This window comes from Mercenaria mercenaria, chromosome 2, assembly GCF_021730395.1.
Source record: "Mercenaria mercenaria strain notata chromosome 2, MADL_Memer_1, whole genome shotgun sequence".
NCBI classification, from domain to species: Eukaryota; Metazoa; Mollusca; class Bivalvia; order Venerida; family Veneridae; genus Mercenaria; species Mercenaria mercenaria.
Genome location: NC_069362.1, coordinates 85,747,988 through 85,813,290, shown reverse-complemented (window position 1 = coordinate 85,813,290; position 65,303 = coordinate 85,747,988). Strand labels below are relative to the sequence as shown.

The 65,303-nt window shown below is 35.6% G+C and overlaps 5 protein-coding genes across 5 annotated transcripts; 2 read left to right on the top strand and 3 right to left on the bottom strand.

Moving 5' to 3' along the window:
- Positions 1-9,017: 9,017 nt before the first annotated feature.
- LOC123562876 (mitotic spindle assembly checkpoint protein MAD2A-like) lies at positions 9,018-24,277 on the top strand. Its single transcript, XM_045355468.2, has 5 exons — positions 9,018-9,186; positions 13,362-13,508; positions 14,851-14,971; positions 17,244-17,347; positions 20,730-24,277. Exons 1-5 carry the CDS (start codon positions 9,117-9,119, stop codon positions 20,894-20,896), a joined length of 609 nt encoding a protein of 202 aa, XP_045211403.1. The 5' UTR covers positions 9,018-9,116; the 3' UTR covers positions 20,897-24,277.
- A 2,505-nt stretch (positions 24,278-26,782) lies between these two features.
- On the bottom strand, positions 26,783-28,311 carry LOC123562333 (uncharacterized). The gene is made up of 2 exons (XM_045354974.2): positions 27,776-28,311; positions 26,783-27,444 (listed from the first exon to the last, which is right to left on the bottom strand). Exons 1-2 carry the CDS (start codon positions 28,309-28,311, stop codon positions 26,982-26,984), a joined length of 999 nt encoding a protein of 332 aa, XP_045210909.2. The 3' UTR covers positions 26,783-26,981.
- A 10,535-nt stretch (positions 28,312-38,846) lies between these two features.
- Positions 38,847-47,206, top strand: LOC128549707 (uncharacterized). The gene is made up of 3 exons (XM_053527070.1): positions 38,847-39,558; positions 45,744-45,801; positions 46,963-47,206. The coding sequence occupies exons 1-3, from the start codon at positions 38,847-38,849 to the stop codon at positions 47,204-47,206; spliced, it is 1,014 nt and encodes a 337-aa protein (XP_053383045.1).
- A 6,432-nt stretch (positions 47,207-53,638) lies between these two features.
- On the bottom strand, positions 53,639-56,343 carry LOC123562332 (uncharacterized). The gene is made up of 2 exons (XM_045354972.2): positions 55,808-56,343; positions 53,639-55,407 (listed from the first exon to the last, which is right to left on the bottom strand). Exons 1-2 carry the CDS (start codon positions 56,341-56,343, stop codon positions 54,936-54,938), a joined length of 1,008 nt encoding a protein of 335 aa, XP_045210907.2. The 3' UTR covers positions 53,639-54,935.
- A 3,964-nt stretch (positions 56,344-60,307) lies between these two features.
- Positions 60,308-63,082, bottom strand: LOC123562331 (uncharacterized). Its single transcript, XM_045354971.2, has 2 exons — positions 62,547-63,082; positions 60,308-62,046 (listed from the first exon to the last, which is right to left on the bottom strand). Exons 1-2 carry the CDS (start codon positions 63,080-63,082, stop codon positions 61,575-61,577), a joined length of 1,008 nt encoding a protein of 335 aa, XP_045210906.2. The 3' UTR covers positions 60,308-61,574.
- Between the last annotated feature and the right edge of the window lie 2,221 nt (positions 63,083-65,303).

The following is a 65,303-nucleotide window of genomic DNA, read 5'->3' as shown; positions in this document are numbered from 1 at the left end:
AGTCGTACATTAATATGTCCACTTTATGTTGTGGACGTTAACCAGGTCTCATTTAAATTGAATGGAAACTGTAGGAGAAGTTGAGTTTACACGAAAATGTGACGGGCGGACATACAAAATTACAGACGGATGGACGGTTTACACGCTATTTGCCCACCTGGTCTTCAATACCGGGGCCATAAAAAACTTCAGGTTACATCTTCTCAAGAACCACTTGATGTATCTTCATCAGACCTGGCTTTGTAGCATCATTGTACAGACTTCTTTCAAGTATGTTTTTAAGAAGTTCTGCTTAAATCTGTTTTAGGTTACAAAAATGTCTTGAAAAGTCTTCTGATGACTTCTTCCAATGAACCATTTAATTAATTATTAATAATTAACCACTTTAAATTGGTGTGTATGTAGCATCTACTCAATGATGAATTCATTACAAAGCAAAGATAAACAACTATTTAATATTACCAGACTTTTCAGAAGAAATGGACTGGTGCTTCGGCAAACATAGAGTGAATGCTTTGATGTATATGTAATGCGTATTTAAAGTGCAGTGATTTTTCTAATAACTTCATTAATTTTTTTTAAAGAACATCCTACTATATATCGAGGGCTTAGAGCGAAACTGGTCTATCTGCTTCTATTTCTATATACAGATAGACCAGTTTCGCTCTAAGCCCTCGATATATATAAATCGTTCCGAAATCAAAAACAGTTTAACTTACAAAATTAAATGCAAACCAATAGATCACCAATTAATGCTACCTTACTTGCCTAATTCACTATGTTCCTTTTCCCGCTTAAATGCTTCAAGAACGACATAGCTGGCCTTCTATTTTACATTAACAAACTTTAAAGGACTGTGCAGCAAACAGTAGCACATTTGAACTGTTTGTAACTTATATTTTTGTTGATGATAAGAAATGTATAAAGTTATGTTTTATGTCAGACACTTTTTTTTCAAAATACGCAAAATTAGCTAAAAAATAAGAACAACAGTTGTAGTGATGGTTAGATGATGCAATTTTTACAGTGTAATTTGAATCTTTTATTTCTAAATTTCCCATTTCTGAATTAATTTTGTTTAGTCTGTACAATAACTTCGTAACTTCGTAACTACTGAAGGGAATTGAAACAAACTTGTCACAATGATAGGTGACAATGGGAGGAATAACAGAGAACAAGAACAAAAACTATCATGAATAGTTATGCTAGGTACATTAGATCCAAATTTCAAATTTAAAGACATGAACAGTTACTTCATACAGTTTATGTAAACATAATATTAACAAGTTTATGTGTATTAACAATATTATGCATTACGTTTAAAATAGTATACGCTGTACAAACGTATAGACAAACACAGTATACTTCTAGTAAATGTGTACTACCACTAAAAACCTTGCCTTTTGTGCCCCCCACCCCCCATGAGTGTGGGGGCATATAGATTTGGTGTTGTCCGTGCGTCCGTGTGTGCGTGCGTCCGAAGTTCGTGACGCACCTAGCTCAAAAAGAAGTTGATATAAATTGATGAAACCTTGTATGAGTCTTTATCATGATATGAACTTGCGCATCTCCTATTTTTCGTCTGGCTCCGCCCCCTATTTCCAGAGTTATGGCCCCTGAAATAGTCAAAAATGTACAGTTTCACCTTCTGATGCGCCTAACTCAAAAAGTATTATATATATAGAGGATATTTGTTTGTTTTGAGTGAATATGAAATATATCTCACTGAGAAGTGAGAAAATTTCAAATATTTTCTCGGGCGCGTAGCGCGAGTGAAAATGTGAACATTTTCTCACTTCGAGGTGAGATATATTCTATATTCACGAAAAAACAAACAAATTTTCTTTTTATTTTATGCTCAATTACGTTGAGATGTGCATTTTGCAACAATTTTAATCTCAGCGCGGGAAACAGACGCGCGTAAACAGACATGACGTCAGACGTGTTGTGACGTTAGAAAGATGCACACAACATAAAGTTCCATTTTATTTTATTTTTTTGTTGCATAACGTTGTGAAATTCTCATTAAGTAAAATAATTTGAATCGAGAAATATACTATAAAGAACAAAGTGCGACTACAATTTTCATCCTGTTTTAAGCAAATAATTTAAAATTCATACACAATGTATGAGGGGGCGGAGTTATATCTCTCACAGTGTGAAAATATAAATTGTGTGAGTGATGAGATATTAAAATACTTAACTGATGGAATACAGTATTTCATTTGTTAGCATAAAATAAAAATTGATAAAACCTTGCATGAGTCTTAATCAGGATATGAACTTGCGCACCTCTATTTTTTTATCTGGGTCAGCCCCCTATATCCAGAGTTATAGCCCCTGAAATAGTCAAAAATGCACATTTTCACCTTGTGACACGCCTAGCTCAAAAAGTATTTGATGTAGATTCATGACACCTTGCATGAGTCTTAATCATGATATGAACTTGCGCACCTCCTATTTATCCAGAGTTATGGCCCCTGAAATAGTCAAAAATGCACATTTTCACCTTGTGACGCGCCTAACTAAAAATATTACATATAAATTGGTTCAACCTTGCATGAGTCTTAATCATGATATGAACTTGCGCACCTCTTATTTTTTGTCTGCCTCCGCCCCTATTTCCAGGGCTATGGCCCCTGAAAAGGTAAATATATTTGATGTGGATTATATATATTTTAAGTAAATATCTAAAGATAAAATATTTTAGTGAAAGATGACCATTGGATACCTTTAAGTTGCGATATATGCATTGCGAGAATGAAGAACCTTAAACATAATTTCAAATACTTATTCAAATTATGTCCGTTTTCTTGCTTTTACCTGTATGCAGAAATTCAGATATTTGATTAAGTTATACATACAAATTGGTTAAACCTGAAATACATCTGTTAATCTTGGCTAGGCCTTAAATCTAGTGAAAAGCAAACGGTTAAAACACTGACTTGAAAAGGAAACACTAATGCGTTATTAGAAAATGATTTAAGACATCTACCACATCAAATCAGATTTGCTATGGACTGATTAACAGCTGCATTTCAGTAGCCCATATAAACAAAAAGAGCAACTTAAGAAAAGGCAAAACAATAATAAAATGTACTTGTTACAAACTAAAAATAAAGCAAATCAATGAGCAACTAAAACATGCATAATACAAGCAACCAGCACATGCATAATAATAAGCACACTGAAAAATACAAAGGTTGGTAGAGGGTGGAAAAAAGCAGAAGCTAAACATAGCAAAGATAAATTAATTGAAGAAACAAGAACATCTACATTTCTGCCCGTCCCACGAGCTAATTAGACTCCTGAACTGATTCAGCCCCGTAACATCTCTGAAATGCTGGGGTAATGAGTTCCAGATCTGGGAGCCGCGGAACGGAAAGATTTGAGTCCGTATCTTGTGCTTCTTACCTGTGGGATTTCAGCCACGTTGGTGTATCTAAAAGAATAAGAATGATTTTTTTTTAATTTTAACTAAATCGTGGAGATAAGATGGTGACTGCTTATTAATTATATTAAAAGTTTCTACGGAATTATATATCTTAACCTTCTAATTTTTAAAGTTGGAAGTTGAGATTTAATTAACAGCTCTTCGTAATCTGACTGGTAATCATTGTAAATAAATCTTAAAGCTCTTTTCTGTATGTTTTCAATATTTTTTTGTATTTACTTCCCCACAGAAGTGCCATGTTAACGGACAGAAGTTGAAGTTTGATAGAATGAAAGAATAATATATATTTAGTTTTCCTAGTTTACATAGATGCATACCAATACGTTTTAAAACATTTAGTTTTCTGGAGGCTTTCTTACAAATATTTGAAATATGAGTCTCAAAGTTTAACCTAAAATCAATAGTGACATCTAACAGATTCACTTCGTCATCACAGTTTATTTTATTACCAGACAAATCAAAAGTAATATTACATTTTTTAAGTTTTAGGTCCTATAGCTACTGCCTGAAATTTGTCTGGATTGGCTTGCATCTTATTATCTGAGAACCATTTAATCAAAGACAGGCTGTCATGTTCTAAGGTAGATTTAACTGTGTTTGTGTCTAGATCATGATTTGCAAAGGACAAGGTATTATCATCAGCATAGTTGTATATCTGACTGTCTTGAAAAAAAATGAAATATGTCATTAAGGAATTTGTTAAAAAGCACAGGACCTAATATTGAGCCTTGAGGAACCCCTTTATATATTTGACCTAATTTAATACACTGCTTTCTTTCACATAATTAACTGACAATCAACTTCAGAGAATTTTCGGATACACCATAACTTTTTAATTTGAGGGTGAGTAAGTCGTGTGGCAAACAGTCGAATGCTTTAGAAAGGTCAATTAACACTGATGCTATATATTTATTTGCATCTAATGCCCGTTTCCAATCCTCAGTAAGTCGAAGTAGTGTTGTCTGACAGCCATAATCTGATCTAAATGCTGACAGATATGTGTTAAAATGTTGGTAAAAAAACTGGGTTAATTGTGTATTTATTGCTCTTTCAAATATTTTAGAGACAGCAGGTAATATACTAACAGGACGGTAATTTCCCTTCTCTAATGTACTCTTTTTCTTATGTAAAGGTGTTACACCAGTAGTGTTTCCAAAATGTTAAACGAACTAAACGGGCAAACCCTAGAACAACGCCGTAAGATCAGTGCAGTTACTATGTTGTATAAGATCCAACGACACCTTGTTTTTGTTGACCACAGTCACCTTAGAAGAACTAGAAACCTGGACAATTTGATACCGTATTCAAAGACACACTATCATGCAAACTCCTTTTTTCCCAGAAGTATACTATCACGCAAACTCCTTTTCCCCCAGAAGTATAAGTCTGTGGAACAGACTCCCTGTGTCTTTGCAAGCTAGTCCCAGCTTAGAAATATTTGCTGGGCAGCTACCACCCTTTTATCAGTTCTAATTCAACTTCCTGCTTTTACTTTTAATCTGGACTATAAAATAGTTATTTTACTTTATCTTTGTGTTTTTACTATTTTAACAGCTATCCCTGACAACGCGCCTGCTAGTCATAATCGTTAACGATTGCTAAACAGTAAAACATAGACATCAACCCTGATTTATATGTTCTGCCTACTGGCCAGTCAAATCTCAGACATCGAACCAAATCCAGGTCCTTGCAGTGGCACCCAGTATCCTTGTGGTAAGTGCTCAGAAAATGTCTCATGGTCCCAGAAAGGTATATTGTGTGATGACTGTGAAACATGGTATCATGCAGACTGAAGGTGTAAGTAATTCCACTTACAACAGGTAACCAGACTCAAAGTTTAGTTGGTATTGTTGTCAATGCGGCTCTCCCAATTATTCAGTTTCATTGACTGATTCCCTTAATAGTCTTAGTGATACTTATAGTTTATTAGATTTATATCGAGAAATGTGCATGAGTTCTACAGCTGAAATACTGCGCGACTTTAGGAGCGCAATATTTTTCCGCTGTAGAACTCATGCAATTGCATATTTCTCGATGCAAATCTAATAATATTTTATTACATACACATCGACATTTAAAATTATTATATAAATGATTCAAATTTGTTATTAAGCCAGAGTGAAATTGAAAATATCGTCGTTAAAGAACTTTTAAACGCGACGGCATACATGAAACTGACGTCACAAATGACGTCACGCACCCGATATGAAATTTGAACGTCAAAATGGAAAACTATTGACGTTTCAGGTTCCATTGAAACTAAACGGAGTTTTTAAATGAGTATGTAATAATTCATATTATGCACCCCTCACTAATGATCATCATAATATCAGTACAAATGTAGACCACTCCTCTTTTCTTCAAGACGCTTCTCCAACCCCAAAAGCAACATCCACCCGCAACCCCAAAATTAAGTCAAGGTCCCCTAAGGTTAAACTCAATAATTCAGAGCGTCTCACTATTCTCAACATCAATTGTAGGTCTGTAGAGAATGAAATACCTGACTTGCACCTAATGGTTGACCAAGTCAAACCTGATATTATCTGTCTCACTGAAACCTGGTTAAAACCAGACGTCAGTTCTTCTGAAATTTTTCCAGATACCTTGAACTATAGTGTCTGTAGGGACGATAGGTGTGGGGTGTAATGATTGCCATCTCCAAGTCATTACTCAGCCAAGAACAACATGATCTTAAAACTAACTTAACATAACCTGGTCAAAAATAACTCTAGCTGGTATAAGAAACATTTTTGTTGGAGCATACAATAAACCACATGAACTTGATGATTTATCATTGTCCGAACTATGGACATCCTTGAGTAAAATCCCGAAGGATAGCATAATATGGCTCCTCGGAGACTTCAACATGCCTGATATCCACTGGGTCAACGAAACACTAAAACCAAATTGTAAAAACTGAAGTCTCTATGAAGATTTTATGGAAAGACTATCCCACCTTAATTTGGAACAGATGGTAAAAGTTCCAATCAGGTTGTCCAATACCCTTGACCTCTTCCTTACCACCCACCCATCCCATGTCCACCTCGTCAAGACACTTCCCGGCCTAGCAACCTCTGACCATAACATAGTATTTCATGAGGTTAAAATAAACAGAGGGCGACCCATCCAGCCAAAGCGACTAATAAAACATTATCGGAAAACTAACTGGGATAGGATCAGATCAGACATGCGATCGTTTAGCAGTAGTTATCTTAGTAAGGCCCACACAAACCCTGAAGAGGCTGGGAACTCATTTAAGGACAGCTTAAATGAGTCTTAGCAAATCCCCAAAGCAAGCACAGCACCAGAAACTCAAGTCCCTAAAATCCTATATACAAAGGCAAATAAGATCCTCATATTGGTCATACATGGAAAATGTCATCTTTAGCCATGATTCCCAATCCGATAGTAATAAGACATTTTTATAGCTACATTAAACACAACAAAAAAGAAAATGTCGACATAGCCCCTCTCAAATCAGATGGCATCACCCACACTGATCCAGTCGCCACAGCAAATATCCTTAATAAACAAGTTGAATCAGTCTTCTCCCCACCTAAGCCCCTAAGCCTTAAACATCTATGCTCCAAACTGTTAACATCCCCTTCTTCCCTAATGGATCAAATAAATGTAACTCCAGAAGGTGCTGACAAACTTATTCTTGGTCTATCTCCACATCAAGCGTCGGGGCCGGATGAAATATCCCCCCGTGTTCTTTAGGAACTTCACCAGGAAATCGCTCCCGTCCTTTGTCACATCTTCAATTTATCCCTAAATACAGGCATTGTCCCTAAAGACTGGAAAAAAGGCAACAGTTGCACCAGCTTTTTAAAAAAGGTCTCAAATCAAAACCCAGCAACTATCGACCAATTTCTCTGACCTGTATTGCGTCCAAACTCCTTGAGCACATCGTGGTCTCAAATCTTATGTCCTTCTTTGATAAACACAACATTGTCAGCCAACATGGTTTTAGGTCGGGTCATAGTTGCGTAACTCAACTTATTAATTTCGTCCAGGAACTTTATAACAACTTAGAACAAGGCCAACAAACTGACGCCATCGTAATGGATTTTTCTAAGGCATTTGACAAAGTCGACCATCTGAGGTTAACCTACAAGTTACTTGTAATCTCTAGGTGTTAGTTCCCAAATAACTAACAGGGACAAATCCTTCCACTCCAATCGTACTCAGAAGGTCGCAGTTGAAGGTCACTTGTCCAGTGAACTTCCAGTCCTGTCTGGAGTTCCACAGGGGTCTGTCCTTGGGCCCTGCCTTTTCTTAGTATATATTAACGACTTGCCAGACTCAGTCAAATGTAAATCCCGAATGTTTGTGGATGACACCATAGTTTACCTTACAGTCAAACAAATAGTGATAGCATATCCCTTCAAGAAGATCTCCATTAGTTAGAAAGGTTGGAAAGAGTCTGGCAAATGGAATTTAACCCTGGCAAATGGAATTTAACCCTGACAAATGTGAAGTCCTCTAAGTAGGAAGAGTAGTCCCACATAACACAGAGTTAAAGTCCACCTCATCAGCTAAGTATCTAGGAATAACTATCACCAATGATTTGAACTGTTCACAACAAATAGAGAACATAACCTCTAAGGCAACCTCTTCCCTTCGATTTATTCAGAGAAATGTCAAGACAGACAACATAAAGGTTTAACAAGCCGCATACACCACTTACGTCCGCCCCCAGTTGGAATACTGTTCAAGTGTGTGGCATCCCTGGCAGAAATCTTTCACCCATAAATCTGAACGGGTCCAAAGGTCAGCAGCTAGGTACGTAATGAATGATTACAACTACACAAGCAGTGTTACTGAAATGTTGAAATCCCTATAATGGAAAACTCTCCAGTTTCGCAGGTTAAACTGTTCACTACTTTTATTCTACAAAATAAGGACCCAGACTGTCGCAATTGACCAAGGTTACCTGACCTCCATTAGAAATCTTAACTACTTAATCCCTCATTCCAGCACTCAATACCTTGCTAACTCTTATTTCCCTAGAACCATCCGTCTCTGGAACTCCCTCCTCACGTCAGTCAAAGCTAGCCCCCCCCCCCCACCCAGCCGCAGTATCTTTACACAGAGGCTGGCGTTGGTCACTATGTAATTCTTCCATTCTGTCCTATTTCAGCTGTAACATACTGTCCTTTTATCTTTTACTTTTAATACTGTAATATACTAAATTTCTCTAACAACTGTTTCTCTGACAGCGCCGACCAGTCATAATCGGAAAACGATTGTTGGTTGTACAGATGTAGATGTAGATAGACATAAGTAGAAGCGACAAGGAGTATAAATTCAGCAGGCTGTATTTAACGAACTGTAGTTTTCTAATATAAAAGTTAACACCCATTTCCCTTTTTGTTTTTGTATAGTAGCGATATAGTTCTTTACGTGAATACTGTATAAGTCTCTGAAAATCATATATGCTAGAAAATGTCGAAAAAACGTTATAAAAAGTAAGTGGATTTTATATGAAATAAAGAACAACCAGATTTAGTGGTGTTTAGCCTTTAGAAGTTCACTACCTACAAAATGTTGTGGATAATATGACAGTGTTTTTTAACACCGCACCGGCCGGCTTGATTTCTGCGGGAAATTGGAACGAAAAAATAAACATTTTTAGGGTATTTCGGCATAAAAAGTTGTGATGGCAGCTACAGCAACAAAGAATGCAATCACTCTGAAGGGCTCGACTGAAACAGTTGCAGAATTTTTTGGTGATTTTCGTTATTTGTTTATTCGTTGAGAAATTATATTCCGCAAAATGAGGTTAGATATTGCAAATTATTTGGAAGGCCACAGGCACAAGTTACGTATACTAAAGTAAACCCTGGGAGAGAAAATACCACTGTCTTTTCTGAGGCTCGAACCCTGGACCCCGTGATCTGTAGGCAGACACTAAAGGGTTAACCCAACACAAGTCTGTTAGTGGTCTTTAGTGCCTCCTTAGTGGTGTTCTCGACATACATGTGTTCTCGAGCTATTATGGAAATAGCTTGTATATTTTTGCATGCAACATAATCCTCAGAGGTTAATACACACAAATGTAAACATTGTGTCTGCTGTTTTAAAAATGAAAAAAATAATTAAGCAGGCTTCTCGGAAACGGCGAAATTGGCGTCCCTGTAAGCATAATTGGTCCCGGTATATGCGTGTTTATTGCAGCTTGGGAGTCCCTGGACGCATGTTTCTGCAGTGAGACCCAATGAAAATTGATTACGTTAACCTGTGAATACACAAGATTTAACTCGAGAGCAAAACATGTGGGCGGAGTTACTCGCTTGTCACCGATAGCGGCGTATAGCCAATCAGCGTTGCCCGTTTCCACTACATCGCGAGACAGGCGGCATATGTATGACAGAGCTCCAGATAAGCTTTTGATGCAATTGGGTATTTACCCATCACTTTTTATCTGAATTGGGTATTGGAAATCTGAATTGGGTAAAGGCTTTTCAGAAGTAATTGGGTATTTGCTAAAATCAGTTGGCTATTTCACCAATCTGGCACAAATAATTGAGTATCCAGCATGCCCATTCACGCACTGCGGTACATGAATCACGCACAAAATATCAAATGCACGCAGAAAAATCACTTGTTGGGGGTACATGCACGCAGAGATTCGGAACTCCAGTTCAGCTGCCATATCGCTGTTTATTTCATCGAGCACTTGACAGTTGCTTGTATGGTCTAAAACGCAGATCCGGTCCACGAACATTATAATTTCGTTTCCATCACTGAATTCTCGGCGTAATTGTCAGCTGCATAGAGGGGTTTGGTAAATGTTTTAGTCGGACGTCACACGGGTCGTGTGCAAAAATTTGAAAAAAGAATGGATACGAAACGCAAAACGGTTTTTCAGTTTTAATAAACTCAGCAAAAGGTTAACAGTATTTTATTTTTCGATATTTAACTGCAATTTTGATACACATTGCATATCTGTAATAGTTTGGGAATTTATTATTTATCAACAATTTTTACCAGTCTTCAGTTGACTGTATGTTATTTCGGACGAATCATGTTCCGTTCACGAAATTGGGAATACATGAACCTTGCTGAAAACATATTTATATTTAGTATAATACAGAGCTCCAGATAAGCTGCGTATTTGCGTATTTACGCAATTAAAATTGCAGAAAACCCAATTGAATTCATACAGTGTGCGTACTGAAACGCAGTTAAAATTCCTAATACCCAATTCGTAAAAAATAGCTTGCGTATCGCATTTTCATTATAACTAGAACGGGTACGAGACTTTAACGCTAGATTTGACTGACTGGTTATACGTAACTGCAGAACAGGTTGCAATTTATCGGAAAAATAACAGGACCACTCAGTCGGCTGATCGGTGTTATTTGGACGCTTTGTAAACAATTTTACGCCGATAAAATGTAAAGAGGTTGCAGGAAAAAACATTGTTGCAGCACAAACAAACAAATTAGTGGGATATTTTGCTGTTCAACAATGACAGTTCTGTTTGTGACGATGTAGTGTCACCAATACTGGATGACATCTTTTGGGAGAATGCATATTGCGGTGACCACATCGTTCGGGATATTGTGGATGAACTGATCTCAGACTGCATTAAAAGTGAAAAAGAAAACAACAGTATGAAACATTCATTACAATTTTAAATACATTTTTGTATTAAACATTGAAGGGCGCCATTAAAATACTTAGTCAGTCCTGTTTAATGATATATACCATGTATACTATATGCAAAAAAATACTCAATTGTTAGTGCGAGATTGGTAAAATATCCAATTGGTTTTAGCAAATACCCAGTTACTTCTGAAAAGGCTGGGTAATGATATTATTTTTACCCAATTCAAATTTCCAATACCCAATTCAGACAAAAAGTGATGGGTAAATACCCAATTGCACCAAAAGCTTATCTGGAGCTCTGATAATATAGGGAGGGGTCTTTTGATTCAGAATTCCGTATCTTAACTTTGGAAAAACATTTTACATTTGAATTTTTCCTAAAATTATCTCATCTGTTATACCCCATCCACGAGAGTTCTGCATGAAAAAAGCAAACAAAAAAAAAAACATGTAATATACAAATTTCAGTAGTTAATTTAAATAGAAAATTTTCAGATCTGCCATGTAGTGTACCCCCAAATTTTGAAGTGTACCCCTATTTTGCAAAAGCAGGGGGTACATGTACCCTCAACTTTGAAAATGAGTGGGCATGCTGTATCATATAGCTATTACTTAAAGGCATATAGCTCTGTAAATCATTTTTTCTCTTCTAGGTCAATTACCAACCTCACTGGGTCAAGTCCCATAACTGACATGTATTTTGGGCAAATTATGCATCCTTTTGGACTAAGAAAATCCTGGTTCAAGTTTTGCATGCAAGTTACTATCTCCAAATCAAATGCAGATATTGAATTGAAATTTAACTTAAAAACTGTATCTTCAGGGTTATAAAACTAGGTTATAGCATCAAGTTCCATAACTCATACATGCATTTTGGCCAAATTATGTCCCATGTGAACATAAAACTTCTGGTTAAAGTTTTGCAAGCAAGTTACTAGTCTAAATAATGAGACCTTGGGCAGACTGATTTTACATTTTGATATTTTACGTTGTCTACCTAGAGGTCTCAACCAGAAACAATCAAAACTGTGGTGGAAACTGTGGTCAACTGAAATTACGGTTTATCAGTAGTCATGATTTTTCTTTAGCCCTAACTGCTTACTTGTTGTTTTAAATCATAAATAGTAAATAAAAAACATAAGAACAGGACATATTTATCAAGAATTTCTGTTGTAAAAAATTTAAACCTTAACGTTTCAGTCGTCTTCATGTAATGGCGGTCGGAGGTGTGACCAATGAAAAGGCTTTGTGTAGTAATGTGTTTACCGGTGATAGGCCATTTTCCAATATGTAGTACACTCGTGTTAAACCTTGGCATTTTTTTAACTGCCATAGTTTGAATTTTTCTCAAGAAATCTCGGTAATATATACATCATTGAAAAGGAAAAATTACAGGCTTTCTGTGTATGTATTTGTTTTTTTTATCCGTTGCATTATTATAACATAATTCCCGCCCAACGGATTCCATTGGGTGTTACTTACGCAAAGAAGAGGACAGTGCTACCACATTCTTTACCTTTTCTGGTTTGTACTCGGAGGCGGATATCGACAAGTCAAAATAATATAACGATATTCAACTCCAAAGTACAATTATTTGGACTAGCAAGTTATTATCTCCAAAACTAATGCAGATACTGGATTGAAACTCTATAGATATTCTAACATTAAGGGTAATATTCCTGCTTCTGGGACAATAATTCGAATAGTCGAGCATTTGCTGTCTTACAGACAGCTCTTGTTTGACATAGAAATTGGTTAAGTTTCGCATACAGTTCCATATTTTGTCTAAACTGTTTGATATATGGCTTTGAAACTTTGAACACTTGCTTGCCATCATGGTCACACATTGCCATATAGTGCAAGACTTATTGAAAGCCACAAATACAGGTACATTGTTTGTCTTATCTATTTTTCTTCTTTTGTCTGAAAATCTTTGGTAATATTTTGACCCAATACTTCCATCAATACTTAGAACAGTTGAGTGCGCTGTCAACGGATAGCTCTTGTTTAACAGAACCTGTTGTTGTGATGCAAAGTTTGAAAACCTGCTGGTTTTTGTGGAATTTTCATATTTCTTGTTTTCAAACTTGTATATTTTTTTCTGTATCTTTTCTTTTTAATGTCTTAAATTTCTTAATTGCCATAATCTGTGTCCATCAAACATCCTTGTAGGGCAGTCTATAGGCCACTTACACTTAGAAAATTGCTCTCAGATCATTAGGATTTTTATACTGCATTATAATATATACATTCTTCATAAAAAAATAATCCCCTATTTCATGTATTTCAGACTATGGTATAAACAGTATCCTGTATCAGCGAGGTATTTATCCACCAGAAACCTTCACCAGGGTACAGAAATATGGGCTTACCCTTCTAATCAGCACAGATGAGGCCATCAAAAAATACTTATCACAAGTTATCTCACAAATTAAAGGTACCATGTGAAGAAAGTATAAGGTTTTTATGCCAGTAAAGAGTGGCATACAATAGTAATCACACTGTTTCTTAGTCTGTCCAAAATACTTAGTGTCTCGTCTTTAACATTTAAGCAAACTGTGTACATTTTCTTTTGTGTGATGTATGGCAGTTTAGTTGATGCAACACCTAATTTTTGAAAGAGGGTCATGACCACTTTGTATTTGGCCTTTGGACTTATTTTCTGTTCAAGGGGGTCATTTTAAGCTTGACTCTTTTTCTCTTTGAGTGGGGCAGACATCTATTAGTTTAGTGTTGGGTATCTTTAAGATTAAGGTACTAGTAACTGGGGTCACATTTTGTAATCGTGCTGGTTAAAGTTTTTATGACAAGCTTCTCAGTTTCATACTACCTTCACTACTGCCCCAATAATCATCAAACATCACAGTAGGATTAATCTTAGTAAGGGGCAGAAACTTTTTGGTTTAGGGTCAGGTACCTAAAAGGTTAAGGTCACTGGGGTCAGATATTTTGTAAGAGTGTTGGTTAGATTTATTGCACTTATCCCTGTTTGAGATATAAGGTTTCTTAGTCCTGGTATCCATCACTTTCAGTTCTAACCATTGCCTCTACTTTCGGCTTCCCCCACCCTGTCAACAAGGAAAAAAGAAGTTTCCATAAATCACAACTTATATCTCATATTGTTTCTTAGATTCCATCATACACACCCACATGTTTTAGTTTTTAGCTTGATTATCATCATTTCTAATTTGTAATGATGCACGAACCAGTGCTTACTTACGGTTACTAGACTGGGAATGAAAATTTGCATGCCATCAGAATCATTAAGGGGGGCATTTGGAAATAGTGTGCTAAAATGCATAAAATGTGCATACAGAAAACCCATTGGGCAGAAAATTTCACTACAAGTGTGGCAGATTCCTCTGAACTGGGCTGGAAGCCACTGATAGCTGAAAAATGGGGTGTTGTCACCTGTCATTATTGTAAACTTTTAAACATGAATGCTGTAAGGATTAATGAAAAACATTTTTGAATGCATCTTCAGCTGTAAGAACAGTGTTATTTGTATAGCTTCAACATTAGTAGATATAGATTCTAATGTAACAGCATATGTATATGTTAAACAGAGAGTGTTTTTTTTGCTCTGTCTAGATTGTAACAGAAGCATGAAGTTTTCATAGTCATACTAGGCACAAGTTTTGTAAGATGCAATCAGATTTGATAGATACTAATTACAGATCATGTTAAAATGTACTTTGCTAACTTTGTACAAAGTATCATCTCTGAATTTGATCTTTTGTCAGCTAAGTTTAATATTTGCTTTATGTCATCTATTTTAGAATGGCTTCTCAATATGACTGTAAACAAGCTAGTGGTTGTTATAAAAAGTCTAAACACGAATGAAGTGTTGGAACGATGGCAGTTTGATGTGGAGTGTGATAAAACAGCCTTAACTGATAGGTCAGTCAAGATTTTAAAAAATCTTATATACAGCCAGAAAACATAATTATGGATTTTTTTCTGAATCAGATCCATGCATCATTGAATTAAGTTATGGTATTGTGAAATAGGCATAAAATTTCATGGTTTTGACAAAAATGATATTTTATTTGGAACATAAAATGGTTAATTTCAAATATAATTTGAATGGATATTTTACTTTTTCACAGGGATTTGTCCTTATGAAATGAATTCCATGAAAATAAGCTCCCTTGAATATAATGTTTGCAATAAAGGACTTAATCCTTCACTTCAGCACCAAATTTTCATAAATGTAACACATGTTGATTTTTTGGCATATATTTGTTGACTTGTCAGAAAGTCTCCTAACTGGGAACACAAATTCATTTTCTTAGCTTGGCTATTCATAGAAAAGACAGCTTTTGCACTCACTCATTTGATGGTGACAGAATCCCAGTTTGGTTAAGCCTTTTAGCTGGACTATTCAAAGAATAGGTAGAGCTATTGGACTCTCTCGTGCGTCAGCGTCCCAATCTGGTTAAGTTTTTGTATATAAGCTGGTATCTCAGTAACCACTTGTGGGAATGGATTGAAACTTTACACTCTTATTCACTATGAGTATGATAAACTGACTTACATGGCGCAGGTTCCATAACTCTAGTTTGCTTTTTTTTATGCCCCTTTTTTGACTTAGAAATTTTTGGTATCTCAGTACCCACTAATGGGAAAGGATTGAAACTTCACACACTTGTTCACTGTCATGATATGACATGAAGTACAGAGGTTCAATAACTCTACTTTGCAGTTTTACAAAATTATGCTCCTTTTTTCGACTTTAATATTCATTCAATTGACAAGGCTGTTGAATAGTCTAGTGTTGCTGTCCTCTGACAGCTCTTGTTATGTTTATGTCTGTTTCATTGTTTTAATTTAAATGACAGCCGAGTATTGCTGTCCTCAGACAGCTCTTGTTATGTTTATGTCTGTTTCATTGTTTTAATTTAAATGACAGCCGAGTATTGCTGTCCTCAGACAGCTCTTGTTATGTTTATGTCTGTTTCATTGTTTTAATTTAAATGACAGCCGAGTATTGCTGTCATCAGACAGCTCTTGTTATGTTTATGTCTGTTTCATTGTTTTAATTTAAATGACAGCCGAGTATTGCTGTCATCAGACAGCTCTTGTTATGTTTATGTCTGTTTCATTGTTTTAATTTAAATGACAGCCGAGTATTGCTGTCATCAGACAGCTCTTGTTATGTTTATGTCTGTTTCATTGTTTTAATTTAAATGACAGCCGAGTATTGCTGTCCTCTGACAGCTCTTGTTATGTTTATGTCTGTTTCATTGTTTTAATTTAAATGACAGCCGAGTATTGCTGTCCTCTGACAGCTCTTGTTATGTTTATGTCTGTTTCATTGTTTTAATTTAAATGACAGCCGAGTATTGCTGTCCTCTGACAGCTCTTGTTATGTTTATGTCTGTTTCATTGTTTTAATTTAAATGACAGCCGAGTATTGCTGTCCTCTGACAGCTCTTGTTCATCTTCGAATCACTTTCCCCTCACTGATATGGATTCAGAACCTTGCTTTGGGTGTAGAACTCTACATGTGAGGAAGCCATCCAGGTGGCTTATGGAATTCCATTGTTTTGACTTGCACCTGAAAGAATGCCTAAAGAGGCTCCTAGGGACTACCTCCGCTATCAAAATCTGGAAAAATTAGCTGTGTCAGTGTGTGTCTAACCCCAGTTAAAAAAAAGAAATAAAGCAAATGATTATACTGGGACATTTTATAATTATGCTTAAGACATTGGGATTTCATTTCAGTAAAGTTCTGTATGCATGGCACAAAAAGTCAGTTTATGTTCCATCACAGTGAAATGCAGTGATTTCTTACTCAAGTCTGTCTCACCTAATTTTTAACCTCTGATGATTTACTTACATGATCTGTAAAATTTTCAAAAATGGCATCATTAATGCCAGAATGTTAATTTCTCTAGGCATTTTTAAATCTCTGTGTATTAAAACTTTCTCTGAGAGATGTATTAGAAATTTCAAATTTAGTTACATGCCCATGTAGTTCCCCTGATGTACCGGTAGGTGATTTCCATAAATTTATCATTTGACTGTAGTTTGTTGAGGCCATGTGAATGTTAATACCACAGTGCTATTTCAACTAAATATGCATGGAATTAATTTAAAATCTCCCTGTTACACTTCATTAGTTTAACCTAATGCTTAAGCACTCGTGTTTAAATTCTTTTGATTTCAGCAAACCTCGTGAGAAGTCAGAGAAGGAAGTGAATGGAGAAATACGAGCTGTTATACGACAGATCACTGCTTCTGTAACATTCCTGCCACTTATAGAGGAACCTTGTATGTCTTTACCGCTTTTAAGTTTTCAATAATTTGTATCAATTTTTGATCCCCATCCAAAGGCAGAGGGAATATGGTTTTGTCAGTCCATCCATTTTTCCGTCTAACTTTCCATCTGTACGCCCAGAATCATGTCAGACAATAGTTATATATCACATATATAGTGTTTTTATTCCATTTTCTGGGGCCTCCGTGGCCGAGTGGTTAGAGTCGTTGACTTCAAACCATTTGCCCCTCATCGATGTGGGTTCGAAACCTCATTTGGGGCGTAGAATTCTTCACGTGAGGAAGCCACCCAGCTGGCTTACGGAATGTTGGTGGTTCTACCCAGGTGCCCGCTCGTGATGAAATTATGCACGGAGGGGCACCTGGGGTCTTCCTCCACCATTAAAAAGCTGGAAAGTCGCCATATGACCTAAAATTGTGTCGGTGCGACGTTAAACCCAACAAAATAAATAAATAAATATTCCATTTTCTACTTGTCTGGAGTCATATCTCAGAGTTGGTTTGCAGGATCTCAATAAAACGTGGTAGGAATATTAACTGCTAATAGGAAAATGTGGCCTTGCAAGTTTCAGTCAGATATATATCACATAAATAGTGTTTTATTTTATTTTCTGTCTGTCCGGACTCATATTTTAGACATGTTTTGAAGAATATCAATAAAGCATGATAGAGGTCAACTGCTATATGGAAATTTGACCCTGCATGTTTAAGTCAGATTGCTTGTAGAAGACAAGATTTATGGCCCTTTGTACTTATTAACATATTACATAAATAGTTATTAGCTCGAATATGGAGAACTATCCTACTTGACCTGGTGTAGGCGTCCTTCCACATCCACACCTTGTTTACAGTTTTGATGCAATTTATCTTTATCTCTGTAATAAATGATGGATTTGCTTCAAACTTACAATAGTTATTTGTCATCATCACCCACATCATATTGCATAAGGTTCATAACTCTTGTACCAGTATTTTATGAAATATCCCCCCTTTTTACTTAGAATTTCAGGTTAAAATTTTGGTGCACTTTCGCTCTATCTCAGTTATTACTGTATGGATTTGTTTCAAACTGAAAATAGTTGTCCCACATCATCACCCACATGATATGACACAAGGGCTATAACTCCTGTACCCACTGTTTTGAGAGTTGTGCCCCTTTTTACATTGAATTTCTGGTTAATTTTGATACACTTGCCCTACAGCTTTATTTTTTAATGGATTTGATTCAAACTTAATTTCATCGTGTACTTTTATCAAAAGTATGTAACCTATTTCAGTATTTGAGTAAGGAGTGAGGTATTTGGACCAAACTGACATCCATTTTGAAAATACTAGTCCTTTTTTGCAGACAGGGAATGCTTTTTCCTCAATCTTTATCCCATTCAAAAAGGGGATACCAGTTCACTGAATTTGCTTGCAATAAGCTATTTTGCTATATGTGATTGAATATATCTGCTGCATGAAACATCAGATTCTTCTCATTTTTAGCTCACCTGTCACAAAGTGACAAGGTGAGCTTTTGTGATCGCGCAGCGTCCGTCGTCCGTCCGTCCGTGCGTGCGTCCGTGCGTAAACTTTTGCTTGTGACCACTCTAGAGGTCACATTTTTCATGGGGTCTTTATGAAAATTGGTCAGAATGCTTATCTTGATGATATCTAGGTCAAGTTCGAAACTGGGTCACATGCGGTCCAAAACTAGGTCAGTATTTCTAAAAATAGAAAAACCTTGTGACCTCTCTAGAGGCCATATTTTTCACAAGATCTTCATGAAAATTGGTCAGAATGTTCACCTTGATGATATCTAGGTCAAGTTTGAAACTGGGTCACGTGGGTTCAAAAACTAGGTCAGTAGGTCTAAAAATAGAAAAACCTTGTGACCTCTCTAGAGGCCATATTTTTCATGAGATCTTCATGAATATTGGTCAGAATGTTCACCTTGATGATATCTAGGTCAGATTCGAAACTGGGTCACATGGGGTCAAAAACTAGGTCAGTAGGTCTAAAAATAGAAAAACCTTGTGACATCTCTAGAGGTCATATTTCTCAATGGATCTTCATGAAAGTTGGTCAGAATGTTCACCTTGATGATATCTAGGTCAAGTTCGAAACTGGGTCACGTGGGGTTAAAAACTAGGTCAGTAGTTCTAAAAATAGAAAAACCTTGTGACCTCTCTAGAGGCCATATTTTTCATGAGATCTTCATGAATATTGGTCAGAATGTTCACCTTGACGATATCTAGGTCAAGTTCGAAACTGGGTCACGTGGGGTCAAAAACTAGGTCAGTAGGTCTAAAAATAGAAAAACCTTGTGACCGCTCTAGAGGCCATATTTCTCAATGGATCTTCATGAAAATTGGTCAGAATGTTTACCTTGATGATATCTAGGTCAAGTTCGAAACTGGGTCACGTGCGGTCAAAAACTAGGTCAGTAGGTCTAAAAATAGAAAAACCTTGTGACCTCTCTAGAGGCCATATTTCTCAATGGAACTTCATGAAAATTGGTCAGAATGTTTACCTTGATGATATCTAGGTCAGATTCGAAACTGGGTCAAGTGCGGTCAAAAACTAGGTCAGTAGGTCTAAAAATAGAAAAACCTTGTGACCTCTCTAGAGGCCATATTTTTCATGAGATCTTCATGAATATTGGTCAGAATGTTCGCCTTGATGATATCTAGGTCAAGTTCGAAACTGGGTCACGTGGGATCAAAAACTAGGTCAGTAGGTCGAAAAATAGAAAAACCTTGTGACCTCTCTAGAGGCCATATTTTTCATGAGATCTTCATGACAATTGGTGAGAATGTTCACCTTGATGATATCTAGGTCATGTTTAAAAGTGGGTCACGTGCCTTCAAAAACTAGGTCATTAGGTCAAATAATAGAAAAACCTTGTGACCTCTCTAGAGGCCATATTTTTCAATGGATCTTCATGAAAATTGGTCAGAATTTTTTATCTTGATGATATCTAGGTCACATGTGCTCAAAAACTAGGTCACTGTGTCAAATAATAGAAATAACGACGTCATACTCAGTTCAACACTGGGTCATGTGGGGATAGGTGAGCGATTCAGGACCATCATGGTCCTCTTGTTAATAAATGGAAGACTTCCTCATACTTTGACTAATATTAAATTTATATGGCTTTTAAATTGGGTCTTAAAAATCCTCTGTGTTTCAGGCGTTTTTTTCTTCTTTTTAAAAAGCTGAATGTCCCCTTGAACCAGCGTTAATATGTAGTTAGATAGTAGTTTAAGCATCTTCAGTATGCACATGTAGTAATTCTGGTTTGAAGATTTATGAAACCATTGAAATAAATGATTATAAGGCGTAAATATTTACTGAAAAATGGTCAGTTACAAACATTTCATGTGTATTGCAGGTAGTTTTGACCTACTTGTGTATACAGACAAGGATCTGGAAGTTCCCGATTCCTGGGGCGAGTCTGGACCACAGTTTGTTACTGATTCTGAAGAAGTACGCTTACGCTCATTCACAACAACAATACACAAAGTAGATACAATGGTAGCTTACAAGAAAACTCAATGATTGTGTATGGCTGTGAAATATGTGTATATTGTGCAATTTCCTGTAAATGAGACAGAAAATCTACTGGAAATCATTGATTGATCAAGCATTAAGTATTTTGGAAAATGCAGAAGATACGCTCAACCTGAATAATGCTGAGCATAGACGAAGCAAGGGATGGAACATATTTTGATAAAGAATTATGTTGCATGGAGTTTGTTTGCATTAATTACAAAGATTAACAAAGAAATAATTTGGAAGATGTCAAATCAGCACTCCTTTGGTGCTGTCAGTAGCGGCCAGTTTAGCTCTTAAATAGAAAAAGGGAGTAGAAGGGCATTAAGTGTGCATCATGATAAATGATGAAAGTGACTTGCAGTTTTGACGTTATAGTTTCTTCTAGTAATAATGAAGGAAACATGTATCTCAGTACTATTTTCTGTAGTCTTGAATTTAAGCTTGTATCACAGCATTATGAATGTAAATATGCTAGCTTCCTTGTATCTTGTTTATGATGCAATGTCAGATGTCCTCAGTTTTCGAAGGTTTTTTTTTCACAGGCTTGTTAAGTTGGGGAAAATAATAGCTTGGTATTTGTGAAATGGGGTAACATTAACACTGATGGAAAGTCGGGTTTAGGGGAAAACAGGAACTTTTTGTGCTAAGATGGACATTCAGATAATATGGTGCAATCATTCACCATACAAGACAAAAATGTCAAGCCCCCTGTTATAAACCCTACCAAAAAGTCCAAGGAAAATACTATTCTTAGATCAATTATCTTTTTCTGTATTAAAAATTGATATGAAATGAAATTATAATTGATGACTTTCGATAGACATCACTTTGATTTTTTTTCAACTAAGTTGTGTTTAAGAGTGACTTAATCTGTTAGTGACCTTCATCTTGTCAGAAGGAGTAATGGTACTTGGATTAGTCATCATAATCCTCTTATTTTCTCATATTTATCTCTTTGAAAAACAAATACTGTTCTCAGTATGAAGAATAATATATTGTAAGGCTCAATGTAGTTAGCTGATTTTTTGGTTGGTACAAATGTTTCTAGGAAAAAATATTTCAATTTATGTCATGGCATAATGATGGTTTTATTTTCAACAGCCAGAATATAGATGTTTAACTAACTGTAAACTCTGGAGAGCTACTACTCTATTACTGTTATTGTTCTGTACCATCTACATACAGTTTGCTTTGATAGGAAAATGCTGTACATTGCTTGTCTGTTGGACATTAACATGTATATTTCAGTTGAATGGTGATGTGCTATTTGGCTATTTATGTGAGTTTTAGCTTGACTATACGGAGATATATTTGGAGAGTTATCCTACTTACCTGCATCGGCGTCAACACCTTGGTTACAGGGCTTTTCATTGGGCAATTGGGAAGAGACCTTGGCCTTTCAAATTTGGAAATTCATGGGCGATGACTGCCTTCTTTGAGAAAAACTCATTTTATTGAAGAAATGGGTTGTGTATTAATTGTTAAAAGTATTTTCAACTAAGTAATTAGTACATTATTTTTGAGACATTTACAACTGCATTTGAGCCATGCCATGAGAAAACCAACATAGTGGGTTTGCGAACAGCATGGATCCAGACCAGCCTGCGCATCCGCGCAGTCTGGTCAGGATCCATGCTGTTAGCTAACAGTTTCTCCAATTCCAATAGGCTTTGAAAGCGAACAGCATGGATCCTGACCAGACTGCGTGGATGCGCAGGCTGGTCTGGATCCATGCTGGTCGCAAACCCACTATGTTGGTTTTCTCATGGCACGGCTCATTTACATTTTCATGCCACAGTTATTTTGTTCATCTTTGAACTTGTCAACAAACAATTTTCAGCCACGAGCATATTAAGTTTCTTTTCACTGCATTAAAACAATGGTTTCTTTGTATTTTCTTTTAATAGAGGCAAACATTTAAAATTTAGTGACATTTTAAAGTAAATTCATCCAAGAAAATTTAAGTAACTTCTTAATATCTAAATAAAAATTGTGAAAACAAAATTAAAGTGATCCCCCATAAAAGCTAGACTAAAAAGAGACTAAAACCTAGACCAGACAACATAGTGGATTAGACTGGTATACATAACTCATGCTACATTGCACTGTTATGCTACTGATGTCAAGGAAAAGTGATACCAGACGATTTTTTTCCACCAGAAAAGTTAAAATGTAAACAAAACTTAATGTTTTGGGAAATACTACCTAGCTGTTTTGGAAGTTCCTCTTCCACAATTTGCATACTATTCAAAACCCTAATTTTTGCATATTTAGTACTTTATAATTGAAGTGTAAAGTAGTTGCATCTATGAATATTTTATTTTGAACAACGTCTCGGATCTGATGTAAAAGAAATCAGAAGTAAATACTGTACTTAAAGTTTATGAAATTTAAATAGTTCACATGACTTAAAATGACACTTGAATACACAAATAGTAAAATACACACCAGGGCATTTCAGCATATGAGCCGTGCCATGGGAAAACCAACATAGTGGGTGTGTGACCAGCATGGATCCAGACCAGCCTGCCCATCCGCGCAGTCTGGTCAGGCTCCATGCTGTTCGCTTTTAAAGCCTATTGGAATTGGAGAAACTGTTAGCGAACAGCATGGATCCTGACCAGACTGCGCAGATGCGCAGGCTGGTCTGGATCCATGCTGGTCGCAAAGCCACTATGTTGGTTTTCTCATGCCGCGGCTCAGTTATGTATATGCTACGTAAACACTGGAGTCTAGGTGATTGGAACTTGGATTATAACTTATTTACGGTACTCTTATAGTGGTTGACATTTATGGTGCATACATTAACTGCCCCGGGGAAACGACCAGACAGATGGCACTGATGTTGAACAGGCAAGTTATCAGAATGGTAGACATGCAAACATTTTCTCATGGGTGAATATTTCTTCTAAATAAATAAACTTTAGTCTCAGAAAATTTGATGTATTTTGTATTGCTAACATTCAGCCCTGTAAAAAATGAGTATATAAAATGCATATAATGAAAGCAGAGTAGAATATTGTATGTTACAATTATTGGGTGAAATAGAACATCTATACTTTATCTACGATTCATGTATAGGCTGTTAAATTGCTGGGGATTGTGTTAGAATCTGGCATAAATTACTTCCAACATCATCATCCACATTGATATGCTATCCAGTGAAAGTACTCTCTTTCTCAGATATGCTCTATTTCACTATCCAGCACGGAAATAGCTGAGTGCACTGTCTTCTGTGACAGCTCTTGTTGATGGCCCAAACACATACTTTAATCATCAGAAATTGGAGGGGTTTTTGAAAAGTGTGTTTGAATTGTTTAATATTTGTATTTTTGTCTTGCTTGTGATAAAGCTATCATTTATATTGAATAAATTCATATTTATCAGAAACTGTTCCATTTTTATTCTATTTTTGATATCTTTGTAAGTCTTTTCCTATATTTTATACCTCCTTACAGGGCTCTCGCTAGTTGGCGACTTGGGCAAAATCATCGTTTTCGAACTTAAAACTTCACTCAAATCTAACCGCGAAGCGAAATTCAGGTCACCTGATTTTTTTTATCCACACGTGCTATTTAAGACTAATCAGACTGTTGGTAATTTGTGTTACAGAAAAATGTTATGTAATGCATCCATCTGTTAACATTTTTGTTTCCTGACTCACAAGTCAGAAATTATTTTACATGCGGCTTTCGACTTTACATATTAATGTTTTAAGAGTCAGTGGCCTGAAGGTCCAGGTCATTGAAGCCTGGCTTTACTTTCATTATTTTCTGGCCAAAATTTAGGGAGGAGAAATAGTCTGTATGTCATAAATCTTGCCCACACAAATATTTTAGGGGAGACATACGAGGTCCACTTGTCTGTCCACCACAAATCATGTCCGCTGTATCTTTTTGACCACTAAATAACTTTCCACAATTTGTTAGTGACAATTTGCAGAACACAGTTTTCAGTAATGTTGATGGAAGGTTGATGTCACATCAGATAAAAAAACAAGTAGGGATAATTTTGCTCCCCTTTGTACCTCTTTCACCCAAAGGATATTCAAATTACTTAACATAAATGTTAACCATTATGAGATGACATTCACCACCACACTTTCAGTCATCAGTTCAAGGTCAAGGTTGGATGGCGAGATAAAAAGTCAAATGAAAAATAAAAAGTCAGACATTTTATTCTGGTCTGTATTATCTCTCCAATCCCCTGGAAAAATTATTTTCAAACAGCTTTCCACAAATGTTAACAATAATGAACAACTAATGAACATGCAATATTAAACATTTGTCATGTTTTGATTAAAAGTCGTAGTTCTATGTGAGATCAAAGGTTAGATAGGCTTATTTTGTATTAATTTTGTATTTATAATCTGACTTGTCTGTTTTCCAACACAAGATAATGTATTTATGCACATTTCTATTTAATGAACTCTTGTGGTAAGACTTGAACTGCTATTTCATATCCTGTCCATAACAGTCATTCAAGGGATTTTAATATTACTTGGCACAAATGTTTCCCATGATGAGACTTTGTCATGCGCAAAACGCAGACCCCTAGCTCCAAGGTCACAGTCTGAGGTCAAAGGTCATCATGGCTTTTTCCCTGTCTGGTCTGTATCTCAATAGTACATGAAGGGATTTTGATATAACTTGCCATAATAAGGTGATATGTCATGCTCGACTATCAGACCCCTAGCTTAAAGGTCAAGATCACACTTGGCCGTCAAATGTTATCATGGCATGAGCAGGGTCTGGTTCAGAACTCTCTCATCCATCAAGGGACTACAATATTACCTCGCATAAATGTTCCCCATAATCAGACAACGTGGCATGCACAACACCCAGAACCCTAGCCCAAAGGTCAAGGTCACACTTGGAGTTTAAAGGTCAGTAGGTTTTTTTTCCTGTCTGGTCCATAACTCTGTCATACAAAACAGGTTTTAAATATTACCTGCACACACCCCCTGCATGAGATGACATGCTATGCACAAAACCCAGACCCCTTACTCAAAGGTCACGGTCACACTTGGAGGTCAAAGGAGTTTTTTTCTGTCTGGTTCACAACTCTGCCATCCACGAAGGGATTTCAGTGTTACTTGTGTTTACCATTAGGAGGCAACATGTCTTGCAAAACACCCATATCCCTAAATTAAAGGTCAAGTTCACAGTCGGAGATCGAAGGTCATTAGGGTTTTCCCTGTCTGGTCCATAACTCGAGGGATTTTAATATTATTTGACACAAATGTGCCCAATAATACTTATTTACAAAGATAAAAAAATGTTGCATTGGCCTGATTAACTTACAATAATTTTCTGTACAAAATTCATTCTTAAAAAGTTTATTACGCCCCCTACCGATGTACCCATGAGTCAACCAACGCTGCGTAAACTGCTGCAATGAGATCTCTTCTACTTTACTTAAAATATCATGTTTAGGTATATTAGTATTAATAATACAAAATATATTAAGGTTCAAAATGCTGTATGCTGACGAATTGTACACGTTATACAGAGTTTGCTTTCTAAATTAAATAATGAACTGTCTAGCTAATTTAAATCATCCTGCCGAAATAAACTCGTAAAACTGTTATTTCTACAGGATTCATCATCGCTACAATTATAAAACCGACACTATGAAAGGCCGCAGTGCTAAACAAACAAGTTTGACCCGTGTTTAGCAATGGAACTCCAGATATATTTTGGGTTTCTGTTTTGCAATCCGCTAAAGTATAATAATAGATATTTTTTTAAAAGGCTAAGTTTTAGTAATTTAAAACGGTAATAATCTTTTGTAAATTACCTTCTCAACACTTTGTTAATTGGATACCGTTTTGTAGTCCTGGGTAACAACAATAACTGCATGAAAGCATGATAAAGTTTACATTTTTTTTTGTATTTTAGCAACAAAAACAATTTTTCGTTTAGTCCATATAAACATTAGTTTATCATACAAGCAAAATGTACAAGAAAAAATGAACGAACTGTATTCAAAATTTACATGTACGAAACACATGTCACACTTATTAGAATCAAAATTAAAAATGTGGAATGTCATATAATCATGTATCCTTGCGAGTTTACAAAGTCAATTATATCTCTGTTTTCCCCTTGGAAGCTACGTTTGACATTTTCATCTCGTTGGAGTCTGTTTGTCTATGTTCGTTGGCTATGCGTCTACTTTTCAGTTTTCTACGTCTGATGATCATATAGACACAGAGATTCAAACATCCCCCAATGTTAGATAACACTACAACAATATGAAACAATGCCAGCGGTATATTTGCATCTAGTAGTGACCAGATTCCGAACAGTGACAGAGGCCCCCATTGAATAAAGAAAGCAACAACAAACATGGACATATTTTTCGCGGCACGTTGAGATCTGTTTGTGATGTTTGGAGTCTGTAAAATTTGGTTTAAAGAGTATGTTTCTTGCCTGATGCGTTTCCATGTTACAACATACATGACACTGTTCATGACCAGAACTAATAGAAGGGGAACTGTTGTGAAACAGATGTTGGCAGTTTTTGCTTTGACGCCGTCAAAAAAGCAGCTGAAATTGAAAATACATCTGTTAAGTTTAACAACATACACAAAGGTAGTATATATGATAAGTGTAAATATTACATATTTTTTATGATGTTTTTGGTACGTCTTCTTTACCATGTAATATTATCAAGGGATGTTATTGTAAAGATCTTTTTCCTTTTCACTGGTTGCTTTATTTCTAAATGAGCGTTAAGTTGATGTTTTTCCTGTTAGGCAAACGAACATTAAATGAGAGTGATTCAACATGTCATTTGATTACAAATTGCTTGCATTTTTTTTTAAATGTAGATGTCGAAAACAAATTTCAGTTGGAATGTAAACTCTGTTTTACATACGATGATCCATTAGGTCCAAGTTGTCCGGTGACAGCAACAGCTGTTGCGCCGATAAACGGGAGTCCGAATGTCCAGACCAACAGCCTCCAGTCGTATGTTCCGAAATTTATATTCTTTTTGAATACCATAATCGTAAATGCGTTAATTGCTACAATATTAACTATCAAGTTCTGTGATGCAACGAATTCCGCCAGCAAAAAGGCATATAACTCACACAGCTCCTTGGGACGTACATGGTCTTTAGTAATGACGTAGTGTAAATGATCCATGCTGTGAAAAATATTGAATCCGCCGTCGCAAATTGCCAAGTATACTATTAAACGTTCGCTTTTAGTCCATGAAAAGAAAGTCCTAAAGTTCCCATATCGAAATGACAAAGTCAGGGTAATGACAACACAACACAAACTACAGCATATACAGAAAATGGCGGGAATATGGAGATAATAGAACAAACCACTAGCCAAACCATTTACTGGCAAGTCATATCCACTTTTCAACACTACAAGATCACTAGCAGAGTCTGTAGAATTATTCATTTCTTTTTCAATTTGAGTTAAATCTGAATAAATTGATGCAACGATTTCATATATTTTTGTGATATTCCGTTCGATCTATTTTTTTTCCGCGCTTTATTAACTTCTCGCTATTTTACATTTTCATTTAAGTACTCCTTGTCACAATTATCACATTAAAAATTAAACCCATCTCAAGGGGTCCATACCGCCCATTAACGACATCTATCCCGTTTGACGCTTTGCCCGTATTTCTTTCCAAACAACCGATAATTTGATACTGCCGCAATATACGTTACCAGCTGCCGTTTATTCTGCGTGTAGGCCAGTCAAAACTGAAATGTGTGTTGGTTTCTAATTCAAGACAACTGTTCAAATTAACTACGAAAAACTTCTAAACTCACTCACATTCTATTTACACGAAAATATAACGTCAACATAGGACCTTATGTACACGCAGTCTACCGAAGGCGCATTATGAGGGGCACGTGCAGTTTTTCTGCCAAAATACGTATAAATTCTTGTTATATGAGACATTCAGAAAATGCGTCGACTTGGATAATAGCAAACGGAATGGCGTTATTGTAGAATAATATATACAATGTATATAGCATTGTTTCAACAAAATACAATTTGGGAAGAATTGTTTTCAGTCAAGGACATAGCAATTTAAAAAAGAACATGTATGCCAAAAGACTGACGATTCCTCGAACATTAGACTAAGTCCCGATTTCGTTCTTGAATTTCAAGCAGTTCCATTTAAGTAATCGGATAAAGAGAGTGTATGGCACATGTCTCGGCAAATTGTTTTAAAAACATTTTTATTAGATGGGTATGACTTGAACATAAACACTTTATGTTATATTTTGGATATGCGATATTTTTAGGAATATTAAGACAGAAACTGTTTGGAAAGCATATGGAATATTCCGCAAGTCTAGAATATTCTTACATTTGTTTTGATTAAAGTATCATTAGAATCTTTTACAAAAGAATGAAAATTTGAAACCAGTTTTCTTCGCACGTTGACCATGTCATATGTATTTTGAATGCGTAAAAAAGGTTATGACAATAATGTATCTCTGCAATCAATTACCCACCATTAGCTTCAAATAAGAAAAGAAAACATTTGACGTGTAAAAACTGCAGTTGGGGATTTTTTTAACATGTTTGCAACATGCTTACTGATAAACAGCGCACATAACTGAAATGTACACTCCAACTCCCGATGACATGACGGGTAAGCTTTTTCGGCGACGCCGTCTAAATTCGTTTTCGTTACCTATGCCACGTGACTTCAGTTTGCAAATCAAACTACTTGATAACGCATTATAGATAATTTATCAAAATGGAAGATTTATGCAACACTCTGCCTGATTGGACGAGAGTGTCAATTTCTTTCACTCTGTTGATTGTGCTACGCGGAGTGAAATGTAGACAAAGCGTTTATTCTAGACGCTGTTCACAGTTTTAAAGCTAACTTTGGCTCAGTACATTTAGCAAGAATATTGATATATCTCAAAATGATAAGTAAGTTTAATAAATATGATAAAAACCTGTTCAAATACCAACATATCTCAAATTAAAGAAAGAGCTGAATACGGTCTGCGTATCACATGAATAAGGGTGTGACAAGAGTCTTTTATGTAGAGAAGTGCTTTTTTAAAAAGATTCCTTGTTACAATTGTCGTCTGTAGATGAAAAGGTTTCTTGCTTTTATGACTTATTCCGATTGCATACTAAAATGAGTACTTGTTTGCTTTGACATATTTGTTATAAACTATTTAACTGATTTATTATATATGAATATTTTTCTTTAGTATGGTATGCAAATATTGAACTCGGCTGAAATCTGTTTCATTATATATATGCTATATAATGACTGAATCTCATTCCACTGAAATGAAGGTACATTGCATACAGTTATCTATGTGATATGACTACGGTCAAACTTTGCTTATGAAACAGAAATATTGAAATAATTACAATTGTATGTTTTGCTTGACCTTCACTTTTTTATAGGTGTGACGTCATTGTCCAAAGATTCACGAAAAGCGAATATGCATTTGTTAAAGCGGGATCAGTTGGCCTATTTTAGAAATAATTAAAAATAATAAAAATCAAAAAATCCTTTAATTCATTTTTTCTCATGAATTCTAATCAAACTTGATTTGTAGCATCTTTATTAGGCCCGCAGCCAACTTTTGTTCAGCTGGGACATTTGACCCCTTTTAGGGGCTGCTAGAGCTAAAACTAGGAACTTGGGCCCTATTAGTGACCACTATAGCTAAAAGTATATATGCCTTTCTTCGCATTAACCACTAAAATGTAATGGATTTTTATCAAACTCGATGTGTAACAATATCGTAAGGTCTCCTGCTATTTTGTTACAAATGGGGATAGGGACCAATTTAGCTAAAATATAAACACGTTTAATGACCTCTTCTCATGAACCGCTTCATGAATCTTCATCAAACTACTGCTGTAATTATTCGTCTAAGGATAAACGAAACAAAATTGCAACCCTACGAAACCTTTGCGAAAAATTAAAAGAGAACCATTTAAATTGTTGAAGTGCGGTGTTTAGTTTTGCAATTTGAAAAATGTTAGATGAAAGATGAATGTTAGATAAAAAAATTCATAAACTTCTTTCCTTATTACAATTCGCCGAGTATCATTTTTAAAGATATTTCTTGTTACAAGTACTGAGGTCACGGAGGGTATAAACAGATGTTTGAAGTGTTTCACAAGTAAGATTAGAGCGCACGCAGTGGTCCAGTGGTAACACTGTCTGACTACGAAACCAAGGGTCGTGAGGTCTAGCCCCCGCTCCTCCAACTAAAATTACTAACATTTGGATAAGAGTCCCACGTATGGGTGCTTTACAACTAGCACGCTAAAGAACCAGGGAAGCTTCTGGAATTGGAGCGTCTTCTGTATCTTGCACTATCTTCCCACTAACAGTCTTCTGAAGGAGTCGCTCATTATATGGACTACCGGTGACGACTATAAATAAACTTTTGCAAACTGGCAAGAGGAAAATCTTCTTAATGGGTAGTATATTATTTTTGACAAGAATATCCTCTTCAAGAATATCATCTTCTTTATTACGTGTATATTTGAAATTATATTTGTCTTTTATGCTAACTCACATGATGCAAACGAAGTCATTATTATATTCTTTTGACTAAATTTACTATTTTGCCCAAAATGACTGTTAGCAACAAAATTCATAGTTTTCTAGATGTCACTAAATGTATGACGAACTGCTGGCACTGGAATCATTCATTTACTTAATTGATTCTTGCTAATACCAACCAGCCTTCGGGACCAATGAATGTTGTTTGTCAGCAAAGATAACTGATCTCCATTCCTTTCATTTTATTATATATTGACCTTATTCTTATTTGCGCATCATGTTTCCTATACATGCGAAGCATATTCGTAATACTTAAATTTCTAACCCATTTTCGGCGTAGCTGTCCAAACTAACTTTTGGCATACTTAAAGATTGTAAATTTATACTTCTTCAACCAATAAAAACAGCGGGACAGGACAGAAATGAATGCATGCTTACATTTAAATTAGTAAACTGTTTCACAAAAAGTTTCGTTACATTTCAACAGAGTATTAGCTAGATATAGAATCTAGTAGATACTGTCACTAATTAAGTTTATCGGAGAAACACAAAATATCACTGTAGACAGGAGGTATTTATACACGTATTATTGGAGTTTTGCAGAGGCTTTGTTTTTGGTTTGGAACATGGCATTCCCTGTTTGATATATGTCCTTGTTTTTTTTACCTGAATGATGATTGGTTTTTATTACAAGAATCTTGGAAGTCCAAAGTGTAACTATTTATGTATAGTGTAGTTGACCGTCCAACCAACGCCGAATATCTATTTTTTAAAGATATTTTATAGTTACTCGTCGGTAGCAGCAACAAGGGACTGAACAGGGCAGGATAGAAGAGAGAGGAAGGAGAAGAAATAGAAGGCCTAGGACCTGCTGGGTGAGACCATGGTTAAGTGTAAACCGAAGGCACCAATTGGGACAATACTCACAACTTCTCAACCGAGAACTCAGGCGTGAAGATGTCGGCTCCAACGTCAACTATGTAATGATGCCTAAAGATCTATTTGATGTGATTCTGGAAAGAATAGCACCAAGCATAGAGAGGCAAAGTACCAGACGAGAACCCCTGTCACCTGGACTGAAGCTGGCCCTCACCCTCAGACATCTGGCCACTGGTGATAAATACCCTTCACTATCTTATGCCATCAGATGTAGTCGTCCCTCCATATGCCATATTGTTGCAGAAGTTTGTAAGGCAATTGTCGAAACATATAAAGATGAGGTTGTCTCCTGTCCTATCACCAAGTTCGAGAAGCAATGGAATGTTCCACATGCGATAGGGGCCTTGGATGGAAAACCTATAGCTATCCAAAAGCCAGCCCACTCGGGCAGCTTGTACCAAGTTCATCAAGATCCCCTACGACGGAGCATCAAGGTCTGGTGTGCTACGTTAAGGTCTGTTTAGCTGTACTACGCTCTACTACGATTTCCACGTTCTATCACGCTCTCTCAAGATTTAACGATAAATCCGGATAATCGTGGAAAAAGTTTTGACTGTCAAAAATGTTGTCACGATCCTTACGATCATCACGATTCCACCAAATTCCCCCAAGATCACCACGATTCGATCCCACGACCCCCACGCTCACCACGCTTCTCTCAAGTCGTGGACATCGTGGACATCATGGCTTAGTGTAAACGCTGCATAAACAATAGCCCTACACTGATGCTGCTCAAAGAATTGAAAGACTCATTTCAATTATCCGAGTACCTATTATTAGTTGAAAACTGTAAACATAGGCATATTTTAACAAAGTTGCGTTTGTCATCTCACTGTTTAGAAATAGAAGAAGGCAGATATAGGAATAGAAATATAAATGAACGTCTATGCACATTATGTAACAAACGATCAACTGAAGATGAATTCCATTTTACCTTGGAATGCCCAGTCTATAGTGATCTTCGTGTACAATTGATACCATTTAGATCAGGGGGTGGACGTACTTTGCATTTTGCTGCTTTTTAGGCGAGAAAAATGCTGTTTGCAGTTCAAAATGGCGTCATTTGTTTACTTTTCGACATAACAGAGGACACATTTTGCAGTGGTAAGTGTGTTTATCATATACGGATTTTCAAATGATAACGCCAAGTTGGTGGTGATATAAACTATCTTCACTCGGCTTTTGGTCTTTTATGTATATCTTTGTTTGTAAAAAAAGTTATTGAAGGTACAGTGCCAGGTTATAGTGACGAAAAAATCGTAGCCGTGAATGAAAATGTAATTCCTGTACAAAACGAACACTTAACGGGATATTTATTGATTTGGACATATACATAAATTTATACTGTAATTGAAGATTTTTATGTGCTACTTCTAAACCCCGCCCCTCCCCCCCCCCACCCCTCACCTTTGCAAAAATATTTTGGTACACGCAACATTTTGTTGTTTGATGTTGTATACACGACATTTTTGTTGTGTGATTGTTCTATCTAGAATATAATTATATAACTACATGTTGCATCATAATTGAAGCCGTTTTCCTACAATATATATATACAATTAACATAAAAAATGTCAGTTTTTAAAGGTTTTCAAATGGTACAGTTCCTTTATTTCACTCTAATTATGTCGTAAATATCATTTATTGTTTGTGCATTAAAAGCATATATCTTCATATAGGTATGATCAAACATATACTTTCTTCGTGTTTAATTCGCGTTTTTCTTTGCGGAACCTACATAAGTCTCGGATCCTACCTAGGGACAATTATTTGCCTGTAAATGACACTGATGCATTCAATCATTTTAGATCTTACTATGCAACCAACACGCCACATTTCATTTTTCTTCTTCCTTCTTCTTCTTCTTCTTCTTCTTATTATTATTATTGTTATTATGTTAGTTTTATTACGAGGGGTGTTCAAATATGAATGCAACTAGGCCAATATCTCGCTTTTAACCACGATTTGCACGAAACAGGTACATGTATCGTATAGAGGGTTGTGTAAGCTCTCCATTGATACAATACATGTTTAAATACGTTCAGTCTAGCTTTGATAATAGCTCGATTAACACTATCTACTCGTGTACACTAAAGCTAAAATGGTTGGGAAAAGGTCTCCTTTCACTGACCAAATACGGTCCTATATCAAGAACCGCTGTATTCTTGGTATACAGGCGAAATACACATTTAATGAAATATGTCGTGTTTATGGGAACAATGAACTTTCTTTTTCATCTGTCACACGGTGGTGTAAGAAATTTAAAAGTGGTGTAGATTCAGTAAAAGATGCGCGCAACTATACATATAGCTAAATGCGTTGGTATTTTAGTAGGAGCTGCTCATACAATTCTCAGACGTGATTTGAAAATGAGAAGGTTAAGTGCCAAGTTTTACAAAGACAAGGTCCTTCATAAATTAAAGAAATATTTCGCAAACCGTCGACCAGCAACTGGTCTCCGTGGTGTCAGGTTGTTGCATGACAATGCTTCGTCACACAAAGCGGCCATTGTACGCGAATATCTGAAACAGGAAAAGGTTGTCGAGCTTCCTCACCCTCCTTATTCGCCAGATCTTGTCCCTTGTGACTTTTTCCTAAATCCGAGGCTCAAAAACACCTTGCTGGAAGAAAATATCAAACGCGCAAAAATCTCGGTTCGGCTGTTTTCCAGTGTCTGAACAGTATACCCTGAAAAGATTATGAAAACGTCTTTAAAAATTGGATTAAAAGACTGAAACTTTGTAAATCACATGGTGGTGAGTATTATGAAAGATTGAGATAATTATTTTAGCATTGTTTGTTCAGCACTTCGAAAATTGGCCTGGTTGCATTCATATTTGAACACCCCTCGTATTAGATTTAATAGTGTATTTACTCAGCATCCTTTCATTATGAACACATTTACATACGGAGGCACTCACTCCAGGTGCCAAAATCATCCTCTTTCAGTACAGACACAGGGCGGTCTGACTAGAGCGACAGAGCGGGAAAAAGTCCCAGTAATAGAAAGAGAGAAATCCTTAAGAAACAGGCATTTATGGCTTACTGAACTTAGCTCTTTTTGAACCATTAATGTGCTTAGTGTATAGTATCAATACACAGGTAGCACTGTTTCCTTTGAAGAACCAATACAGACCTCATACTTCGGTGGTCTACTCTTAAGAGTATCTCTTAAATTTCAAGTGCTTGACTGTATTTGAACATTGGCCACTGGATTGAAAGTCAAGCATGTCACAATTATAACCAACGTTTCGTTGCATTTATTTCAACAGCACTTTCATTGCCTGACAGATTATAACATAATTAACGGACCTTTATGGCAGACTATCAAAATGTAAGTTTCAAAATTACAAATCAATTTCATAGATTTTTTCCTTTTTCATTTTCAATCCCATGAATGTGTTTTTAATGAAATACATTTCCCGTCTAATTTAGAAGTATTTTGTTTGAGTAGCTAAAAGAAATTAAATGAGAGTGCATTGCAGGATGTACAATTTTGACATCCTCAAATTAATCTGCAATTTTATTTAGGATCTTTATATCAGTTTTACTTAACTGACTCGTGCATATCATGAATAACGTTTATCTCGGGATAGTTTACCGAGTGTATTGAGTGTATATAATGGATTAATAAACTTGGATGTAAATGTATAATAGGTAAGTACATTTATTACATATCCATGTATTTATATATTCGTTTTGTTTCCTTTCCATGAATATGTCCGCTTGTTCTAAATGTATGTATGTTTTTGTGTATGTACGTAATCTAAACCCTTGTAACATATCTGCCTGAATATATCAGTGGATGTTTGGCTGACAATATTCGACATTTCATTCGTGTTGTAAAGATAGTTCAGCATTTTAGTGTTTTGTTATTTGAATTACCGTCTTAAAAGAAGAGGTAGTGCACTGCTCATGTTAGAGGACGTGGCATGCGCAAAACATGGATCATAAGATCATAAGCGCCAGTATTACGTGAAACTTATCATAAGTGCCAGTTTGGTTTTAAATTTCATTCATGAACCTGACACGGCCCGAATAAGGACAGATGTCAAGTAAAGGATGATAATTAAATAAATAAGGATGATAGAGTTATGTCATGTTGTTGAACTGTCCGTAAGACTGCACGCTCGACTTTTCTCATTGCTTGAATCTGAATTAGAGCTTTGCCAGTAAAACTTTATAGAACATTTACAAAAAAAATCTAAATAAAAAGGGGCATAACTATGTCAAAATTCAAATAAGAGTATATTAAATGGATAGTGTTTCTCCTGGTTTAGACTTTGATAGTAAAAAATCATTTTAAGTTTCAAGTAAAAAATGTGATAGTAACAGAGACAGTTGACTTTATCAAAACATTTAACCAATAGATCTTAGTTAAAATGGACATAACTCTCTTGAAATTCAAATCAGAGTTATGGGGATTGTTTCAGACTTTGATAGTAAATAATTCTTTTAAGTTTCAAGTCAGAAGATTTGATAGTAACAGAGATTTTTTCACTTTATCAAAAAATTTAACCAAAAAAATCAAAGTTAAGCAGGGACATAGCTAAATGTTCCTCATCAAAATCAACCTTTTTTGATGGAAATAAAGAATATGTTATTGTCTTTTTGAGTTTTATATGGTACCTAGATAGATAGACGTGGTCAAGAAACATGACATACAACGGCTGCGGATTGGCGTCATCCAACCTTTCTGTATGTCTGCTCACAAAGGCGACAGTAATAAAATATCTGATCTTAAATATCAGGAATTAAAATGTACGAAAAGTCTTTTTTGTTGCTTTCACTAGTATTAATGAGAACCACATTATATTTAGTATTTTATATATAACACTTTTAAATATTTATAATAAGTGTTTATATTTGATTGTAAACTTCAAGAAGACGTTTCGGTAGAACAATCACACAACAAAAATGTCGTGTATACAACATCAAACAACAAACTGTTGCTTGTACCAAAATATTTTTGCAAGGGGAGGTTTTAGAAGTAGCACATAAAAATCTTCAATTACAGTATAAATTTATGTATATGTCCAAATCAATAAATATCCCGTAAAGAATTACATTTTCATTCACGGCTACTATTTTTTCGTCACTTTAAACTGGCACTGTACCTCCAATAACTTTTTTACAAACAAAGATAAACATATAAGACCAAACGCCGAGTGAAGATAATTTATATGACCACCAACTGGGCGTTATCGTTTGAAAATCACACTTACCACTGCAAAATGTGTCCTCTGTTATGTCGAAAAGTAAACAAATGACGCAATTTTTGAACTGCAAACAGCATTTTTCTCGCCTAAAAAGCAGCAAAATGCAAAATACGTCCACCCCCCTGTAGATGTAGGAAGAGGCCTAGCATGTTTAAATGCATTGAATTATTAACATCGAAGAATAGAGTGCTACTTAACAGACTAGCTTCCTTTTTGCTGAAGGCGTTTGATAAACGCAAGACATTGTTAAATGCCTCAGTACCCTGATAAATTTATATCAACGATTTTGATGTAATATGTTAATCTCATCTATTATTCTCTCTATAACATAGAAGACGGTGTATATCCCCGCGCTTTGTGATAATTACAATATCATGTACTCTTATGTACCCCTTGAGTCGATTTCGCCGTTGAGTCGAACCTTTTTGACGCCGTTTTTGACCACCTTTCCCTTTTCCCAACACTCTCTGTGCATTCTTGTTGTGTTTTGCGTCCTTTCCGCTTTTTTTCTACATCATTTTGCGTGAAACTGACAATGTTCGGTCTTTCTCTCCTGAGCGCTTCCTGTTTACGTAGTAAACCGAAGTTTTCGCGGCGGGAAATTTGAATTTTCAAAGATTCCGATACCAGAGACAACACATGTAAGTAAAATAAGTCCTACTGCACGAACTTTCTGTTTATGTTTTGTGTAAATTATAGTGTATTTTATAAGAAATATTCCGTTTAAAGGATAAATATCCATGGTACAATAAAGAGTTAATCTTGGTCACATGAGTGTTTGCCTTTGACTCAAACGAGATCCGCCTAAGAGTCGAACGGGTGTTCGACTCAAGGGCGGAACAAAAGAAATTAGAGTTTTCACACCTGCTCTTGGTTTAATTGCTGATAAATAGTCTTAATAGGTAGAAAACAATCTGTTACTCCCGGATAAATCCAATTCCTGAATAAACTTCTTAAAATTTTTAGTTCAACACGACCTAAACACTCCAAGGATGAGAAGAGTCTCCTACGAGGTTCTAACCAGCCTATTCCGGTATAAACTCGCCCTAATACACCGGGTAGGTGCCGGACGTGGTTTTCACAAAATGTCCGGCGCGCAGACGCTCCATTCGTGCCTAAACGTAGCCCTATAACCCTAAAACGTCATTCTCCCGCAATCCCGGATCCGGACGGTACTGACGTATTTCACTACAGACTTCAGACTTTAAAATATGATTCAAAAACGTGTATACAACATTTGTTTTTGTTCTTTTAAATATAGAATGAAGCCGTATTCGAAAGAGGCGCTATGTAGCGCATTAGAAGAGGTTAGGCAACAAACCTTATCTATAAGAGCTGCCGCCAAGAAAAACAGCGTGCCAGTCACCACACTACATAACAGGGTTTCCGGAAGGATCACGATGGGTGCTAAATGGGGGAAGACAACTCTTTTGCCATTAGCCAAAGAGAAAGAGCTGATTAATTATGCATTGCAAAGAGCCGAGATGGGCATCGGCTTTTCCAAAGAGACTTTCCTTAGATTTGCTGGACAGTTTGCTAAATCTGAGGGTGTTACCTTCAAGAACAGTGTTGCGTCCGAGAAATGGTGGCTGGGTTTGAAGCAAAGAAACCCCGAATTTTCCCTTAGAACTGCGGAACCCACAGCATTAGGGAGACACATGTCTATAACAAGGCTTCGTATCTCCAGGTACTTTTCGCAGCTGATATCTGTCCTAGTAGAAAATAGTCTACTAGACAAAAGTCCATTTATTTGGAATATGGACGAGACTGGTCTGTCCTTATCTCCAAAGTGTCCTAAGGTTTTGGCAAGGAAGGGATCCAAGGTGGTACATGCTAAGTCATCTTCACCCAGGGAACTAGTCACCATAATTGCATGTGGTAATGCTTCGGGATATGTAATACCACCCCATGCTTTCATTCCTGGTAAAACTGTCCGAGCCCTTAGAAGTTATGGCACTGAAAATGCTCCAGAAGGTAAGTGCAAAAAATCCTGTATCACAATTTACTTTTACTCTGTTACAGTACTTGAAAACAAGAAATATCTTTAAAAATGATGGTCGGCGAATTGTAATAAGGAAAGAAGTTTATGAATTTTTCATCTAACATTCATCTTTCATCTAACATTTTTCAAATTGCAAAACTAAACACCGCACTTTAACAATTTAAATGGTTCTCTTTTAATTTTTCGCAAAGGTTTCGTAGGGTTGCAATTTTGTTTCGTTTATCCTTAGACGAATAATTACAGCAGTAGTTTGATGAAGATTCATGAAGCGGTTCATGAGAAGAGGTCATTGAACGTGTTTATATTTTTAGCTAAATTGGTCCCTATTTTGTAACAAAATACGGGGACCTTACGATATTGTTACACATCGAGTTTGATAAAAATCCATTACATTTTAGTGGTTAATGCGAAGAAAGGCATATCTACTTTTAGCTATAGTGGTCCCTAATAGGGTCCAAGTTCCTATATAAATAAATTTGGAAGAGGATCTTAAGCTGTTCATGAGACGCTGTATAAAGGCATTTCTAGTTTTAGCTCCAGCAGCCCCTAAAAGGGGTCAAATGTCCCAGCTGAACAAAGTTGGCTGCGGGCCTAATAAAGATGCTACAAATCAAGTTTGATTAGAATACATGAGAAAAAATCAATTAAAAGATTTTTTTTATTTATTATTTTCATTTATTTCTAAAATAGGCCAACCGATCCCGCTTTAACAAATGCGTATGCTATTCATGAATCTTTGGACAATGACGTCACACCTATAAAAAAGTGAAGGTCAAGCAAAACATACAATAGTAATTAGTTCAATATTTCTGTTTTAGTCCACGGCCATTCGTAATCCCGCTCGAAAGTAGTTGAGAAATATAGCCACATATACCAAATTATTCCTTGGTCCAAGACAAAAGTAATATGTATGTTTCTCTTCTGGAGACCGCGACTGGAACCGGAAATGACGTCATCAATATGGCGACCGTTAACGAAATTAATACCGCTGAATAATGATTGAAAATATTAGTAAAATTACTTATAATATCGGATATGATGTTATTAAACAAGCCAATTGGACATATCAAATATATTATATTTGCACTTTCTCTGTAGAAAGTATATTTAAGTTATTTTAATTGTTTATTTTGTACCCCACCCACCTAATTTACAATGCATTTTTACATGTCGCTTCTACCTCTTGAAATAAAATATTTTCGACTAATCTTATGACGTTGAATCTCAAATAAGATTATTTCCAAACGTTACAAGAAATATAACATACAATAAGGGAAAATACGTTATTAATATCTGGTTTCAATCAGTACCTAGAAGGAAAGGATTTTGTCGAAAATGCAATACAAATCAATGTCGGCACAAGTAACTGTTTATGCTGTTATTATTAGAACATGTGCATATTACATGTATTGTTTGCAATTTTATTTAAACAAGATTTAAGTACGATCAAGACGACTATGCCGATGGAAATTTAACAGATATTTTCTTAAAGTTAGATTCATAATAGTCGACTTTATTACTCAGAATTACTGGTTAATCATATGCATTCAAACTTGACATCAACACTGAAAGCGTTTTACTTAATTCGTCTTCAGCTCAGCGGTAACAAAAGTATCTATAAACAATATTATTTATCAAACCTACATTTAAACGTTTATTATGGGCTTTCCGTAATTATGTTTTGCTAACTGCAGGAGGAGGGGCATCAGGGGCAGGGGATAATCATTTCATTTTCTTTCTTTCATCATTCTTTCTCTGAAACTGAAAATATTTCTCAACAGATCCGATTTGTGATAAACTCTGATACATGTTAATGCAACGCATCTTTGAACCGTAAAACTCTGCAGCAATGCATGTATAGGTAAAAACATGATAAATACATGAACTAAGTAAAGCCGATAGACAGAAAGCTTAAAACGTAAAATAAAGGAACGTAGTTTGGCAAAGCCTTGGAACGGTCAATTGCAAAACAATGCTGGTGTGCTTAAACAGAAGTTTTGCAATAATGCTCACACTCTATATCTACACCATATTGTAATGTTATAGAACATTATACGTAAACTTAATCCCCCGACTGCTGAGTGTCTTATTCACGCAAGGGAAACTGAGGGCACGCTATTAATTGAAACACAAAAATGATCGAGTAAATATCTACATTAAATATGTAAATAACCTCTGGTCCTTTAGTATTATAAAGTTCGTTAAATATCTTTATATTATAATTCAGCTTAAGCTGGTGCTAAAGGGCATGATATTTTTTTCACCTTTCTAAACCTCTCAGAACAAACTTAATCAAACCAAGTCTTCTATTATCTTGATTACTTGCGTTTTATACTTTCAAGGGATCTTCTTAAAGCTTTTAACAAATCATTTGCCTATGTTCCCCATGCCGTTACAGAAAGCAGAATACCAGCAGAACATTATTAAGGAACCGACAAATTAGGAAAGTAGAAATATATCAAAGCAGCTCAGTCCCAATGGCCTTTAAGAACCACCAGTCATGGCGTGGTCCACCTCTTTCGTTAGTCACGATCAAAGAGGAAAGTGTAGCATCCAGTTGACAAAAGAATGAACACCGAATATGCAACATATCTCCAAACAAATAAGAGGATCAGAACCGCATATGATAAAACATTTCATCATTTGTGAAAATTTTCACTGAAATTGATAAATAACTACTGTTTTAATACACTTAGTAATAGAAGTATTTTTAAATTGCTATTAAACTTAAAAAAAACCCCACACAAGTCTGAATTACAATCGTGAAATTTAGTAGAATATTTTTGCACTTGATAATAGCAGTATATCTGCAAAAGGACATATTGATAACGTTCATTGAATTCTTGAAAGTCGCTCTTGCAAATATATGAAGATTATATAAAAGTTAAGGAAAGTGTATTTATTAAACGTCGCATATAACCGACAAACAACATGACCTACAACTGATTGTGACAAACTACGTATCTAGTAATAGATAGCTATCTAAGCTGATATATTGCAGAAGATTGTATGGGGAACATCCCCATCTGAATAGAGAAAAACTCACTTGAAAGTGTAAATAAATTTAAGATATGGAGATATATCAATCCCAAGCGATGCAGTATTGTAGTCTTTGAATTGTTAGTTTCATTTAAAAACTACACCTCCCTGACATAAAAAATGTCAACTATTCGAGCAACAAATGATTGTTTGTATTTGAAAACTTCATCAAGAATGCGTGAATTAGTTTTCATATAGTAGCCACACATAACTGTGTTTAACGTTTTCTAAATCATACGACAATCTAGGCAGAAATAGTTCTCATGGATTACTTATTATCTCTCCGAAAACTGCATTCCCTTACCGAAATCGTTTAATAAGGAGATACTTTGACAAACTACCTCACAGGTTCACACGGAAATTATTTTTAGCAATGTTACAAGCAGAAAAAGGCTTAACTGAAATTAAATACACGAGAAAAGGTGTTTAATTAAAGCAGTTCCTTTCTAATTCATTGGATTATTTGGTAAGTAGGTGTAAAGAGTAAAGGAATTATATGAAACGACGGAACAGCACATCCTGTAATTGCTGGATTTAATTTTTCTGGGAATGTTTTTTTTTCAGAGTCTGCATATACTTTGTCGCAATATTTTTTCACATGAGGTAAATATCAGTTCGACATGAAGTTATATGGTTTAATAAATTAGAAGTGGTACATGTATTAGAGGTTAAATTATCTATGAAACGAGCAAATCTAATTGTATATGCAATTAAGGAATCGAAAATAATATTGCTGATCATATATGCGAGCTTTGCTTGAAAATACAAAATGAAGGGATGTGATTAGTGACCAAATCCTGTTAATTGAAAGGACTCAAGGTGTAGTTTTTAGTATTATAAATTTTCTTCTGTAAAACGTAAATATACTGTAGCGCTAAACGACGATGACATCATAGACCACTAGTATGGTGGACAGAAACATTCTTAGAGAAATCTTCTGCTGATTCCTTTCGTAGATGTCTTTAACTTAGTTTTACTGGGAAGCATGTATAAATTGATTGGATTTATCAATTTTAATAGGAGAATCTGCACTGCAAAATAGTTTACAACAAGGTGTAAATGCATTAGAAAAAGCATTCTTAAAATTGAAACAGATATTTTTTCTATTGATTTTGTGTTCTGACCACAGTGTCGGGGCATTAAGCTGATCTGACACACTCATACAGATAACAAGGGTATATAGATACATATAATTATGCTAATCGACTATTGTAGTGATAGATTATCAGACTATTTCTATTTTAAATCGAACATACTGCGCCATTAAGTAGACATTTGCTCATTTAATATCGTTATTCAGTCGTTTTCGTTATTTTTTGATATTTATGGATATTCTTTTTTCATTTTAAGCATAATGAATTCCATCCTTTTCCATAAAAGTGTTTTTTATCTGCTAGAATAAACATTACCTTCACTAAATATATCAATTTTGCAATCATAACATAGTTTTCAAAGACGTTGTCACCTGTAATTATTCAGCAGCCTACGTTTTGTTATTTTCTCTTAAGCCGCCATATTTATGACGTCATAACTTTTTCCAGTCGCGTGTCAGGAAAGAGATACATGGGAAATTACGATAACTCACTTCAATCTACAATGTGGTATAGGTCTCTATATTTCTCAATATTTTTCTCACGGCGGCCCATATTCCCACAAATTGACATGCACTATTTCATAAGCAAAGTTTGACCGTAGTCATATCACATAGATAAACTGTATGCAATGTACCTTCATTTCAGTGTAATGAGATTCAGTCATTATATAGCATATACATGATTAAACAGATTTCAACTGAGTTCAATATTTGCATACAATACTGAAGAAAAATATTCATATATAATAAATCAGTTAAATAATTTATAACAAATATATCAAAGCAAACAAGTACTCATTTTAATATGCAATCTGAATAAGTCACAAAAGCAAGAAACCTTTTCATATACAGACGACAATTGTAACAAGGAAAATCTTTTAAGAAGCACTTCTCTACATAAAAGACCCTTATCACACCCTTATTCATGTGATACGCAGACCGTATTCAGCTCTTTCTTTAATTTGATATATGTTGGTATTTGAACAGGTTTTTATAATATTTATTAAACTTACTTATCATTTTGAGATATATCAATATTCTTGCTAAATATACTGAGCCAAAGTTAGCTTTAAAACTGTGAACAGCGTCGTTTAGGATAAACGCTTCGTCTACATTTCACTCAGCGTAGCACAATCAACAGAGTGAAAGAAATTGACACTCTCGTCCAATCAGGCAGAGTGTTGCATAAATCTTCCGTTTTGATAAATTATCTATAATGCGTTATCAAGTAGTTTGATTTGCAAACTGAAGTCACGTGGCATAGGTAACGAATTGGTTCTTAGACGGCGTTCGCCGAAAAAGAATATTATAATATGATTCTCGATTGCATTTTCATCCTACATGGACAAGTTGTTAAGGTGACTTCCAATCACCTCAATATTTCGCTGCTCGAGTTCAGCTTTCGATTGCGTCCCTCGACAGTTTCCTATGGAGAATATAACCCGAATCATGCTCATGTGACCATACATGTTTCCCTGTGCTAACCATACGACTTGTTCTTTCATTTTTATCATTTACATTTATGGATATACCACACTTGTCGAGATACCATTGTGTATTAATGTATTTCGAGCTTATTCACTATGATCAGTCCACAAACGCTCATACCCCGACTAAAGATGCATTTTTTTTCATTTTATAATGTAATTATTTGGATTTTGTATAAGGACTAAAAGAAAAGTGTTTGTTTTCGTATCCCGACTTACCCTATCTTTTTGGGCGGATCCTAAATATGTTTATGACCTGTGAGATTTTTTTTCAACTTTTTAACAAAATGTTGAAGTTAAATGTTATGCTTTAAACATGGCCAGTGATATTAGAACTAAACGTAATGACGCTCAAACGGCACAACACCCTTATAGTTGTATTCATTTTTTGACACAAACATAATGTCTGAAGGACCCCGTACCCCAAAAAATCCAAAGAAGAAACACATATACCTACCTACCTTAATCTATTTTGAGCGTGTTATCGGAAGCAAACATCTTTTAGACCTCATTTTACATAGTTATGCTTTATGTACAGGAACCAAGCTGAGCGTTTCCGACAGTGGCTGGACGAAACAGGGAATAAGTGAACTGTGGTTTTCGAAAACATTTCTGCCAAACATTGACCCAGCCCGGCTCCAAGTACTTATTATGGATGAACATGATTCCCATCATCAAGTGAAATTTGTTGATGCTGCAAGAAAAGCCGGAATAATTTTGGTCGAGTTACCCAGCAAGACGAGTCATTTCACTCAGCCTTTTGATAGTTTAAATTTTCGATATACTCATTAGCATAAAACCATGCCTATCAACATGTTTTGCGTGACAGACTAAAATATAACTATATCATTATACTCATTTATTCTATTCAATCTATTCTCAATTGCGATACAAATTCGTGCAACTTAGATTAATCGCTCTTGAGACTCAATCCCGAAGATACGAGAGAGACACTGTGGAACTAAAGTGTCACACCAGAGGACACTCACCATGGCGGTGGCGGGAGTCGAACGCGCCATGACGGCTCCACATTATAATATAACCATATAAGTGTACTGAGTATATAATTCATAATTAGCCCCTTGTGGCTGAGGGACTCCTTTTAAGGCAAAGGGAACAGAATTGCAGCCACCGTACAGCCCTGCGTGTTCCAGAAATTTCTCAAAACGTCTCTGGTGTATCGTACAAGGCGACTAATGGGCTCTAATTATTGGAATATTTCTAACTCTGGATTCCTGCAGGTGGGTGGTTTTGATCCTATGTGTTGCGTTGTAACCCATGAGATTAGCCGAAATCATCTTCCTGTAAAGCAGGTTGTCAGTTAATTGCGTACTTTAGCATTGTACTGGTAACCCGCTTAGATGATCTAAGCTTGCCCAGGGAAGATGCATAAACTGACCGCCGCGATATGACTGAAATATTGTTAAAAGCGGCGTAAAATCCCAACCAAACCAAACAAACAAACAAAACAAATCCATAATTAATCAAACTGAATGTTTAACATCGCGAATGCATTGTTCATAGGCACCATTAACCTGCTAGAAACCGTTTTAAAAGAGAGATATAAATAGATAAATCACTAAATAGATAGATAAATAAATAAATAAATAGATAAATAAATAAATAAATAATGCCAGATCGTTCATGATGCTGTCAACTCTTTCAACATAAAAGTTGTATGCATCTTTATCACTTAAGGTGACTGAGTTATAGCCTTAAGCATAGTAAATCCTATTTATAGATTTTAACTATTTCAGGTCCGTCTTCGAGGCACTGAAGTCAAGCTGGTCTGATCATCTGCACAGATTTACATCAACAACGGGGGTAACTGTCGGACACGCTCAGTTTTTCAGGATGTTTAAGTTAGCCTGGACAGAGTCCATGATAGCTGAAAATGTAGCATCTGGATTTCTAGCAACTGGTATATGCCCGTACAACCCGGGGGCTGTACCGGATTTAGCTTATGCACCACCAGAGTTATATACTGCAAGGGTATTATAAGCTGAACCAGTCGATGCGTCTGATTTACCAGCCACGGTATCTGCTGCCATTGGTAGCGACGCTGTGCAACCACCCGTACCACCTTATATCACTTACACAGAAACAGTCATGTCAGGTGATGTACCTTTGGCACCTAATGCACCTACTGCAATATTCAGGGAGAATCCTGATAGTACTTTAACCTCTGCCACTAGCAGTTTAACCACTAGTACCACAGTAACTAGCAGTCTAATCACTAGTACCATTGCCACTATTAGTTTGACCACTAGTGTCGTTGCTACTAGCTGTTTGACCACTTGTACCACTGCCGCTAGCAGTTTGACCACTAGTACCATCGCCACTAGCAGTTTAACCACTAGTACACTGCCACTAGCAGTTTAACCTCTAGTCCGCAAACAAATGAGATCATTATGTCCCTTGACATACATGATGGCAGTGAGGTTATAAATCTACCCATAACATTAAGTGAAGATGGTATGCTTGAGCTGCTAGAGGAACAGTTGGCAGACGTCAGTTTACCTCTCTCTGAAGCAGCTCAAGGTATCAATCAAACTTGTACAGCTGAGGCCCATGCAATGTCATGTCAGCAGTCCATAGAGAGTGTCACTGAATGTACTGCAGACATGGCATTGTCTGTGGTAGAATCTGCTATAACAGATGAAAAGAAAAGAATTTATGAAGATGATTTCATGTCAGGTAGAGTCCTGAATGACTCAATGTATACTACTTGGTGTATGCACAGAAAACAACAACATAAGCCCGCCACTGTAGCAGCCGTACCCCAGCCATCTAATCCTCTACTTAAAATCCCCAAACAGCAATTCTCAAACAAACCTAATTCCAAGAAAAATGCCCAGTATTTTGTCATATCCTCTGACGAGGCTTTTAGTCAACAAGTAAAAATTAAGTTGGAAAAAGAAAAAAAAGCAGCAGAGGCTGAAGAAAGAAAGTGACAAAGACTGGTAAAAAAGAACAGAAAGAAAAGGCCTTAGCCTTAAAACAAGAAAAGAAAGGTGTAAACATAAAATCAGAAAAAAATAAGTTACAACAAATAACAATTTTCAGAATGACGTTTAAATTTCATTTGCTTTCACTTGATTGAAACTAGGAGAAAGAAATGAAATAAAGTTTACTCTGTTATTTGTTTATGTTTAATGTTGTGTACGAGTACTAGTTTGTTTCAATGAAATGTTTCACATCGTTCAAACTATAGCACTTTAAAGAACGAAATACACGTTACTCTCTAATTTGTATTTTGTTTAATATTGTCTACTAGTCTGTTTAACACTTTCAGTTCCTCTTCTGACACATATTCAGTTATGTACTTGACAAGAAAGACGTGACTCTTTGGAACGACGTCCTCGGTACATAGTTCCTCCTCATGCCACTCTCTAATTTTCTTTAGAATTATATTGCGGATGTATGGACATTTTGTTACCAATGACTTCAGCTGTACGTGCAGAAGAAATAGATCATCATGGTCGTAGTATCATTCTCTTTCGTACAACCCCTCCAATGACTTGATAGCATACCACGTGCTCTCCTTGTCATGTCTCAAATCTCACGTTTATAAATTATAGTTGTGAAGTTATTTGCCATATTTTATCATTCATGTAAGGAAAAAACAAAGTCGTAACCATTGAGAGAATTATGTAATACCTCCTCAAATTCTAACTGATGGTTCGACGAGTTTTGCGCCCGTTTTCAACAACTTTCTTGCAATTTCAGTTCACCTAAAGATCGTACATTGTACGGGCAAATACTAGCGTCTGTAAGAAAATGCTAACTTTCTCACATAACGAGACATGGTTATTACAAGGGCGCGAACCCATGACCCGGGCCTCTATCAGTGAGAGATCCTGTGTCAGTGATGCTATTACAACCACTCGTCCACGGAAGCAGGTAAACCAAAATCATAATCCTAACAAAACAAGATGGGTCTTCATAGTTGGATATCGTCGTGAAGAAGGGATACAAAGAGTCAGTAGTTGGTTCGAATCCCGAGAAAGGCATTTGAACGCGCCTTCCGCAATAGCCACTTTCTCTTTCAATAGCTTGTCAGAACTCCAGGAAGCATTCATCGAGAGCTTTGTCCACTGTCAATGTTTTATAACCCTGTCCCACCGTTAAACTAAGCATATAGTCCAGCGGTTCTAGGCCACACGGGGACTGGACGGACATGAAACGCAATATTTTTTACATGAGATCACCCCTAACGCTCTTAGTACTATCGTAAGTTTAAATGTAACTAATACATCACACTAATGCATATAGCTTTATAAAATAGCTAAGGATACTGTTTGAATTTCTTGAAACTCGTGTTATTTAGAGGCTGAAACAACTTGTTGAAACTTCAGAAAATGGCGCCTTGATATGGGATACGATTAAACCAATCAATAAAGGGGTTTGTTGTACTGTTTCCATATAAGATAACTCGTTTTATTGGTGAGATTCTTCTGATCGAGTCAAGGGCGAATTTGTTCGACTCAAAGGCGACAACGAGTTTAATGATTACTTTCAATACTTTGATATATTTAGTCCAAAATACGGTAGTAAAACATACTTAACTATAAACCAAGGTAATAGCCGGAACATTCCACATATTGTAAACGGTGTTGCCGTTATATGGACCTCCGTATGATCACGGCGAATGTTTGACTCAAGGGCGAATTACCTCTTTGTGCCTTATTCTAATATGCTTGTCTCTGTTAAAACACGCTAACGCTAGAATTACGTCACGTTAACGTGCGGTGACGTCAAAGTTTTTGTTGCGACCAAGAAAGTGCGCTACTATATTTTATCTACTGTTTTAGATTAAAGGCATATTAGAATTGAAATAATCTACAGCAAAACCATGTTTTAACACTATTTATACACTCGGGCGGTAATACGTCTTACAAATAATTTCTAAAAAATAAATTATTACGCCCAACGTATAACCGCCCATCGTGCATAAATAGTGTTAAAGCACTCTTTTGCTATAAAATATTTCTTAATTTTGTACAATTGATATGATATATGCATAAGATTTATTTAATAAACTATGCCCTACTGTTTTCAATGTTATTTAGTTTGGTGTGGTTGTGTGTTTGATTTTGGTACATGAGTGTCTGCGCTTTTGTGGTTTACGTTGTAGTGTGACTGTTATTAAGGCGCGTAGCATTCCCTTGGTATATTCATCCTTGTTCTTCTTTCCCCTTCAAATCCCCCCCCCCCCCGACCTCCCCCACAATTTTACCACTTCCTCTCCCGCTATCTATATTTCACTATATTCCACATAAACTAATATGTACTTGTTAGATGTTTGAAACAACCCGTCTGTAATATTTTGTGGGCCTACTTTGCAAATGCTTGGCTCTGAGTCTGTGTTTTAGGTGCTCTGTACTTCCGAGCAATCTACCCTTACCTATTATCTTATATTATGTTAAAATGTAACAACAATCAATTTGTTCTGTTCTTCAATATTTTCAAAATGTATAAAAAAGAAAATGCACTGAATTATTCTTTTAAGAGGTTGATTTCTTTTACTAAACACACTGAAACGATTTCTTAGATGGCATCTGTATTTTGTTAAGCAGAAGTAATTGTGTAAGTTAACCGATTTCACCATATATGTTTAGAAATAATTGTCTGCATTTGAAAGACTGGTTTTCATCATGTTCCGACACGTTATCAAACAGTTCATCAAGTCGTGCAAGCTATCGTCTGAATGAATAACAATAATATTCATTGTTTAGAAAGATGTTCGTTATTCGTTTGATTCTGGAAGTTGTCCTCAAGTCGGACTATGTTCGTTATTTGTATGATTCTGGAAGTCGTGCACAAGTCCGAAAATGTTTGTTATTTGTCTGACTCTAGAATACGTGCACAAGTCGGAATACGCTCTATAAATGTATGATTCTGGAAGTCATGCACAAGTTGGACTATGCTCTTTAAACGTATAGTTCTGGAAGTCATGCATTCTTTAAACGTATGATTCTGGAAGTCGTGCACAAGTCTGAATATGTTCGTCTTGAAGTCATGCACAAGTCGGAAAATATTCGCTATTTGTATGTTTCTGGAAGTCATGCACAAGCAAGTCGGGATCTGTTCGTTGTTTGTATGATTCTGGAGGTTGTGCACTAGTCGGAATATGTTTGTTTTGATTTAAACATATTTTATTCCTTCCTTTTTCATGACAACATATACAGTGTACATATACAAAACATATACAAAACATTCTAAGAAAGGTAAAAGGGTTGGACCACATATTCATAGAACATTAGTAGTTCGGCCCGTCCCCGAAGGTATATTTAAAGGAAAATTTTTATATTATTGATTGCATTGTATTTTTTATGAAAAATGACAAAATGTAATTGGAAGAGAACAAAGTTAAGCGAAATGAATAACAACGATGTTGGAGAAGAAGTAGAAATGACTTAACTGTAGAAATTAAGAGAGAGCGAGATAGATGGAAATATAAGAAGAGGGAGAGCCCGAAGTCTTGGGTCGTAACTTGGTAAGGTACAACTGTGTGAAGCTTATAATTCGGCAGCAATCAGATATCTTAACGGAAACGATTTGTATGTTTAATATATTTTTGTACTTCTAAAAATATTAGTGAATTTTCTTCTTTCGTATAATTTTCATCTCCAAACAAAAGAGTACGCGTGTTCAGTGGATGAAAAATACGTGTGGCGTTAAAAAGCTGTATTCTTTGTAAAGCATAATGTCTGTATTTAAAGAGAAAATGTTCAGCATCTTCAATATCGTGACCACAATCACATGCAGCATTGTCTCTCAAATGATTCCTATATAAATCAGCATTTAAATTACTGCATTTATAACGCATTTGAGCATGTAAAACCGAGTACAGCCTTTCGCCAATACAAAAATATGTGGGTACAAAAGGAGGTTTGTATTTTAGTTTAAGTTTTGATTTAAAAATATGAATTGTGGATGAATCTCTTATATCGGATTCTAAATCGTTCCATAAAGAAGAAGCTGATGGAATAAACGAGTTAGCAAACATTTGCGTACGACGAGCAACTGTTATATAATCATTCCTGTTTTTTAGAAGATAGGGCACATCATTGGCAACTGTATCTGGAATTAGATTTAATAGATAGCCCCATAATGTACGATGTTTGGCTTTATACATGGTAACAAGTTTCTGAATGTTTCGTCTGTCGGACAGAGATACCTAACCAATTTCATCGTAAGACCTGTGACAATACGTGCAGCCTCATATTAGAGTTTTTCAAGAGAATGTTTTTCCTAATCTGCACAGCCATCCAAGACTATTGATGCGTATTCTAGAACAGGTCTCATGTAGGATATATAAATTTGATTTAAAGTATTTCTTTTTTTAGTTTGAACTTTAATGCTCTCATTGACTCTAGAATGTTTGAGGCAGATGAAAGTATAGTATTGATATGATCGTGTCATTTACCATCTGATCTAATGTTTATGACTGTCAACATAATCAAAAAGGACATTATTAAAGTAAAGAGAAGGTTTAACTTCAGACCCGAGTGTAAAAAATACCACTTCTGTTTTGTTCGGATTAAAAGTTACTAACCAACGCTTGGACCATTCAGTTATTTTATTTAAGCCGTCATTTAGTGTACTTTCCATAGAAGCAATATCAGAGGTGGAGACTGCGAGAGAACTGTCGTCTGCAAAGAGCCGTGTTACACTAACTAAATTGTCTGCAATGTCATTGACAGGTTAAAATAATAAGGGCCTAAGTACAGAGCCCTGTGGAACACCTGCAGTGACATACTTACAATCAGAATATGAAGAACCTACAAATACCTTTTGACTGCGATTACTTAGATAATCTTGAATCCATTGTAAAATTTGCCCATTAATTCCATCATGCCGTGCACGGTCGAAAGCTTTTGAAATGTCACAAAAAACATACATGTTGGGATTTTATTATCGAAAGAGTTACAAATTTGATGATAAATGTCTAATAGCTGATATACAGTAGAGTGCCCTGGCAAAAAACCTGACTACCTTTCGTAAATTAACTTATTAGCAAACAGATGATTGTACATGTGTTTAAACATAACTCTTTCCATAACCTTACCAACAAAACTGATTAAAGATGTAGGTCTATAGTTTGAAGGACTATTCTTATTACCTTTCTTAAAAAGCTTCATAACTACGGCTGATTTCCAGATTGCGGGATATTTTCTTTCGGATAACGATCTATTAAAGAGAATACACAATGGCTTACAGATTGAGTCTTTACATTCTTTAAACATTCTGTGACTTATTTCGTCAGGCCCAGATGATTTATTTAAAACGGGAGAAGATAAGATAATAATAATATCTTGTTCTTGAATATGAAAATCCTGTAAGACAATACTAGTTTTGGTGAAAAAAGTCTGGAAGAACTGTTCGCGAGTCGTCAACTGTCAGAGATGGCAATCGGGTCGACTAATGTTCATGAAAAATGTGTTTGTTTTGGTTAGAGACCAGCATTGTTATCCCATAGACTTCGATTATTACATTATGGCGTGTATGGCCTTCTATAAATCGAAATATGTAATTCCAATCATATCTGATTTCTTTGAAGAACTGTCTTAGTGAAAAGTGATTCTTTATTTGAGTATATTTCTCACGAATGAGATTCACCCTTTCCGTCTCGTTGGCACGGCGGGAGAAAACCATTTTGTAAAACTTATTTTCAATGCAAACCAAACGAAGTAATTTTTTTAAATGTATAATAAAGTGCTGTAAAATGCATTAAAATCAATTTTGGCAAAAAAATCATTACTTGTGTTTTACTGATCAATCAGAACGGACAAATATTACCTTGTTCCCAGGTAAACGATTACCTTATTCTCAGTTCCATTAGTTCCATGTACTGTCTCTGACCTTTTGCGTAGGTGTGTGGAAGCATCGCACATTATTCGTATGATTCTGGTAGTCGTAGGAATATGTTCGGAAACAGCCATGAAGGGAATACACTTCTATCGTGAGACATGTGGAATAGTTTTGGTGTTGATGGAAATAATATTTAATTTACTCTCTACCGAGGTGTCGTTACAACAGTCATTTAAAAAGAGTTTGACATATTCAGTCTTGAGAGTTAAGTGCAATGAAGAGGATTAATTTTACACTAACACAAAATAGCCCAACAATGCATCTTAAGATTTGCTTGTCATGCGGTTTCCAAAAATGTTACACTATTCCGTATTACTAGCATGTGATAAAGCAATAAAACCTATGAGATTTCCTAACTCTTTGTGCCCAACAGGGTTCTTTCGTGATGACTGCTTCAGAAGCCAGCCGTAGTTTAAACTATTACATAAGAAATCTGATATCAAGTGTTACAAATATTTAAGAGAAATAACAACAGCTAGTAAAAGTAAAATCCTATGTAATGGGGTGAAATATCGTTTCATCTTACACGTTGACGCAAATGTTCCTATTCATTTTATATCTTTTCAATGTTTTGACGGAATATCAAATATTTTTGTACTAACAAAGTTATCTAACCTCTTAGACATCAATGTTTGTCTTGCTAAAATTTTCTAAATAAAGATTCTGTTAGACTGAATATAATATACTTGTTGTAACAGAGTATTGAACTGATAAGCCATACTCCGAAATAAAGCTTCGCCCGGACATGGAAACATAGGAATTTAATAATGCATTGGCTTGGCATGTGCCCTGAATCTGTGAAAAAACACAGGTGTTACAAAGCACATTCGTGTACACATAATGAGTACGAACATTACATATTACACAACTCTTCAGCATGGCTGGAACAGTCCATGCTAGACGATTTGCTGTTCATCTGGTTGGTGTCTTGCCTCATGTCCCTGTTTCTTCCACTGATTGTCCTACGCCTTATTATTATATAGATTCCCAGGTTCAAACATCCGCCAAGGTTACTGAAAATTGTTGTAACATGCATCAACGGTTGTGGAACACGTGGTTCGGCCAGCTGCCACACGCTGAAAACTACAGCCGCCCACCACTGAATGAAAAATGCGCTAACAAACATTGACATGTTTCTTGCAGCGCAATGCGATTTATCTTCAATATTGGCATTCTTTAACGCTCGTGACATACGAGATGTATGCAGTTTGATCTTTCTCCATGTGAGTACGTACAGGACGGTGTTAGTCGTGAATATGATTACAAGAGGAACCGTTGTCATTGATATGTAAGATATACCGCCCTTGATTGCATCAAAGTGACAACTGAAATTAAAAAAAGATAGTTTGCCTGCCTGCCTAATTCAATTGTATTTTCATGAAAATGAAACTGTATACACATTAGTCACTGCACCTTCATATATGTACAACGTTGATCGCACCTGTTTCCATAATTATATATATATAAAAAAAAATATACAAAAAATATATATTTATTATACAGTAAATAAAGCGTTGGTCGAAATCTTACAAAATTAGCGAAATAACCCTCTCCAAGACGACTGGACAAATAAGGCATAGCCACATCTACTAATATGACAGTTTATATCATGTGGTTGTTGTGTCTCCTTGAATATGTATGTATACATTCATGTAGTTGATACTTTTAATTTAAAAAGGTCAAGAAGTTATTATCGTTTTTAATAAGAATAACTACAAAACTTACAAGACTCCGTTTGGTCCCAGCTGCCCGCTAACTGCAGCAGCCATGCCGCCGACAAACGGCAAGCCAAACGTCCATGCTAGTACCCTCCAGTCGTATTTGCCAAAGTCGAGGTTTTTGTTAAAATACATCATGATAAAAGCATTTATGGCAACAATATTCACCATCAAGTTCTGGGCAGTTATAAATTCAGTTAGAGCTACACCGTAAAACTCACATAGCTCCTTTGGACGAACATGGTCCTTTCCAATGACATATTGTAAATGGTCGGCACTGTGAAACACGTTAAATCCACCATCACAAATTGCTAGATAGACAATAAAACGTTCACTCTTAGTCCAACTAAAAAATGTGCTTTGATTTTTATACCGAAATGATAATATTAGGACAGCAACTGCACACAAAAGGCTGCCGAAAATGCAGAAGAGCGCGGGAACATGGACATAATAAAACGTGCCATTAGCTAAACCATACACGGGTAGGTCGTATCCCGTTTTATAATTTAGGATCGTACCATTTTCACTTGTAATATTATCCATTTAATTGATGTTTTTACTTTGAACTGAAATTTTCTATTCGGAATAAACACTTTTATAATCTATTATTGACCAGGGAGATAAATAAGATTGATAGCCCAGTCAGAGCAAATACAAATATTTTATCATATTAGTATATTAGGGAAATTGAAATAATGGACTGTAATTGTTTAATTACGCAGAAGATTGAGGATCGCAATCGGAAATGAATAAACATTCAGTTTAGTTGTATATCCTTCTCCATCAGAAATGATGTATGTAGTGATCGCCTCGTACACTATTGTTTCTACTGGTCATACCCATGTTCATTCAGGGAGTCCAAAATCTGCTACAAATTACACACTATATGAAATGAATACTATGAACACACTATATTAAATGAATACTATGATTTTACAATACTACACACTATTTATCCCCTATAATGTGCAATTTCGGCTTATTTGGTATACGAAAAAGTCATAGATATACCACACTCATTTTATATACAAAATGACAAAAATTAAACTGGAGAGGACGCGACAGAAAATTAAACCAAACAGCGACATCTACGAACAGATAATTGCTGTAAACTCACATAAATTGGTTCAGGCACTGTCAGTCAAATCTGTTCCATTTACATATCAAAAGTGCGAATCATCTCATGAAATTGTAATACTTAGGAAGAACATTACTGTGTTTTAATTTCCTTTTTTCCCAGTCAGCTTAGTATATTTAATATCTTATTGTATGCCATGTATTATTGATGACTATGTTAGAAATAATTATGTGTATACAATATTGCTCATGTATTTGTATCAATGTACAAACTGAGTGTTATAAATAAAATCTTGAATTTTATCATACTAAACAAACAAACGAACAAACAAACAAAGTAATAATAATGAAAAAAATACCAGAGCACACACATGAGCAAGTCTCTTGTCTACAGGTTTTTGTCACACTTGCAATTGAAAGGTTGATGAGCTCTACTTCATGTCGATACTTAGGATACAGATCCCTGAATATTGATGTAAATTTGGAATATTGAGTATGTGTCTGGAGCGTGGGGACGAACAAGTTCATCGAAATAATTGATAAATAAATAAATAAAATGTTACTCTTGACAGAACTTTTATTGATTCATTAAAGATAAAAGCTATTGCGGTTGGAATGACAAATGTTGCTGTCTGTAAAACAATTATCTCGATTCAGCAACAATTTATCAGAAACCATTTCATCTGGGAAATGGAAAACATTATTAAAACTGAATGTGATGTTTCGATTCTATTACTTAGAGAGTTGCTTGAACATGGCATGTTGCTTGTGTAAGGCATTTCCGTTTTAGTGCCAGCACATATCAAGATACTTCATGTATTAAAGGTCAAGGTCAGACATAGAGGTCAAAGGATACAGGAATGAAAACTTTGTCCGGAGCATTTCTTCTTCATGCATGGAGGGATTTTGATATAACTTGGCATAAATGTTCACCACCATAAGACGGAGTGTCGTGCGCAAGAACCAGGTCCCTTGGTGTAAGGTCAAGATCACACTTAGAAGCCAAAAGTCAGATACAAGAATGACTTTGTCCAGAGCTTTTCTTCTTCATGCATGGAGGGATTTTGATGTAACTTGGCACAATTGTACACCATCATGAAACTTAGTGTCCTACGCAGGGTCCCTTTAGAATCACTTCCCTTTGTTGTTACTATTAATAGCTTATGTTGTAACTTTTTCATTACTAGTCATAGGGAAAAATCGAGACCACTTTTCTGTAGTACAACATGCATGTTACATCCAATTTTGAGGTGTATTTTGACCTATCTCTACCAGGTAATGATTTTTCTGTGGACTTACAATGTTTTGTTTGGATTATTTTTGTTTTTGTTTTAAAGATTAACTTCCCTTAGTTGTTACTATAAATAACTTACATTGTAACTTTTTTATAATTGACCGTATGGAAAAACCAAGACCACTTTTCTGTGGTACAACATAGATGTTACTTTCAAATTTTAGATGTATTTTAAGGTATCTCCACTTGGTAAGGCGTTTTTTTGTGGACTTAGAGAAACAAAAGAATTACAATAATTACTAAATAAATCATTGTAAACAACCACAAAATTAAAATTCCATTTGCAAATACAGTTGCTAGTGTAAAGAAATTTGCTGTGACGGGCGTATATTGTGACATTCTGGCACTTGCATACTTTGTGTATGGAATAACGATCACTGTGACAATCTTTACAAGTTATTTTTCAAAATTACAGAATAACTTAGTACAATGAGAGAAAGGTCACTGATACAATCCCTCATTCCTTCTCCTAAACATGATTTTTTTGTCAGTATAAATTTCTTGGGTGTTTCTTGATACTGATGTTCATGCATGCCCATCCGACTATTTTGTCCGCTATATATCGTCTAAACCACTGGGAAGACTTTCATAAAACAACCATTGTTAGTAAATCTCATCAAGAAGACATGTAGAGAGCATGGTCACTAAGTCCAAGGTCAGGGTTACACTCGGAGGTCAAAGGTCAAATCGCTTTTGTGTCAACTCTATATCTTATTTATTTATTTGAGTTGTTTTTACGACGCACCAACACAGTATTGGTTATATGGCGCCAAACAGGACTACAAATTTTGGTTCCACATCTCATTTACGTCGAAATAAAAACATGAGGTATGAAATCAAAATTTGCATACCTGCTGGAATCACAGAGTTACTGCAAAACCAAGTGTTAAGACCCTATTAGTCGCCTCTTACGATCATGCAAGGGTAAGACAGTGGTTCCAATTCTTTTCATACACAGATCTTTTCAGCTGGGATGATTTCATAACACTAGAATCAGATGTTAAACCTAACCAAACCGACGTTCAGAGCACACAACCCAGGTCACTATGACCAAGGGTAAGGTCACATTTTAAGGTCAAATGTCAAATAGCTTAATTTCGTGTCTCCTCAATATCGTCTAAACCACTTGCATGGTTTTCAAAAAGATAATATCAATTGCTTACCTCACCAAGATGACATAATATAATATAGAGTGCACAATCCAGGACAGCAGAGTGCACAATCCATGTCAGTAGGCTCAAGGTCAAGAACACGTGAGGTCAAATGCCAAATATTAAAAAATGGCACCAGCTCCCTATCATCTTAACTGCTGGAAAGATCTCGCAAAACTAGCATTAATTATTTTCCTCATGAACAAGGTGTTCAGAGCATACAACCCAGGACACTTTGTCCTAGGTCAGGGTCACACTTGGAGGTCAAAGGTCAGATAGTTTAAATTTGTGTCCGCTCCATATCTTCTGAACCACTAGAATGAATTTCATGAAAATAAAATCAGTTGTTTACCTCAACCAGACGACATTCATAGCGCAAAGCCCAAGGTCAAAGTATTACTTGGAATTTAAATATGAGGTAGCTTAAATCAGTGTCAGCTTCATACACTGAAGAATTTTCGTAAAACTAGAATCAATTGTTAACATCTTCAAGAAGACTTGCAAATTGTACAACCCAGGTCACTAGGTCCAAGATCAAGGTTTACATTTTGAAAGTCAAAGGTCCAGATCAAAACATTTTATTTCGAAAGTGTGTCAAAGGGGTCTTTATTACATTTAATGATAGCTCTATTTTTCAGATGTCAAAGTCGCAGCGTACCACTAGCATAGTTACCTTAAACAAGCCATTGAGGGGGTTATATTAGTTTTACAAAACTGAATGAAGAAGTTATCTACGTTAAACAAGTACATGTTTTAATGAGAGTTTAGCCTATTAATTAGTTTGGTTACCAGGTATTAAAATGTTTTATTTAGAATGCCCAAGGTACTTGTATTGCCCTTGTTGGTCTGTCTTTACCTCCATCTGTCTAGGTGTAAACAATCTGGTTTCCTTTACATATTAGAAAATCTTTTACTTACTTTAGTGAAACTTTCACAAGGTGATTACCTGTATCATGTAACACCAATCGCTTTCGTTGGCCGTAGGTCAAAGGGCAAGGTCACAATAACTGCGAGACTGAAAACTGTCTCCTATCACTGGAGAATAGAAAACAGATATAGGTTTACAGTAGTCAGGATGCCTGTGGTCACTAGATGACCCCTGATGTTTCTGGGACCTGTAGGTCAAGGTAACAGTGACATACAGAAAAAAGTCTTACTAATACGCAATATGAGTCACTTGTATAAGTTTTAATGGTATGAATTCTACAAATTACTGTATTTTACGATGGACAAACGCGAAATTTTAACTAGTTATTCACTTAAACAGATAGTTTAACATGTCAAGGTTTCGCGTTGCTACTTACGAAGTTAGTAACAAGAAATATTTCGTGTTAAGTTGACATACAAATGACATAAATACATTGCTGAATAACCTAAAACCTTTAAGACTCCGTGAAAAATAATACCTGCGAAATTATGAAAATGTTTCGAGTTTCAGAGTTTTTTTTACATGTATACATAGAATGCAAAGTGACACATTTTTGCACATGAAACGTAAGGTCGATCTAAGCAATGGGACTGGGCCTTCAATGAAAGATTGAAACTGTTTTTCGACACCTCTGACATGTTTAATAAATGCTGAAAATGATTAGCTACCTGACAGATACAGCAATTTGCAACGAAACGGCTCTTTGTTTTGTTTTACAATGTAAAATTACCGAAAATTAAATAAAATAGTTCCCCTTTTAGGTTATATAGCAGTAACTCACATCGACTTAGAATTTGAAAAGGTAAATAAAACACAAAATCTACCTTCTTTATAATGTGGCTACCATTTTTTTGTTATGAATTTAAAATATATTAATTTCTTGTTAAACCTTATTTTCGATAATTGTTTTGCCAATCTCGTTGTGCTTTGTTATATGGCAATAGCAAGTTAGAAGGAAATTGAATTTAAATATTCAACTTTTAGGATATTTAAATCACCGCTAAATATTTTTTACAAATATGATACATTTTTTTTCGCACACCTAAAAATCAGAATACCTACCTAATACAAAAATATTGTTTAAGCATTAATTAGGATAATGGGAATAAACAACATTAATGTTTGTCTTGCTAAAAGTTTCTAAATAAAGATTCTGTTTGACTGAATATAATATACTTATTATAACAGAGTATTGAACTAATAAGCCATACTCCGAAGTAAAGTGTCGCCCGGACATGGAAACATAGGAATTTAATAATATACTGGCTTGACAAAAACACACCTGTTACAAAGCACATTCGTATACACATAATGAGTACGAACATTACATATTACACAACTCTTCAGCATGGCTGGAACAGTCCATGATAGACGATTTGCTGTTCGTCTGGTTGGTGTCCTGCCTCATGTCCCTGTTTCTTCCACTGATTGTCCTACGCCTTATTATTATGTAGATTCCCAGGTTCAAACATCCGCCAAGGTTACTGAAAATTGTTGTAACATGCATCAACGGTTGTGGAACACGTGGTTCGGCCAGCTGCCACACGCTGAAAACTACAGCCGCCCACCACTGAATGAAAAATGCGCTAACAAACATTGACATGTTTCTTGCAGCGCAATGTGATTTTTCTTCGATATTGGCATTCTTTAACGACCGTGACATACGAGACGTATGCAGTTTGATCTTTCCCCATGTGAGTACGTACAGGACGGTGTTAGCCGTGAATATAATTACGAGAGGAACCGTTGTCATTGATATGAAAGATATACCGCCCTTGATTGCATCAAGGTGACAACTGAAATGAAAAAGATAGTTTGCCTGCCTAATTCAATTGTATTTTCATGCAAATGAAACTGTATACATATTAGTCACTGAACATTTATATATTATGGACAAAGGAGTTCGCACCTGTTCCATAATTACATGCATCCGAATTAGCAATTGCGTTGCATGTATATATAAGTATATACAAAAAATACAAAAAAAGATATTATACAGTATATAAAGCACACGGGTTGATATAACCGAATCAATCCTCTCTCATATGGGCATAGCTACATCTACTAATATAGTAGTTTATATGATGTGGTAGTTGTGTCTCCAGGAATATGAAGTATACATTCATGTAGTTGATACTCTTAATTAAACTTTATCGCAGAAGTATGTCATTTTTATAGAAATAGTTGACGGTTCATTTCTGTCGTAACAATTTGCCTAAAATTGTTTGAAAAGATAAACTGTTTGAAAAGATCAAGAAGTTGTTATAATTTTAATAAGAATAATTACAAAACTTACAAGACTCCGTTTGGTCCCAGCTGCCCGCTAACTGCAGCAGCCATGCCGCCGACAAACGGCAAGCCAAACGTCCATGCTAGTACCCTCCAGTCGTATTTGCCAAAGTCGAGGTTTTTGTTAAAATACATCATGATAAAAGCATTAATAGCAACAATATTCACCATCAAGTTCTGGGCAGTAATAAATTCAGTTAGAGCTACACCGTAAAATTCACATAGCTCTTTTGGACGAACATGGTCCTTTGCAATGACGTATTGTAAATGGTCGGCACTGTGAAACACGTTAAATCCACCATCACAAATTGCTAGATAGACAATAAATCGTTCACTCTTAGTCCAACTAAAAAAAGTGTTGTGATGTTTATGCCGAAATGATAATATTAGGACAGCAACTGCACACAAAAGGCTGCCGAAAATGCAGTGGAGCGCGGGAACATGGACATAATAAAACGTGTCATTAGCTAAACCATACACCGGAAGGTCGTATCCCGTTTTAAGATTTAGGATCGTACCGGGTTCACTTGTGACATTATCCATTGATGTTCTTACTAAGAACTGAAATTTTCTATTCGGAATAAACACTTTTATAATCTGTTATTGACCAGGGAGATAAATAAGATTGATAGCCCAGTCAGAGCAAATACAAATATTTTATCATATCAGGATATTAGGGAAATTGAAATACTGGACTGTAATTATTTAATTACGCAGAAGGTTGAGGATCGCAATCGGAAATGAATAAACATTCAGTTTAGTTTTATATCCTTCTCCAACAGAAATGATGTATGTAGTGATCGCCTCGTACACTAGAATTTCTACTGGTCATACCCATGTCCATTCAGGGAGTCCAAAATCTGCTACAAAATTACACACTATATTAAATGAATACTATGATTTTACAGTACTACACACTTTATTTATCCCCTATAATGTGCAATTTCGGCTTATTTGGTATACGAACAAGTCATAGATATACCACACTCACTTTATATACAAAATGACAAAAAATAAACTGGAGAGGACGCGACAGAAAATTAAACCAAACAGCGACATCTACGAACAGATAATTGCTGTAAACTCACATAAATTGGTTCAGGCACTGTCAGTCAAATCTGTCCCATTTAAATATCAAAAATGCGAATCATCTCGTGAAATTGTTACTTAGGAAGAACATTATTGTGTTTTAATTTCCTTTTTTCCAGGCAGTTTAGTATATTTTATATCTTATTGTATGCCATGTATCATTGATGACTATGTTAGAATGGATTATGTGTATACAATATTGCTCATGTATTTGTATAAATGTACAAACTGAGTGTTATCAATAAAATCTTGGGTTTTATCATCCTAACAAACAAACGAACAAACAAACAAAGTAATAATAATGAAAAAAATACCAGAGCACACACAAGAGCAAGTCTCTTGTCTACAGGTTTTGTCACACTTGCAATTCAAAGGTTGATACGATCTACTTCGTGTCCATACTGGAGCCTGGGGACGAACAAGTTCATCGAAATAATTGATAAATAAGTAAAAAAAAAAACTGTTACCCTTGACAGAACATTTACTGATTCATTAAAATATTAAAGCTATTGCGGTTGGAATGACAAATGTTGCTGTCTGTAAAACAATTAACTCGATTCAACAACAATTTATGAGAAACATTTTATCTGGCAAATGGAAAAAATGATTAAAACTGAATGTGATGTTTCGATTTTTATTACTTAGAGAATTGCTTGAACATGGCATGTTGCTTGTGTAAGGCATTTCCGCTTTTGTGCTGGCACATATCAAGATACTTCATGTCTCCTTTTCTCATTGTACATATATGATCATGAGTATTGGTTTTAGAGAAATGATTGTGATGATGATCATCATCATCATGATGATGATTTTATTTTTGTAGTCTTTTTCCATATTTCATACATTTTCATTGCCGAGTTTACTGCACCGTTTTCTATCATTTTGGATATACACATAAGCATTTACAACATTACGGTTATAATAAATACGAGGGTTGTTCAATAAATACGTATATGAATACTGCTTATCAAGAATTAAGAAATTTAGACACCATAATACTTTTGAAATAATGCTTGATCTATGAACCATATTTTATTTTCGTAGGGTTTCTGGCAGTTGGAAAAAGTAAACCAATATTGATCACATGTTTGACGTCTAGGGAGTGAAATAAAGCCACCATGCTGTTTTCTCATATTCTCAGGGGCCTAAGGATTGTTTTATTCCCAATAACAGATTACCCTTTCATAAACATTATTTGGGTGTAAATTCGTAGAAAATTTCCTTGTCTTTTATATTGAGCCACAAGCTGTTACAGAAACTATCCCATTTAATTGCTTTGATACAGTATTTGACATCATCCCCAACTTCAGGAATAGACCAAAAGTTTCTCGTGTTCCCGCGGACTTCAGCACATACAGTTTGTGACTTTAAAACATTTAAATTACCAGGGTTCAATAAAGGGATATATGGTGTAGTAAATACCGCAAGGAATATGACAATAGATAGCATAATGAATGGATGGCAATTTTGCTTACTCCACCAGAAAAAGGATGTTTTTGAAAATTCAGTAAAATACCAATATTTTCATCAAATTGCGTTCAAATCACTTGAAATTTTTCGAGTGTCATTGTTCAATAAAGAGATATATGCTGTGGTAAATACCGCAACAAATATGATTAATAGCATAACGAATAATATATGGCAATTTTGCTTATTCCACCAGCAAAAAATAAGG

What these genes read in the sequence shown, in the direction of transcription:
- LOC123562876 (XM_045355468.2), top strand. Translation starts at nt 9,117, where the DNA reads ATGGCAGCTACAGCAACAAAGAATGCAATCACTCTGAAGGGCTCGACT. An exon ending in AACAGTTGCAGAATTTTTTG is followed by an intron (nt 9,187 to 13,361) that starts GTGATTTTCGTT and finishes CATGTATTTCAG; the next exon opens with ACTATGGTATAAACAGTATC. An exon ending in GCCACTTATAGAGGAACCTT is followed by an intron (nt 17,348 to 20,729) that starts GTATGTCTTTAC and finishes TGTGTATTGCAG; the next exon opens with GTAGTTTTGACCTACTTGTG.
- LOC123562333 (XM_045354974.2), bottom strand. Translation starts at nt 28,311, where the DNA reads ATGAATAATTCTACAGACTCTGCTAGTGATCTTGTAGTGTTGAAAAGT. An exon ending in CTTGGACCTAATGGATCATC is followed by an intron (nt 27,445 to 27,775) that starts GTATGTAAAACA and finishes TTTCAATTTCAG; the next exon opens with CTGCTTTTTTGACGGCGTCA.
- LOC128549707 (XM_053527070.1), top strand. Translation starts at nt 38,847, where the DNA reads ATGAAGCCGTATTCGAAAGAGGCGCTATGTAGCGCATTAGAAGAGGTT. An exon ending in CACTGAAAATGCTCCAGAAG is followed by an intron (nt 39,559 to 45,743) that starts GTAAGTGCAAAA and finishes CTTTATGTACAG; the next exon opens with GAACCAAGCTGAGCGTTTCC. An exon ending in CAGGGAATAAGTGAACTGTG is followed by an intron (nt 45,802 to 46,962) that starts GTTTTCGAAAAC and finishes TAACTATTTCAG; the next exon opens with GTCCGTCTTCGAGGCACTGA.
- LOC123562332 (XM_045354972.2), bottom strand. Translation starts at nt 56,343, where the DNA reads ATGGATAATATTACAAGTGAAAATGGTACGATCCTAAATTATAAAACG. An exon ending in CTGGGACCAAACGGAGTCTT is followed by an intron (nt 55,408 to 55,807) that starts GTAAGTTTTGTA and finishes TTTTAATTTCAG; the next exon opens with TTGTCACTTTGATGCAATCA.
- LOC123562331 (XM_045354971.2), bottom strand. Translation starts at nt 63,082, where the DNA reads ATGGATAATGTCACAAGTGAACCCGGTACGATCCTAAATCTTAAAACG. An exon ending in CTGGGACCAAACGGAGTCTT is followed by an intron (nt 62,047 to 62,546) that starts GTAAGTTTTGTA and finishes TTTTCATTTCAG; the next exon opens with TTGTCACCTTGATGCAATCA.